The sequence below is a fragment of the Pseudorasbora parva genome, chromosome 19 (genome assembly GCF_024679245.1).
Source record: "Pseudorasbora parva isolate DD20220531a chromosome 19, ASM2467924v1, whole genome shotgun sequence".
NCBI classification, from domain to species: Eukaryota; Metazoa; Chordata; class Actinopteri; order Cypriniformes; family Gobionidae; genus Pseudorasbora; species Pseudorasbora parva.
Window position 1 is genome coordinate 42,181,144 of NC_090190.1, and position 72,089 is coordinate 42,253,232.

The 72,089-nt window shown below is 42.8% G+C and overlaps 1 protein-coding gene across 1 annotated transcript; it reads right to left on the reverse strand.

Annotated features, from left to right (window-relative positions):
• Positions 1 to 3,468: 3,468 nt before the first annotated feature.
• On the reverse strand, positions 3,469 to 43,627 carry LOC137047427 (uncharacterized). Its single transcript, XM_067425058.1, has 6 exons — positions 43,616 to 43,627; positions 43,463 to 43,568; positions 43,037 to 43,288; positions 30,709 to 30,765; positions 6,904 to 7,120; positions 3,469 to 3,484 (listed from the first exon to the last, which is right to left on the reverse strand). The coding sequence occupies exons 1-6, from the start codon at positions 43,625 to 43,627 to the stop codon at positions 3,469 to 3,471; spliced, it is 660 nt and encodes a 219-aa protein (XP_067281159.1).
• Positions 43,628 to 72,089: the final 28,462 nt, after the last annotated feature.

The following is a 72,089-nucleotide window of genomic DNA, read 5'->3' on the forward strand; positions in this document are numbered from 1 at the left end:
AAAAATGGCAAGTTAGGTATTTTTAATTTCATTTATTTTTTAATAATCTCTAATTCTAATAATGGTTTTACTTTAGAATGTGTTTAGAACTCATTCTGATTTTTGCATTAACTTTCAACGCCATTACGTTTATCATGTTGCTGCAGTAGCCAATAGGCTGTCTTCTGGGGCGCTAGTTCGCTTTTCCCAAGGTTGGTTCAATCGACTGGCTGGGAAAGGAAAGGACATTTTTTGCTTCTTTTGCTTACAGTTTAAAACAAGTGCTTGTGATAGCTTGTGGACACAGACCTGAAACATATATCTAATATAATTTATCGTTATGTGTTTGCACTTTTTCTATCTGGACACGGAGCATAATAAACATGCAACATTATCATTACCTGTTAAACTGTTGATTTTCATGGCAGTTAAATTAATATCTTTTTTAATTAGACTATTGTTATTGATTGGTTTGAGTTCTTTTATTGGTATAGGCAGTGCCGTTTCTAGGCATAGGCAAACTAGGCGGTCGCCTAGGGCGCCAACAGCTGGGGGGCGCCAGTGAGCCCCTGCCCCAACAAGATTTTTTTGTTATTTCATATATATTTTATTATTAATATTTCGTACTTGCTATTTCAAGGCATTATGATCAGTTGCGATTATTGGAGTGAAGTCGCCATGGTGATAGTGGCGCTGCTGTAATGAATTGAGATCATGTAGAGGGCAGCAGGGAACGTCGTCATCCGTGCCGTTGTAACGCTTCTGTCCGAGTGAAAAATGCGGATAGCTCACTTAATGTAACTTGAGTGGATGCAAACACGGAGGCGATTAACATCAATCGCACTTTATTCCCCGCTGATCTCTCATCACAAACTCCCTTTCCGTCCACAGCATTACTTAATAAAACAAAATAACTGTTAGCAACAGAAAACAGAAAATAATCCCCACACATGGGAGCTGAAGACTCAGTGCGCACATACACAAAAGGCAGACACTAGCTGTGTCCCAAAGTGAAGGGTGCGCACTTCGAAGGCCATGCACTTCGAAGGCCAGACCAGGCCACGCCTTCAAAGTGCACGAAGTGCACGAAGGGCGAACCGAGAGACAGGGTTGCCAGGTCTGAATAATAAAACCCATCCAATTGTTATTCAAAAGTAATCGGAATCACGGCCAGAATGGACCAAAATATCCCAAAATGCGGGGCGCGGGCAGTAGAAATATTGCTTAAGTAAAGACAACTTAACCTGTGGACTATAGGCTACAAACACCCCAAAGCAACAGTAGCCTAAATGCAACCCCATTCCAGACTTGGCAACAATGAACCAAGCGTCGTTAATGGAGCAGTTTCTGACAACTGACAGCGGACGTTCGTGAGGAGATTTTAAAAAGAGAAATGGAGCATATACTACTACTTATATATATATATATATATATATATATATATATATATATATATATATATATATATATATATACTTTTTTTGAGCTTTCTATTGGGTTTTGACATGCTTCAAAGCCTGCGACGATGGGCTGGACCATAAGCATGTAAATCTGTAGCCGGTTAAATATTGTCAAATTGCAAATATTATTTAACAGTTTATTTCTTATGTTAAATGTAACTGTTACAATATATTTTAAACATTTAGCCTATATACGTCCAAGTTTTTTTTTTTTTTTTTTTTTTAAGTAGGCCTAGGCCTACTTATTTTTATTCAACTCATGCAGCCGTCGACCGATTCGGCCCCGCAAAGCTGCGGACAGTGGAAATATGCACTCATCCCAGAAGATGATGTCCCGCTCAGGCCTTACCAGAGTTGTGCATTATTCCCCATCCCGGTCCAGCTCCAGCTTCTCCCGCTCAGCGCAATGAAAGTGTAGAAAAGTGTTTTCTTCTGGTTTGGCTGATAATAAAAATTTGTTGTTTCTAATGTTAAACTTAAGTTATTTTATTGGTCTATAAATAGGCTATAGTTGTAAAAAGCCTATGTAGGCTAATAGACCAATTTATTTTCATTTACACATTTTAAATTACATGACAAGAAAATATATGTATAAACATTTAATGTAGCTACAAATTATAACGTGCATTACAAAAATAAACAATAGCTAGGCTATAGAAAAACCACTTCTCTTTAATTTAGACGTTTGAAGTTAACGAAAATGAACAATAGACAGCAGTTCGTTTAATTTACAAATAACTTGCATAAAACATAATAAGCTAGCCATTTAAATTGTTCTGTGTCGGCCACGCATTCAGCCTTTGGAGGATCGATGTTTCGTTGACCGTCGTCAGTGAACATTCATTCAATCATTCATTCATATAAAAAAAACAAAAAAAAACTTTATTTTAGCAGCTAAGTCAGCAGTTTTCGTTTGTTTGTATTTTTTCTTATAATTCTGAGTGACAGATGTCACATTTGATTTAGCCTATTTTTCTGTGATATTTGTTTTAGTTACGGTGTTGACATAGGCTACAGCCTGCTGTATGCTGTAAGAAAAATAAATGATTGCACGGACAATTCCTATCCAGTGTCTCTCTTTCTGTAAGGAAAATTTAAAAGATAGATTCTGGAAACAACATCTAAATTTAGCTGGATCAATCGGGTCAGGAATAAAATAATTTATAGCGGGTGAGCACGGAGTGAATTTTGCGCGATCGGAATGGTGCGGTGCGGAATAGCGGGAGCAGGACGAAAATACAGCGCCGCGCAGATTATATTTTGAAGGCTATTTAAAGAAAGTGTATGGGGGAAAAAAGAAACAGCGAAAAGGGTGATAGGCTAATGGACTGATTCCTCTTCTTGAGATAATGGTTGAGAAATAAATAGCATTTAAAAATTGGTAAATTAAAGTTTATCTTGCTCAGGGCAGGGAACTGGGAACTGTGTGAATGCACTAACGTTGAACGTTTTATTTACTTCAAGCGCTTGCGCTGTTGTGTTCAACTTGAGTTACCGACCGCTACCGTCTTTAACTGGAATCTGATCGAGTGCCGCGGGAATGCGGACCAGTCAAATCCTGTAGTCACCAGTGTGCTATGAATTCTGGGATAGGGAAGGCTGCGAAGTTATGGGAAGGTCCCATCTGCTGTACCCTTCCTTTGCCTGAGAACCGAAGGGCGCATTTTGAAGTCGCTCATGAATTGCGGCAGCCTTCGTCGCACCGCTGTGACGCAATCGCACTTCAAATGCGGCCTTCAGAGCGCTTCAGAGGTGCAGCTTTCACTTTGGGACAGCCTACGTAGTGCCGCTGTGACGTAATCGCACTTCAAATGCGGCCTTCAGAGGGTGCAGCCTTCACATTGGGACAGTCTTCGTAGTGCAGGTTTGACGTAATCGCACTTCAAATGCGGCCTTCGAAGTGCGCGCACTTCACTTTGGGACACAGCTTTCGTTTGCAGGGAGCGCGCGCAACTCTTAAAGGGGCCACACTATATTTCTACTCGTTACAGCGTGCTTTAGTTTCATCATCATGAAAAGGTCAAAGCCATCAGGGGCTCAGTATCCTAAAAAGAAAAAAGAGGAAATATAAAAAAGAAAGCGAAATATACAGTTATGTTAGCTTATTGGTTACTTGTTCTAAGCTGGTCGCTCTATCATAACGTTGAGCAAAACATTACACTGGTTATTAGTACTGGACGGACCACACGCCATGCTCATTTCAGGTGCAGAACATTATAGCATAGTTAATTTGAATTTTAAAAAAAACATGCCCCCCCCCAACATCTGTGATCTCAGTGATAATAAACTTAGCTACATTATTCGATTAATGCATGTACAATATGCCCATGAAAAAAGGAAGTCATATTTGCTTTATAAGTTATAGTTTAAACAAACTATGAATATGTGAATCTTGCCTAGGGTGCCAGAAAGGCTAGAAACGGCCCTGGGTATAGGCAAGAGATATGGCCTCAAACGAACCATAATGCAGGAAATCACATCTACGAAATAAAAAAAATTCTGGGGCAGAACCCCAGACCCCTCGCAAAAAATAGCCCCACCTATAATATTTTTCATTGCTCATAACGCGCGCTCAAGCCTCGCTCACTGCGCTAGCTTCTCGCAGCGACGTGAATTGCAAACACTCATGACATAAGGTGATTTAAATTACTAATTAATCACTCAGAGATCTTTAGAATTGTATTTCAAATAGCTGGCTACTACGGCCATGCTCATAATAGCACTGAAGTAATAAGAAACACAATATATTGACCCATGTTTTGTTTTCTATCAGGTGCCGTGCACGTTTTGTAAGATGCAAACAAACGCACCAGGGTTCGATAGAATCAAGTTGAATGTGAAACCAGTACAGACCAACACAGCTGGGGCCATTAAGCTGCGATGATTTCCCGTGAAGGAATGTCAAATCTGTTGAGTTATCTTGTAGTGGTACTTCAAAGTGCAACATATATTCTCATCCAATTAGATTGAATTCACCATTGATGATGCAAAAAATAACGTTAACTCCACTGAAATTATTTGAAAGTAAAGTAACGAGGCAATTTTGTAAAATGTAAGGAGTAGAAAGTACCGATATTTGTGGTAAAATGTATAGAGTAAAAGTAAAAAGCAGACACAACAATAAATAGTAAAGTAAAAATGTTAGAAAAATCTACATAAGTACAGTTACTTCCCATCTCTGCGTAAGACAGGAAGCTTCACCGCTGCAATTCTGAAAAAGTCCCTTTGGCTTTCAACAACTTCGGTGATAAAGGAAAGATTCTCAAATAAAGCAGGTAAAATTATTTATTAAGAGATATGTTTAAATATACATATCTTTTAAGAAAAGAAAAGGCCATAAATAAAAAATTGTCCCAATTGTCTTCAGTATAAGAATGATCATACTGTAAATATGAAGAACATTGTCTCCTGTTTAATTTACATAGTACTATGGATTGTTGTTGTACTAGATGACTGTAGTTTCACTCATATTTACTCAGCTCTACAATAACCAACATTTCACAGATGCCATAGAGCTTGTTCTGCAATATGGCTTCAGTGCATTCACAAACAGTACAAAAACCACAATAGCTGCCCTCGCTAGACATGATTGCTTACATTCACACATATCTAATGATGATACATTTCACAGGTAATAAAAATAATAAGGGGCATGCACAAGGCTACTGTGCACAATAAAAATAAATAAATAAAAGTACTCTGACCATATTTTTAATTAAAGAAATGCAAGAATGGAATACAAACAACATATCACACCACACAGCATACACTCTGTTGGGTTAAAAACACATTTTTACTGCTTGTTAAAATGAGCTAAAGCAACACAATCGCTATACATTTTGTCCAAACTTAATTTTATTGTGTTCAATCCACTTAAATATAAGTCAAATTAACTCACTCTCACTCAGGTAAATCATTAACACCATCACCGCTTACAGTACATGTGTTTTATTGAACGTAATACATTACAATCGGCTAAAACTAATACGCTAATACGCAGGTTACTTTTCTGAACAACAGCGCTCTCGAGTCTGTGTTTCTCTCACTGTTTACGTGAATCGCTGCACAATTCAGCGCACAGTTCAATGGGGAACGCGCAGCTCTTAAAGGGGCCACACTATATTCCTACTCGTGGAATATGGACCTGTTTCAAACACTCATAATAAATCCTCAGATTTCTAAAGGATCATGATCACTGAAGACTGGAAATTCAGCTTTGATCACAGAAATAAATGATCATTTAAAGTATAATAGCCTACATTGAAAACCAAATATTTTAAATTGTAGTAATATATCACAATATTAGATTTTTTCTGTATTTTTGATCAAATAAGGGTAAATATTCAGGTATATTTTTTTAATTGCAAGCAAAAATAATCAGTGGTGAGAACTATTTACTTGATGTTACTCGATTCTGATTTCTATTCTTTTTACAGAGAAAACGTCCACTGAAATTAAAGCACAAATGCGTCTTGAAAAGAACGATTTTTTGAATACATTGTTTTTACGTTAAATTGTTAATGTACAACGCTTTGTAACCTTTTTAAATTACCCGCAAAAAAACCTCTACAGAATGGTTGTCATAAATGTTACCAGACTATTGGTTGATTTCTCAAATATTGCATGGCTCTATTCTTAGTGCTAACAGTCAAAAATAAAAAATAATTTTTTTTTGGTGGTAACATGTTTTTGTTCTTACTGAGAATCATCCATAAAAGAGTAAGCTACATTTTTAATTAGCAGGGTATAAGGTGGAATATCATTAAGCATAATACTCACTACTCTTGAGTACTTTTAAAACGGCTACTTTTTACTCCTACTTTGAGTGGTACTTAGGGCAGGTCCTTTTACTCTACTTAAATAAATAAAAAATTGACAAGTAACAGTACTTCTACTTGAGTATGCTTTTCAAGTACTCTTCCCACCACTTGTTATTATTCAGTTGCGTAACATTAAAATACATGAAACTAAAGTGGATGAATGAATATAAGATTTTAAAAGTCTGAATCATGTCAAGGAGCCATGTAAAATTCACTTTGAAACTACTTAATTGAGTTACTAAAAATGTATTCATTTCATGATGTTGAAGTTACATGACCAAATTATGTTTGTTTGTTTATCTTAATTGATCCCACATTAATTGATGCGCCCCGCCTCTGGGTACTGGATGTTATTTTATTGGTCAATTGCGGAAGTTGACATGTCTGATTTTGCTTAGGACAGCAATAAGCTCAACCAATAATGAAATCATGGACTCTCAAGGCATGTTTTTGTTTTTGTAAAGAGAGTGACATACTTGATAATCTCAGCTCACACATCATTAGGATATTATCATAGATTATACATATAATCACACACACTTATCTGCAGAAATATGTAGAACAAATCCTCGTTCCTCGTCCTCAGTGTCCCGGGCACTGGTTAGTTGTCACAATGGGGTGGTTGCATTGGGAGCTGTTCATACTTTCTCTTTTCCTGGCTGTTTAGCTTTTCCTGGCTGCTTCTGTGTTGAGATTGGCATTTCTTGACATCTGATTTAATCTGATTCAGAACTACCAGAACCCTCACAAGCAGCCCCACCATCAGGACCATCAGGACCCCCAGAACCACCAGAGCCACGAGAAACCAAAAACACACTTCAGCTGGCAAAGTAAAATTCCCTTCAGGTGGAGAAGTGGTACCTGGGAAAAGAGCATACTTTTTAAAAATGGTTTTCTTCTTTTTGCAAACTCACTGCTAAAAGATTTAAAGCCCTTAACATCCTTCCCTCTGGTAATTTTGAAAAATTAAAAAATGTAATGGACCATGAGCACTCTCTCTCTCTCTCTCTCTCTCTCTCTCTCTCTCTCTCTCTCTCTCTCTCTCTCTCTCTCTCTCTCTCTCTCTCTCTCTCTCTCTCTCTCTCTCTCTCTCTCTCTCACACACACACACACACACACACACACACACGCACGCACGCACGCACACACACACAAAAACTGGATTCGAGAAGTTTTGTGGTTAAAATTTAACAAAGTATAAAAATAAAGCTAAAACTACCAAAAATGATTTTATGTCTACATGTGCATCTGAATGCATTCTGAAGAGATAAACTGACTTTTGCACCCAGCGGAACAGCTCATCCGCTCCAAATAGAGCTATAAGGACTGAGATTGTCTTATTAGAGAGATGAGATGGTCTGCATTCCTTTGGAGAAAGCGCGACACTAACTTGGATCACATGCAGCACTTTTTTTCCCCCCAGAAAAATATACATTTAACATTTCAAAAGATACAAATGTTCACTGAAAAAAAAGGTGTGGTGGATTTACATGATTTAATGTCCATCAGTTCCACATTAATCAATTAAGTTAAACAATTTGTTTTCATAATTTTAACATCATGGAAGGAAGTCATTTTATTTGAACAGTAACCAAATTGAGTAGTCTCACAATGATTTGCAAAGGGGGGCTTGAGACGCTGCCTCTTTAATGAAATCGCAAATTACAAGATTATTTTATTTTTGTAGATTATTGCTGTCACTTGACTCAGTCCACAGCCTAAGCAATGACTCCGCTCTTCTCCACGATGGAAACCCAGTATAATTTAAATGGTTCTAATAATTACAACATTATTAAACATTAAACACTATTAAACAATATAAAGTCTCCCCTTTTTTCATTTTGCACAAAAGCACATCATATTTTCAACCATTTTACTCTACTCGTCAAGCTCCAAGCAAAGCATGCTGGGAACTACAGTTTCAGTACTTAAAAGAGTACTTAATTGGTTCCCATTCACCCCAAATAATGTAATAGAGATTGCACAATATAGTGAATTACATTAATTGATATTAAAGAAATAAACTTTTAGATCACAAATAATACGATTAAGTAAATTGGAAAATACATGTTTTTTATTATTATTATTTTTTTATTATCCTTTATTTTACCAGGAAATAATCCCATTGAGATTCTTGAAATCTCTTTTTCAAGGGAGTCCAAGACAGCAGAAAAAAATAAAAATAATAAAATAAATAATACTAATAATAACAAACAAATTAAAAATACAATAAAATACATATACACACAAATAACCAAAAGAAAACATTTAACACTTTAACAAATCTCAACAAAATCACCAGCCGCACTCAATAACATCACATGTGCATTTAGTACTCAAATAGTCCTTTATCCGAGTTTTAAACTGTGTCATTGTCGGTAGATACTCAAATTTAAGCTGTTTCTGCAATGTATACCAGGAAAAAGGTGCAAAAACTTTAAAAGCACTTTCACCGAAAACAGTTCGCGTTCGTGGGATATCATACATGATTTGCTTATATGATCTAAGATTACAATTCATAGCAGTGACTTTTGGAGTCAGAAGAGAAAATAAGTAAGAAGGCAATTTACACAGTATGGCCTTAAAAAGAAAAGTATACCAGTGCTCCAGCCTGCGATTGTGCAAAGATGGCCAACCCACACTCTCATACAAGCTACAGTGATGAGTACGGAAATTAGAATCAGTTACAAATCTCAGCGCTGCATGATATACTGAATCCAACATTTTCAAAGAAGATTGATTTGCATGCATGTATAAAATATCACCATAATCCAGCATTGTCAAAAATGTTGTTTGTATAAGTGTTTTTCTCGTACTAAAAGAGAAACAGCCTTTGTTTCTATAATAGAATTGTTTCTATAATTAAGAAGTTTTTTGTTAAACACTCTGTATGCTGTTTGAAAGACAAATTTTCTTCTAAAAGGAAACCAAGATATTTATATATTGATACTCGTTCAATTACTTTCTCATCTAGGGTCACAATTTGACAAGCGTCTTCTATTTTCCTTGATTTATAGAAGCACATAATTTTAGTTTTTATCAGCATTTAGTACAAGTCGCAATTTATTAAGATTCTTCTGAATAATTTTAAAAGCGAATTGCAGATCTTCTATGGCATTTTTCAAGGATGGGGCAGAACAAAACAAAACGGTAATCCGCATAAAAATGACACTTTACTTTTGTTACATTCTGACACAAGTCATTTATATAAATAGTAAATAAAATGGGACCCAAAATGGACCCCTGGGGGACACCTTTTTGTATAAGTAATGAGTTTGAGGACACACCATCAACATATACACTTTGTGTTCTGCCATTCAAATAGTTGCCAAACCATTTGACAGCCTTTGGAGACATCCCAATATCCACCAATCTCTGTGACAGAACATAGTGGTCAACTGTATCAAACGCCTTTGAAAGATCTAAGAAGAGAGCAGCACAATATTCTTGAGAATCAATAGCACTTATAAAATCATTTAACACTTTCATAGTGGCAGTAACGGTGCTGTGTTTGTTACGAAAACCCGACTGTGAATCATTTAAAATATTTTTTGTTTCTAAATAGTCTTTCAACTGGTCACTTATAAATCCTTCTAAAACCTTGGCTAAAGCAGATAGCTTAGATATTGGCCTATAATTGTTTGGATTTGATCGGTCCCCACTCTTTAATAAAGGAGTGACATATGCTGACTTCCATACACTCGGTATTAATCCAGTTTCAATGGTCAGATTGAAAATGTGTGCCAAAGGTTCTGCAATATGTTCAGCAGCAAATTTTAAAAAGTAGGGATCCAACCCATCCGGACCAGCAGATGTCTTAGCATTAAGCCCTCTAAGAGCATCACATACCTCCTGTGTTGAAATAGGAACAAGTTTAAAATTGATTGGTACATTTTCCCTAAATAAAGAGTAGTCCTCTGGTCTCCTCTGTTGGTGTGTTGCATGCTCAAACAACAACCCAGAAGATATAAAGTGCTGATTTAGGGAAACTAGCATACTTTTCCTTTCTGTAATAATTTTATCATTGATCTTCAATATATTGGGCATTACAGCATCCCGAGAGTCAGAAGAAAGTGATTTTATTACTTTCCAAAATTTAGAAGGATTAGCTGAACTATCACATAATTCATGTACATAAAAATCAGATTTTGCTTTACGTATTTGAGAGACACATTTGTTTCTCAGGTGCCTAAAATGTTGCCAGTCTGAGATATTTTTTGATTTCTTTGCCATTGACCAAGCAAGATCGCGGCCATGAATTAAATCAGACAATTTCTCTGAAAACCACGGATTATCACGCCCTTTAACCTTATATTTCCTAAAAGGAGCATGCTTGTTTATAATGTCCAAAAATAGTGATTTAAAATATTTAAATGCTATTTCAGGCTCCGGTATCAAAATCACCCTAGTCCAGTCACAGAGATTAAGATCAATAAAAAAAGCTTGTTTACAAAACGACTTCAGATTTCTCTTAATTATAATACGCAGTTTACATTGTGATATCTTGGTATCTCTCACACCAGCAATAACGCAGTGATCACTCATATCATTTGCAAAAACAGCAGTAGATTTATATTTCTGCGGTACATTTGTTAAGAACAAATCAAGGAGCGTAGACTTTTCAGGATGTTTAGGATTTGGCCTAGTTGGTGAATCTATAATTTGAGTCAGATTCGCTGAATCACAAAAACTTTTAATTTGATCAGATGCAGATGTTAGCCAATCCCAATTTAAGTCCCCTATTAGAACCAATTCTGTATATTTTATAACTGACAAACAATCAGACAATGAGGACAATGTGTCCTTTAGCGCAGAAGGAGGTCTATAACATCCCGCAACTGTCAAAGCATAATTCTGTGATAATTCAATTTTCAACACTAGCAATTCAAATTGTCTAGGCACAGACTTAGATAATTGTACTGTTGCATGCAAACAATTTTTTACATAGATCGCCACTCCTCCGCCTTTAGTGCGACGATCAGTACGAAATAAATTATACCCCTCCATATAAATATAACTATCAGGGGTGGATCTACCCAGCCAAGTCTCAGATAACACCAGTATATCAACATTTGTCGATTTGGTCCAAATTCTGACCGTATCAATTTTTGGTAATAGACTTCTCACATTTATATGCACAAAGCCAATACCTGACCTCTTTAAAAAATCAGCAGGGGTTTGCAGTGATATCATACCTGTCACAGAACGTCTCAGGTTACGTATGTAACCCTAGTTCCCTGAGGGAACGAGACGCTGCGTCGAAACGCTGTGAGAACGCCTCTGCGTTAATGCGTCGTGAAGCGCCTGTAGAACCATTCCATCGGAAAAAAGATCGATCGTCGCCGACGTGATGACGTCGCCGATGTGATGACGTCATCAACCGGAGACTATAAAAGGTCCGCGAACACAAACAGGAACTAGCTTCTGATAAAGCCTGAAGTAAGTGATCACGGACACGCCGGGAGTATGGCAGAGCGACGCAGCGTCTCGTTCCCTCAGGGAACTAGGGTTACATACGTAACCTGAGACGTTCCCTTTCGGGGAACTCGAGCTGCGTCGAAACGCTGTGAGAACGCTTATACCCACATCGCCATAGGACCAAGTGTCTCGTATGTGTGAAGCCGAAGCGCACACGGTTACGAGAGTACCTGTGCCCCAACTGTAGATGCCAGGTCTAGTTCATAGAACCTGACGAAAGTTAAAGGAGACGACCATCCGGCCGCGTTTACAAATATCGTGGAGGGAAGCCCCCGACAAAAGTGCTTAAGAAGCAGCCATACCCCTGGTTGAATGCGTCCGGACAGCCAGTGGAGACTGCTGCCCGGCCGCCTCATAAGCAAGTGAGATGGCCTCGACCACTCACTTGCTCATCCTCTGCTTAGATACTGGGGCCCCTTCTTAGGGGGCCCGAAACAGACAAACAGCTGATCAGTTTTCCTCCACAGGGCAGCTCTGTGGACATAGTATCTAGTGCTCTAACAGGGCACAGCAGATTAATCTTCCTGGTCTGACGTCGTGAAAGGAGGAGGACAGAATGCTTGAAGAGTAATGGGGCCCCATGGGCTCGTAGGAACCTTGGGGACATAACCCGGCCTGGGATGAGAAATCCCCGGCGCAAACTCTAGACATGAGGGCCCTACAGACAGGGACTGAATATCTCTTATTCTTTTGAGAGATGAAATAGCCAAAAGGAATATAGTCCTGAGGTGAGGAACTTATCCGACACCTCCTACAAGGGTTCAAACGGAGGCTCGGACAAGCCCCGCAAAACACAGGCTAAGTCCCATGCTGGGACCCTCGAGTGCATAACAGGCCTCAACCTTAAAGTGCCACGGAGGAAACGTGTAATCAGAGGGTGTCTTCCCAAGACACTCCACCCAAAGGGACGTGGACGGCACCCAAGGCCGCCACGTACGCCTCTATTGTGGAGGGGGTCAACCCTGCCGAGAACCTTGCCTGCAGAAACTCCAGCACTGTACCAACCGGGCAGTTAACTGGGTCCCACTGGCGTTCTCTGCACCATGCTGAGAAAAGTTTCCCTTTCAGAGCGTACAGTTTCCTCGTGGACGGAGCTCTGGAGTGAAGGATGGTCTCTACGACCTCGGCCGAGAGACCTTCCTCTATGAGCCTAGCCCCCTCAGAGGCCAGGCCCACAGTTTCCACATCTCTGGGCGTGGGTGCAGGAATCTCCCGCCCGCCTGAGAGAGTAGATCCCTCCTGGTCGGAATCTCCATCGGAGAGCCTTCCAGGAAAGATATCAGGTCCGAAAACCATACTCGGGTCGGCCAGTACGGAGCCACTAGGAGTACCTGGGCCCCGTCCCGGCGTACCCTCTCCAGAACCCCTGGAAGCAAGACAATCGGGGGGAAGGCGTACAGAGGTAGCCTCGGCCACCCCTGTACCATGGCATCCAACCCCAGCGGGGCTGGATGGGTCAGAGAAACCACTGCGGGCAGTGAGAACTCTCCGCCGAAGCAAATAGCTCCCATATACCTTCCATAGGAGCTCCACCCCTTCTGGGTGGAGTCTCCATTCCCCGGGCCTCGGCCCCTGCCTCGACAGGCTGTCTGCTTCCTGATTCAGGACCCCCGGGATATATACTGCTCTGACTGACAGCAATTTCCCTTGGGCCCACAGGAGGATCCGATGTGCCAATTGTCCAACGGACGGGACCTCAGACCCCCCTGGTGATTTATATAGACGACCACCGATGTGTTGTCTGCACATGGTGGCCCCTTGAGGTCGGGCAGGAACTGTTTCAATGCAAGAAACACTGCGAGCATCTCTAGCCGATTTACGTGCCAGTGCCGCTGATGTTCCTGCCATAGACCCTGGGATGAGCGACCACTCATGGTCGCCCCCCCAGCCCGTGAGAGAGGCATCTGTCGTTAGCGTTACGCGACGAACATGAGCCCCCAACACGGGACCCTGAGATAAAAACCCCGGGTTTTTCCACATGACCAGAGCACGTAGGCATCGCCGCGTGACTTTGATCGTGCGGAGCGGATTTCCCCTCGGGGAGAACCCTTTTGTTTTGAGCCACCACTGCAGTGGCCTCATGTACAGTAGGCCAAAAGGTATCACGTTGGACGCTGCTGCCATGAGACCTAACAGTTTCTGGAACCGTTTCACAGTGACGGCTCGGCCTAGCTTCTGTTCTTTGGCGGCTGCCAGGATCGATGCTATGCGTGTTGGCGATAATTGCGCCCGCATAATTACCGAGTCCCAGTTCACACCTAGAAAAGTGGTTCTCTGAGCCGGAGAAAGCACACTCTTCTTGGCGTTCAGCCTCAACCCCAGCTTCGACATATGGGCGAGAACAGCATCTCGATGCCGAACCGCCATCTGCTCTGTATTCGCTAGAATCAGCCAGTCGTCGATATAGTTCAGTATGCGGATGCCCTGTAGACGCAGCGGCGCCAGAGCTGCATCCACACACTTGGTGAACGTGCGGGGTGACAGTGCTAGACCGAAGGGAAGTACACGATATTGGTATGCCTCTCCCCCGAAGGCAAACCTCAGGAACTTCCTGTGATGTGGAAGGATGGAGACATGAAAATACGCATCTTTGAGGTCTATGGTGACAAACCAATCCTCCGATTTGACCTGCGCTACAATCTGTCTGAGTGTAAGCATCTTGAATTTGAGCTTGGCCACCGAGCGATTCAATAGCCGCAGATCTAATATCGGGCGTAAGCCCCCATCCTTCTTCGGCACGATGAAGTAACGGCTGTAAAAGCCAGACTCCCTGCTGGGAGGGGGAACCCTCTCTATAGCCCCTTTTTGCAGGAGTGTCTCTACTTCCTGTGCCATTACCAGAGCCTGCTCCGGGCCCACCTCTGTAGGTAGGACACCGCAGAAAGGAGGTGGCCGACTTCTGAACTGAATGGCGTACCCCTTTTCTATTATCTGCAGGACCCACTGAGATATATTTGATAGACGTTTCCACTCGTCTAGAAAATCTACTAAGGGAACCAGCCTCTCGAGGCTGGCCTCTGGTGTATTTTGAGCAACAAGCACAGTGCCCTGAAGCGGCGGACCGGCAGGGAACGACTGACTTGACTGCTCGGGAGCCCCCCAAAGGGGGAGCGGACCACCCTCGAGTGGCCCGCGGGGACCGTCTGCGCCCCGGCATTGCGGCGGGGTTGGCAGCGCGGCCCCCAGAGGGCGCTGCAGGACAACGGGTACCGTAGGCAGAGGTAAACACCGTTTCCCTTCGGAGGGGACTACCCTCAGCGTCCTTTTGTTTCCCCTGCCCTCCGAGGAGGGGGCGGACCACCCTCAGGTGGCCCGCGGAGACCATCTGCGCCCCGACATTGCGGCGGGGTTGGCAGCGCGGCCCCTTGAGGGTACCGAAGGAAGACGGGTACCGTATGCTGAGGTAAGCACCGTCTTCCCACGGAGGGGAAACTAAAGGAACCAGCCTCTCGAGGCTGGCCTCTGGTGTAATTTGAGCAGCGAGTGCAGTGCCCTGAAATGGCGAACCGGCAGGGAACACCTGACCTGACTGCTCGCATGCCCTCCGAGGAGGGGGCGGACCACCCTCAGGTGGCCCGCGGAGACCCTCTGCGCCCTGACATTGCGGCGGGGTTAGCAGGGCGGCCCCCTGTGGGCACCGAAGGAAGACGGGTACCGTGTGCTGAGGTAAGCACCGATTTCCTTCGGAGGGGAAATGCCAGGGACGATGCAGCTGAAGGCGAGAGATAGCTCGCAAGCGTCTCTTCGATCTTCGGCATCGCCCCATAACCATAGTGTCTCAGCCCAAATATATTACTATATGCAGATGTATGTGGGCTGAACACTCTATATGATACCGCTTGTTTCCTCCATGACCTAGACACCTCGGTGTGCAGGTCAGGGAAGAATGGCAGGACGTTGATGCTTTGCACGAGAGGGCAGGAATCGCTCATCTAATTTCGTTCTCTCTGATTTCGATGGGATTCAGATATTTCAGCCAGCCAGTCATTTCTTATTTTTATATTTAACCTGGCCACAGCTCTCGTGAGAACCTCAACTCACTAGCGGGTGACTGAAGTGGCGAGTCTTCAGTCGCGATGCTCTCAACGTCCACCTCCTCAGAGCTGGATAGTTGGAGCACCGGTGCCCCGCCCAGGGAGGAAGAGACCGCAGAGCGGGCTTCCAAACCCCGAGACGAGACACTGGACGATACAGGTGAGGGCTGAGATAAGGCTGGGCCCGTCTCAAACCCCTCTGTAAAGTCCATGTGTGAACCCCACGACTGAAGCCACCGCTCTGCCTCGGCAGCAGCGGGACCAGAGCCGCGGGGAACACGAGCCGAGGCACCCTCCTCGAAGAGTGCCCGGCGGGAGCGCAGCGTTCTCAGTGGCATACGCTCACAGTGCTCGCAAGCAGCCCCCTCGAGGGCTGCCTGGGCATGCTGCGCTCCCAAGCAGGCTACACAAAGAGAGTGTGTATACCCGCTCGTGATGTAGCGTGGGCAGGGATGAACACACCTCTTAAAGCTGCTTTCACTCGCCATTTTACTCTATCTATTTTATTTTCTCTTTGTTTGTTAATATATACTGCAATATTTAACAAAAGGGTGGAAAATCTCTGGATATAGACAGACAAAAACACCAAATAGACAGACAGGTTCACACAGATCGCTTGCTGAAGGCTCAGAAGCTAGTTCCTGTTTGTGTTCGCGGACCTTTTATAGTCTCCGGTTGATGACGTCATCACGTCGGCGACGTCATCACGTCGGCGACGATCGATCTTTTTTCCGATGGAATGGTTCTACAGGCGCTTCACGACGCATTAACGCAGAGGCGTTCTCACAGCGTTTCGACGCAGCTCGAGTTCCCCGAAAGGGAACCTGGGTTAGGTTGCACATTTGCTGACATCAGCAACATGAGTGTAATAATACATTTCAACATGCGCATATTAAGACAGTGCTTTCTGCAGTTTTTGGAGTCCCCATTCATTGTGATTTTGGGCCAAGAGTTTCTTTCCGCTGTAATAAAACAATCACTTAAAAGAAACAGACTTAAGAGATGTTTCAAATTTCCTTGTTGTGATACCAGGCTCATGCCATACATCCAGCTACCTTGACTGCCAACCAGACTACCACCATGTGCATAATCAGTGACCTTTGATCGCGATAACTTATAAAGTGCATTTAAAGAAACATTATAGTTACTCACTTGGACCTCACGGTGCACTTCATGCTCGGAGATTTTAGCCAGACAGAGCAAAGACAGAAAGGCAAGAATCATACTCGCCATACTAGAATTTGACCACCACAGAGCAGGGTAGCCGGAGTGTAGTTTGAAGAGACAGAACAGGGTATCCAGAGTATAGCTAGTAAAAACCCAGGCTTAAAGCTGATAGATAGTGGAGACCCAGGCTGTAGGTGTTTGCAGGTTGAATGGAGGCCAGATGGAACTGTAGATGGAACCAGGGTTTAGCTGGTGAAGACCCAGTCTATAGCTGAAAGAGACCCAGGCTGTAGGTGTTTGCAGGTTGAATGGAGGCCAGATGGAACTGTAGATGGAACCAGGGTTTAGCTGGTGAAGACCCAGTCTATAGCTGAAAGAGCCCCAGGCTGTAGGTGTTTGCCGGTTGAATGGAGGCCAGGTGGAACTGTAGATGGAACCAGGGTTTAGCTGGTGAAGACCCAGTCTATAGCTGAAAGAGACCCAGGCTGTAGGTGTTTGCCGGTTGAATGGAGGCCAGGTGGAACTGTAGATGGAACCAGGGTTTAGCTGGTGAAGACCCAGTCTATAGCTGAAAGAGCCCCAGGCTGTAGGTGTTTGCCGGTTGAATGGAGGCCAGATGGAACTGTAGATGGAACCAGGGTTTAGCTGGTGAAGACCCAGTCTATAGCTGAAAGAGACCCAGGCTGTAGGTGTTTGCCGGTTGAATGGAGGCCAGATGGAACTGTAGATGGAACCAGGGTTTAGCTGGTGAAGACCCAGTCTATAGCTGAAAGAGACCCAGGCTGTAGGTGTTTGCCGGTTGAATGGAGGCCAGATGGAACTGTAGATGGAACCAGGGTTTAGCTGGTGAAGACCCAGTATATAGCTGAAAGAGACCCAGGCTGTAGGTGTTTGCAGGTTGAATGGAGGCCAGATGGAACTGTAGATGGAACCAGGGTTTAGCTGGTAGAGACCCAGTCTATAGCTGAAAGAGACCCAGGCTGTAGGTGTTTGCAGGTTGAATGGAGGCCAGATGGAACTGTAGATGGAACCAGGGTTTAGCTGGTGAAGACCCAGTCTATAGCTGAAAGAGACCCAGGCTGTAGCCGGTGGAAATCCCAAACACACCCGGAGCAGGAAGCCGGATTGCAATCAATGTAGCCCCAGGCCACAGTCAGTGCACGTAGAGCGGCACAGATCCACACCGAAAGAAGATGAATATAGTGATCCAGGCAAACACCACTACCAGCAGCAGACAGTTTATAGTTAAAGGGCCAAACTGATCAAACACAGCACATAGAATAGTTCTCTAGGTCAGTAAAAAATTGGTCATGAGTTATGGGTCATACCACAACTTTTCCATAGGGTTTCACCAAACTTGTTTTAGTAGTTTAGTAGTTTAGTATGAGTAGTTTAGTATGAGTAGTTTAGTATGAGATGATGTTAAAATCTATTAAAAACAAATTAAAACAAGTTAAAACAAACAAACATTCCACAGAACAAAGGATAGGCTGCCATCTTGGAAAGTGGGAGTGGTCTGCCTCTCCCACTTTCCTTGTTTCCTTTTCAAAAGCTACACTCAATTCTGCATAAGCTTATGAATATGGTAGGTGTCTTATCACAACCGGCTGTGAAAAGTGTGTTTAAAACACGTCAGTGAAATTTACCTGGAGGTATTATAGCCTCGTTCGGTGAAGTCATCAGCACACCTGATACACGAGGCTATAAAGAGATGAGCTCCAGCTGTAGCCATCAGGTCTCAGAGAGGACTGAACCGATTCTACCGGAGAAACTGTTTGTCAGTCCCATTACCTGGTCTGAGGAGACCCTGCCCTCCTCCAATGTCTCCACCAACACTCCGCCGGGTTGTCCACCAGGGTCCCAGTACATCCTACGGGCACGTCACACTCCACTCATTCCCTCCGCTCACTCATCATTGGGCACTGGCTACCCAAGGGTCAATAAAACCCTCTCACTGCTACGCGATCGCTTCTGGTGAGAGGGTGTCGGGAGTGCGCCATCTCCAAGAGTCCCTGACACCTCCCTTCCGGTAAGCTCCTTCCTCTGCCCGTTCCCAACTGGCCATGGTCACACCTGGGGCTAGACTTCATAACAGACCTGCCCGTGTCCAATGGCCACACATGCATCCTAGTAGTAGTAGACAGATTCTTGTCTTGTTGTTTAATTCCCCTAAAAGGCCATGGAGACGGCCAAAATAATGTTCAATGTAATCTTCAGATAATATGGATTTCCGGAGGATATCGTGTCGGACCGTGGACCGCAATTTATCTCCCGGGTATGGAAGGCCTTCCTGAGACTCCTAGGTGTGACTGTGAGCCTTTAGTCCGGATACCACCCTCAGACAAACGGGCAGACGGAGAGGAAGATCCAGGAGATTGGCAGGTTCCTCCGTACCTTCCAGTACCCTCCGCCACGGTCACCAGAACTCCTAGAGCCAGTTCCTGGGTTGGGCAGAGTACGCCCAAAAGTCTCTTCGACAGGCCTCCACTGGACTCACACCATTCCAATGCGTACTTGGTTAGCAAGCTCCCTTATTCCCCTGGTCTGGGGAACCATCGGATGTCCCTGCAGTAGATTACTGGTTCCGGGAGAGCGAGAGGGTCTGGAACGCAGCTCACAACCAACTACAGCGAGCCCTGCGTAAACGCAAGATGGCAGCCGACCTTCGCCGCTCCGCCACGTCCTCCTTCCAACCCGGGCAGAAGGTCTGGTTGTCCACAAGAGACATCAGGATGCGTCTGCCATGCAGGAAGCTCAGTCCCAGGTTCATTGGCCCCTATACCATCGAGAATAGGTAATTTCACAGACACGCCAGGCTCTCACGTCACAGCTTCACCAGCCACACCCTCACCAGAATACTAATCACCTGCAGCCAATCACCACCACAATCACCACCAGCACAAAAGACACACACCTTCAGTCACGGTCCGGTCTCGTTCGCAATAGGTACTATTTCCCTGTTGCTTACCTAAGGACTCCCTTGAAGCAAGTTACCCGTCTCCAGCGTCTTCTTTCAGTCTCCTTCGTACTCCTTTGTCTTGTGTGTGTGTGTGTGTTCAGTGTGCTCCAGCGTTCCTTCCCTCGAAGTCTCCACCGCCTTTTGATTTTCCGCCTGTCAATCCATCTCCAAGACCCACCGATCTGCACTACACTCTCAGTCACACCTCTGAATTCACCTGGTTGCTCAACAATAAACTTGTCATTTACCATCTCTGTCTCTGTAGCTTCTGTACCGTAACAAATTTGAGGTATTGGACAGTCAAATTCGAGAACTAGATATGGAAAATGCTAAACATCCTTGTATTGAAAAATAAAAAAAAATATGTGCACTTAAATACAAACTGAATCAAATTCTCTCTAAGATTACAAAATCCTTTCAGTACGTAAAACAAAAATACTTTGAATTCGGTGATAAACCCCAGAAACTTTTAGCTTGTCAACTCCGCAAAACAGCATCTGAACATACAATATACAAAATTAGAACAGACACAGGAGAAATTATCACATCCTCTAGGGATATAAATAAAAGGTTCCAGACATTTTGAGACACTGTATTCATCTAAAGGAAGTTAGGTAAAGAAATTACTATTGAGGGAATTTCAGATACTATAAAATCTCTAAAAGGCTGTAAAACTCCTGGTCCAGATGGATTTTGTAATGAATTCCATAAAACCTATAATGAATAGCTATCACCCTATTTACGTAGGGTTTACTAACAGGCATTTATAGATCAGTCTCTGCTGTCCACCCTAGATAAGGCAACTATTATCGTAGTTCCAAAAAAAGGAAGGAACACAGAGGATCTGGGTTCTTATAGGCCGATCTCACTCCTAAATACCAAAAAATTCTGGCAAAAACTTTGACACACAGATTAAACATTGTAATTAGAAACCTGGTATACTCAGACCAAACCAGTTTCATACCAAAACGTAACTCTTCTTCTAACCTTAGAAATCTTTTCAACATCATGTACTCCTCCAGAGTACTGGTACAAGATTTAGCCATTTTATCATTGGATGCAGAGAAGGCATTCGATCGAATCGAGTGGCCTTATTTATTTGCAGTATCGAAGAAGTTTAACCTTGGAGATAATTGTATTTCATGGATTAAATTGTTGTACTCCAGTCCGTGTGCAAGAATTCTCACAAATCAAACATTATCCTCTCGTTTTGACTTGCATAGAGGTACACGACAGGGTTGCTCGCTGTCACCCCTTTTGTTTGCATTAGCGATTGAGCCTTTAGCAGAGGCTATTAGAAAATACTCTGGTATTAACTCTGGTATTCTGGTACACTCTGGTATTAAAGGCTATAAAACCAGAAATACTGATAGTAAATTAGCATTATATGCAGATGATATAATATAATTTAATTCTGAACCTAATAGCAGCCTTCCAAATATCCTTAATCTGATTGATTTTTATGGTACATTTGCAGGATATAAAATTAATTGGGACAAGAGTGTGTTGATGCCAGTCACTATAAAAGATCCTTCTTGGGTTTATAACTTGCCTCAGAACAATTCACATACCTGTAGAGGTGAGGTGTAGAGATGACAAAAAAGTTTTACAATTTAGTTAAGGCAAATTTTTACCCCCTTTTGTCTAAACCTAAATCCACAGTCAATTTCTGGAAAACACTTCCTATTTCTCTTTTGGGTAGGGTAAATGCAATTAAGATGATATTTCTCCCACAATTTTTGTATATTGTGCAGAACATCCCCGTATTTCTGCCCAAATCTTTAAAAAAAAAAAAAATTTGGATTCTATCCTGGTTCCTTTTGTCTGGGATTATAAAGCCCATAGGATTTCCAAACAGCACCTATGTAAACCAAAAATACAGGGCGGGCTAGCTCTACCCAACTTTCTTTATTACTATTGGGCTGCGAATCTGAGGGCTCTGACTTCATGGACAGATTTTGCTATAATAGTCCCCTGTTGGCTGTTGTTGGAATGGGAGGAATGTCTCCCCATATTCCATCAATGCAATACTCTTATCACCCACAAGTATAGCTAGTTCACTTTTGTGGCAAGGGGGGCGTGGTTCAGCGAGGTCTGCAGCGGGAGAGAGGGCCGCGGGACGAGCGGTAAGTGAGTGGGTTGGACGCAGATTAATAACACCTGTCTCTTGTTCCAGTAATGAGCGCGGAGACGGGATAAAACACCAGCGGAACCAGAGACCAGGGAGAGAGAGAGTTCGGACGGTTGATGCCAAACCCCCACAGAGACTGAGTTACCGGAAGCCGGAAGTGCCGACCCGGAAGTGATCGCTATTGTTTTGAGTTTGAAAGAATCTCCACACTACGGAGTGTGCCTTGAATATTGAGAGAATAAATAAAGAGCATCAACCGTCTAGCCGACCCCCGTGTCCTCTTCCTTCCTCATCCTATCGAACTTTGCTACACTGGTGCTGAAACCCAGGAAGGAAGTAGGACAGCGCCACCGCCATGATAACGCCCTCCGCCTCGCCATTTGCGGATGTCATCAACTCCCTCGCGGTCCTCCACCAAGAACACCACCAGGCGTTGCTGGACCTTCGGACCGAACAGGAGCGTCGCTTCGAGGCGATCGTCGAAGGCCAGCAAGAGGACCGCGAGCGGTTCCGGAGCTGGATGGACCGGGAGGTTCGCGCCGAGGCCGCCGCACGGGCCAGCGCACCGGTTCACGTGCCCCTCCAGAAGATGGGGCCGGAAGACGACCCGGAGGCCTTCGTGGATCTATTCCAGAAGGCTGCGGAGGCCTGCGGGTGGCCCCGGGCACAGTGGCCGGTGCGCCTCATCCCCCTACTATCTGGAGAAGCCCAGGCGGCCGCGCAACAACTACCGGTCGCGAACCTCCTGGACTACGATGATCTGAAGAAGGCCATCCTTCAGCGGGTCGGCCGGACCCCGGAACAACATCGACAGCGTTTCCGGTCCCTGGAGTGGGGTGAGTCCGGTCGACCCTTCGCATTGGCCCAACAGCTCCGGGACGAGTGCCGCAGATGGCTTCTGGCCGGCGGCAGCGACGTGGACCATGTTGTCGATCTGGTGGTGCTGGAGCAGTTTATCACTCGGTTCCCCAGGAAGACCGCCGAGTGGGTCCAGTGCCACCGGCCCACGTCGCTGGAGACGGCCATCAACTTGGCGGAGGACCACCTGGTGGCGTGCCCGGGGGTCGGCGAACCCCCATTAACTTCTCCCTCTCTCTCTCCCCCCTCTCTCTCTCTCTCTCTCGCCCTGTCCCTCTCCCCAGGTCCCGCCCTCCAGGCCCTCCTCGCGTCCCCCCCAGAGGCCGGGGTGGGATGGGCCTTGGACCGTCTGGGAGTTTGCGGGCCCCGCCCTTGGGGGCGGGGCCGCTGGGGGCTGGTAGTGACAATGGCTCTGGTTCCGCCCCCTTTCCGCGCTCATCCTCCAACCCACTCCCCGCCGCCGGGGCGGCGGGTAGGCCTGGGCTGGCCTGCTGGCGGTGCGGCGATCCGGATCATTTTGTGGACCGATGTCCGATGATGGACATCGGAACAATGATCCGGATCCCGAACGTCCAGCGGACCACCCCCGATCAGGCAGGAGAGTACCAAATTCCTGTGAGTATCAAGGGGGGTACATATCAGGCCTTGGTGGATTCAGGATGTAACCAAACCTCGATCCATCAAAGCCTGATGCAGCCTGGGGCATTGGATACAAGCCGCGTGGTTAAGGTGCGGTGTGTGCACGGGGATGTGGTGGAATACCCGGTTGTCCCGGTCACGATACAATTTCGGGGGAAAAAGCATAGTGTAGAGGTGGCGGTTAGTCCACACCTCCGGCATCCGCTAATTCTGGAGACAAATTGGCCCGCCTTTTCGGCGTTATTGGGGTCGTTATGCGCGGATGCCACTTGGGAGAAGAAGGCGAGGAGGGGGGCGGCGCGAGTGCAGCTTGGGGAGACTGAGACGGGACCCTTGGGGACAGCTTCAGCGGAACCGAGCGGGATCGAGAGACTGATTCTCTCGGACCGCGATGACTTTCCGCTGGAGCAGTCACAAGATGAGACCCTCAAAAATGCCTTCCAACAGGTCCGATCGATTGACGGTCAGTCTCTCCAACCTGCCTTGCCTGTCTCGTATCATCTCGTAAAATGCTTTTCCAGGCGGCTCATTCTAACCCAATGGCGGGCCACCTGGGACAGGCGGCCACGCTGAATCGCTTAATGACCCGATTTTTTTGGCCAGGCATTCATGACAATGTGCGCAGGTGGTGCGCGTCTTGTCCGGAATGTCAGTTGGTGAATCCACTGGCCGCCCCAAAAGCGCCATTGCGCCCCCTTCCATTAATGCAGGTCCCCTTCGAGAGAATTGCGATGGACCTCATCGGGCCATTAGAGCGATCCGCACGCGGACATCGTTTTGCGCTAGTTATCGTGGACTACGCAACACGATATCCGGAAGCAGTGGCTCTCCGCAACATCTCGGCGAAGAGTGTTGCGGACGCACTGTTTCGTTTTAATCTCCCGGGTGGGGATTCCGAAGGAAATCCTCACTGATCAAGGCACGGCTTTTATGTCACGCACGTTAAGCGAATTGTACGGATTATTGGGCATTAAATCCATTCGAACCAGCGTCTATCACCCACAAACAGACGGCTTGGTCGAACGATTTAATCGCACTCTTAAATCCATGATCCGTAAATTCGTACAGGAAGACGCCAAAAATTGGGATCGGTGGTTAGAACCCCTCTTATTTGCTGTGCGAGAGGTCCCGCAAGCCTCCACGGGGTTTTCCCCCTTCGAGCTTCTCTACGGTCGGCAGCCACGGGGGGTGCTGGACGTCCTACGAGAAACTTGGGAGGAGGGGCCTTCGTTGGCCAAAAACGAAATTCAGTACGTCATGGACTTGCGAACAAAACTCCACACCTTGGGGCGGCTATCTAGGGAGAATTTGTTGCAAGCCCAGGACCGCCAGAGCCGGTCATATAACAGGGGTACAAAACTACACAAATTCACACGGGACGTACCGACTTGATTCAGCACCATATCGAGACCGAGCCGGGCGTGGTAGTTCGCAGCCGGCCGTATCGCTTGCCTGAACACAAGAAAAAAGTAGTTCAGGAAGAATTAGGCGCAATGCTCGACATGGGAGTAATCGAGGAGTCCAACAGTGACTGGGCGAGCCCGATAGTTTTGGTCCCCAAAACAGACGGCTCGGTCAGGTTCTGTGTGGACTACCGCAAGGTGAACGCTGTGTCGAAATTCGACACGTATCCAATGCCGCGGGTTGACGAGTTGCTTGATCGGTTAGGCACGGCTCGATTTTATTCGACACTGGACTTAACAAAGGGCTATTGGCAGATCCCCTTGTCTCCATTGTCCAAAGAAAAAACAGCTTTCACCACGCCGTTTGGATTACACCAATTTGTCACGCTTCCTTTCGGCTTGTTCGGGGCGCCCGCAACCTTCCAGCGACTCATGGATAGGATTTTGCGTCCCCATGCTGCATATGCTGCTGCGTACCTGGATGACATAGTGATTTATAGTCACGATTGGCAGCGGCATATGCAGCATGTGAGGGCGGTCCTGAGGTCGCTGAGGGGAGCGGGGCTCACGGCCAATCCAAAGAAGTGTGCGATTGGGCGGGTGGAAGTAAGATATCTGGGCTTCCACTTGGGTCATGGGCAGGTGCGTCCCCAAATTGATAAGACTGCCGCAATTGCAACCTGTCCGAGGCCCAAGACCAAAAAGGAGGTAAGACAGTTCTTGGGGCTGGTGGGATATTATAGACGGTTTATACCAAATTATTCGGACCTCACCAGCCCTTTGACTGATCTTACTAGAAAGGGGCTACCAGATACGGTCCAGTGGACGGAGCCGTGTCAACAGGCTTTTACCCAAGTGAAGGCTGCTCTATGTGGCGGGCCGCTGTTACACTCCCCTGACTTTTCTCTCCCTTTCTTGTTGCAGACTGACGCGTCGGACAGGGGGCTGGGCGCAGTCCTGGCCCAGGAGGTGGAGGGGGGAGAGCGGCCGGTGCTGTACATTAGCCGTAAGCTCTCCAAGAGGGAAGCTAAGTACAGCACCATAGAGAAGGAGTGTTTGGCCATCAGATGGGCCGTTCTCACTCTCCGCTATTACCTCCTGGGGTGGGAGTTCACTCTCTGTTCGGACCACGCTCCTCTCCAATGGCTCCACCGCATGAAGGATACCAACGCGCGGATCACCCGTTGGTATCTAGCTCTTCAGCTGTTTAAGTTCAAGGTGGTCCACAGGCCGGGTGCTCAGATGGCTGCGGCCGATTTCCTCTCCAGAAATGGGGGGGGGGGGGGGCTGCAGGCCGGACGGCTCCCCGGCCTGAGTCGGGCGGTGGGGGTATGTGGCAAGGGGGGCGTGGTTCAGCGAGGTCTGCAGCGGGAGAGAGGGCCGCGGGACGAGCGGTAAGTGAGTGGGTTGGACGCAGATTAATAACACCTGTCTCTTGTTCCAGTAATGAGCGCGGAGACGGGATAAAACACCAGCGGAACCAGAGACCAGGGAGAGAGAGAGTTCGGACGGTTGATGCCAAACCCCCACAGAGACTGAGTTACCGGAAGCCGGAAGTGCCGACCCGGAAGTGATCGCTATTGTTTTGAGTTTGAAAGAATCTCCACACTACGGAGTGTGCCTTGAATATTGAGAGAATAAATAAAGAGCATCAACCGTCTAGCCGACCCCCATGTCCTCTTCCTTCCTCATCCTATCGAACTTTGCTACAACTTTATAATCACAACCTGGTTATTCATAATTCTATTCATATCTGGAAACAATTAAAGATACATTTTAAACTCACCCAAATGTCGTTTTTGATTTCTATCAAACTAACTATCTACTTTCTATCTATTTGCTAACCACTCTTTTTGCCCGTCAATGTTGGACAGTACATTTGAAATGTGGAAAAATGTGGGGTTACAAAAGATAGGCAATTTATATGTGAATGGTAAATTTGCTTCCTTTCAACAATTGTATGAGAACTGGTACCTTCAAATTAGAGACTTTGTGAAGTCTCATATTCCTAATTTTGTCACTGCTACACCCATGTATCTGGATGCATTTCTGGAAAGATGTCAAGGAGATAGTAATACCATCTCCATTCTATACAAAGCTTTAGAACAGGGGAAAAGTCCTTCTATGGAGAAAATTAAATATGCCTGGGAAGAGGAACTTGCGGTGAAAAATTCTATTGAAAGATGGGAACGCAGTCTTGAACTTGTCAAGTTGTTCCACTAATGCAAGACATTATCTTATTCAGTTCAAAGTGCTGCATAGGCTTCATTATTCCAAGTGTAAATTGAACAAAATATTCCCTGAAGTGAATCTATTATGTGATAAATGTCAATTTTTAGATGCCAGCCTGTCTCATTCCTATGCTACGTCTCCAAAGTTGCAACATTTCTGGAATAACATTTTTCAGGTTTTTACAGACACACTAGGCACATTTTTTTTTTTAAATCGGATCCTATATTAATCATTTTTTGAGGCTCTGAAGAATTTTGAGACTTACACGGATACAACAACATTTTGTTTTGTATAGATTAATCTCTGCCAAAAAACTTGTTCTTATGTTTTGGAAGAAAAAGGAAGTTCCAAATCTTAAATTATGGCTGATAGAGTTGACTGGTACACTACATTTAGAAAGAATTCGGTATACCCTAAAAGACAAGATTCTGTTATTTGAAAAAGTTTGGTCACCTTTTATTTCTGCAAACTTTCTGCAAACTTGTGATTAATGTTTATCATGCATCCATTACCTGCTTTTACTTCTGGATAGCACTGGATAGGGTTGAAGTTGTGGGTGGGTCTAACTAATTAATATTCCTATTAAAATTTTCTGGTAATTATTATATCATTATTTTATTTTATTTTTATTTTCAGGCATATTTGTTAAGATGTTTATTTTATTTGACTTTTATTTGTTTGCATAAAAAAGTGTATTTACAATCGAAATTCTGCTGTAATACCAAATAAAAACATCTAAACACAAAAAGAACAATTCAAGTAAAGGTTGGTAATGGCAGTTCAAAGACTGTGGAAATAGAAAATGGAACCCCGCAGGGAAGTGTTACCAGTCCAGTTTTATTCAATATAAGGATTAATGATACTTTGATAAAACAGAGAGAGGATTTGGGCTTTCTTTATTTGCAGATGCTGGGGCCATTTGGAAAAGAGGGCATAATACAGAGTTTTAAAACAGATTCAAAGAGCATTAGTGACTGTAGAGGAATGGGGGAATAAATGGGGCTTCAAAATTTCTGCCTCAAAGACTAAATATAATTGTACTTGGTTTTAAAAGAAAGTTACCCAATTGAGGGCTATATATTTATGGGTCTCCACTGGAGAAGTTTTTTTTTGTTTTTTAAAACATTTTTAGGGGTTTGGTTTGAAGAGCGTATGACTTGGGCTATGCATGTAAACTTGTGTTGAAGTGTGAAAAAGTGCTAAATGTTATTTGAAATCTGGCTGGATGTGAATGGGTAGAGAGACAATGCTGCTAATTTTTCAGGCCATGATCAGATCTGCTCTTAATTATGGATGCTTTGTATATGGGTCTGCTTCTAAAACTGTTCTGGCTAGGTTAGATGTTTTGCAGGCAAGGGCTTTGAGGCTTTGTTGTGGGGCTTTCAGAACCTCTCCAGTCCCTGCTCTGTTAATTGAAATGGGAGAAATGCCCTTATGGTTAAGGCGTATTAAGTTAGGGTTACAGTACTGGGTAAAACTTAGTGGGTGTAATTATACCTTCCGAGCAAGGTGTCTGTTACAAGAGTCTGATGGAGGTAATAAATATAAAAAATGTTTTGCAATGTAAATCAGTGGGCTAGGAAGACAAGCATGGAACAAAGAGGTATTGTGGAGCACACTACCTTTGCCCTATTGGGTAATGCCTGAACTAAACATTGAGCTTGGTTTTCTTCAATGAAAAGATAAGTGGGAGGTGACACCAAGAATAGCTGAATATCTTAATTTAATCAGTGAAAGTACTATAATCGTTTTTACAGATGGGTTTAGAGATCCAGTGGACGAGCTAGATTTTGGGTGTATGTAGAGTAGCTATGGCTGAAGATTGGCTGATGCATATCTAATGGCAGCTCCATTGTTTCGACTGAGTTAATGGCAATTCTATGGGCTTTATGGTGGTTTGAGGAAGTTAGACCAAAATAAGTCATTATCAGTTCTGATTCTGCAGTTGCTCTGGAATCTTCAAGAGTAGGACAATCTAAAGCTCGTCCTAACATTGTAAAAGACATCTTAAGTGTTATTTTTAGAGTTAGGTTTGCTTGCAACATACATTTTAGCTGGGTTCCTGGGCACCCTGGGGGGAGTGGGAATGATCAGGTGGACCACATCGCAAAGGAGAGAGAAATAGATGTCCATATATTAATGGGCAGAGTGGGAACTGAGAAAAATAATTAAGGAGGGCTTAATAGAAGAAACGCAGAGAGGGTGGGAAAAGAAAAGTAGGCGTAGACTCTACATTTCTATACAATCTGATATTAGAATTTTATTTTTTTTTGCAATTTTTTTTCTGCAATTCTCTTTTCCAAAGGGATTCAATTAAACGTTGTAGACCTATGTTGGGGCATTGTGGGTTAAGTTATTCTTTCGTCGCATTGTAGGAAAGCATGTCTCTGGCTTGTTTGAATGGGAGTCTTGAGACCGCAGGACATGTTTTCCTGGAATGTAGAAGGGATAGGGTAGAAAGAAAGGTATTTTTTGTTAAAACTGCACAATACCTCCTTCTCCTCTCCATCACCTGCTCCTTCCTGACAGGCATATTACCCTTCCCACAGCTGAGCATTGGTTTCTGTCACTCGTTTAAAACTTTTATCATAACACACGTTTAGTTTAGCTACACATCTCATCTCGCACTTCATGACTGTTAACTGAAGCATTGCGCTGGAATTTGCACTCAGCAGACATAAAGCCCACAGAACTTTGTATATGTTCGTTTGACTGTATTTTATTTTGATAATGAACAGGCTGTGATGTCATATTGGCTGACATATTATGCACGTGACGTGCCGGTGTGATAATTTTCCCTCAGCAGTGGAAACAACTTAATACTCTCATTTTATTTGTGTAAAGAAATTGCGCTGGTGACTGTCCCGTCATAATAAAAGTCCTGCTACGACTTACTTACTTGTGTTGCGTAACAATCACTCCAGCGGCCTTGCTAAGCTCCACAACATTCGGTCCTGCTCTGCTTCATACTACAGTAATGTTAATGATCACATCCATGAACATGAGTCCTATCCCGATTCTGTTTCACCGGTTGTGAGGTGAGATTCTGAGCTCAAACATGACATCAATCGAACTACACCTTTGTTTTGAATAGACGACCTCTAGCAGGCGGAAAAGTTATATAGTGCAGATTTAAGTACCTACTTTTTTGTTAAATTATTTGATGTAAAATGCATTATATAAGTCACAATTACACTGGGTTTTTTGTAAAATTACATTTTTCTCATTTTCAGGTGTGAAAAACATCACCTCTATTGAATACACTATCAAGTAGTGGTTGGCTAGGCAACGGGCGCTAACATTACAGAGAAGAAAGCTCCATGAAAAACATGTTTTGAACTATACTTGACTAGATGTGAAGTTTGAATTTGAACAGTAGCTACTTGGGCAGAGCCAATGATGATGATTCACAAGTCCACGAGAACACAAGAACAGACAAGAAAGCATATTGAGAAATGGCCTACATGAACATAACTGTGACAGAAGGAATGAGGGAGATCCATTGTTTTAAGGATTGTGTAAAGTTCTCAATGCCCAGTTTTATTTACCTTGTTCAGTGTCATTTGTTTTGTTATCACGGATGTCCTTCAGTCCCTCCATTGATTCTGTAAATAACATTGAAAGGTCAGTCATTCAGTTTAGCATCATCTGATGTTCAGATCATGATGTGTACAGTATAATAATGCTTAAACTAATAATCATGATTATTTTGCTCAAAGATTATAATAATCATGAATGTATTCAGTTTCTGTTTGTCTTTGTCACTGTTAGTTGAGTCAGTTTCATCTCTAATGAAGTTCACCTGTCGATCATATCACTAAGGAAGTTCACCTGTCGATCATCATCACTAATGAAGTTCACCTGTCGATCATCATCACTAATGAAGTTCACCTGTCGATCATCATCACTAATGAAGTTCACCTGTCGATCATCACTAATGAAGTTCACCTGTCGATCATCACTAATGAAGTTCACCTGTCGATCATCACTAATGAAGTTCACCTGTCGATCATCATCACTAATGAAGTTCACCTGTCGATCATATCACTAAGGAAGTTCACCTGTCGATCATCATCACTAATGAAGTTCACCTGTCGATCATATCACTAATGAAGTTCACCTGTCGATCATCATCACTAATGAAGTTCACCTGTCGATCATCATCTCTAATGAAGTTCACCTGTCGATCATATCACTAATGAAGTTCACCTGTCGATCATCATCACTAATGAAGTTCACCTGTCGATCATCATCGCTAATGAAGTTCACCTGTCAATCATCATCACTAATGAAGTTCACCTGTCGATCATCACTAATGAAGTTCACCTGTCGATCATCACTAATGAAGTTCACCTGTCGATCATCATCACTAATGAAGTTCACCTGTCGATCATCATCACTAATGAAGTTCACCTGTCGTTCATCTCTAATGAAGTTCACCTGTCGATCATCTCTAATGAAGTTCACCTGTCGATCATCACTAATGAAGTTCACCTGTCGATCATCACTAATGAAGTTCACCTGTCGATCATCACTAATGAAGTTCACCTGTCGATCATCACTAATGAAGTTCACCTGTCGATCATCACTAATGAAGTTCACCTGTCGATCATCTCTAATGAAGTTCACCTGTCGATCATCACTAATGAAGTTCACCTGTCGATCATCTCTAATGAAGTTCACCTGTCGGTCATCATCTCTAATGAAGTTCACCTGTCGATCATCATCACTAATGAAGTTCACCTGTCGATCATCACTAATGAAGTTCACCTGTCGATCATCACTAATGAAGTTCACCTGTCGATCATCACTAATGAAGTTCACCTGTCGATCATCACTAATGAAGTTCACCTGTCGATCATCTCTAATGAAGTTCACCTGTCGATCATCACTAATGAAGTTCACCTGTCGATCATCTCTAATGAAGTTCACCTGTCGGTCATCATCTCTAATGAAGTTCACCTGTCGATCATCATCACTAATGAAGTTCACCTGTCGATGATCACTAATGAAGTTCACCTGTCGGTCATCATCACTAATGAAGTTCACCCGTCGATCATCATCACTAATGAAGTTCACCTGTCGATCATCACTAATGAAGTTCACCTGTCGATCATCATCACTAATGAAGTTCACCTGTCGATCATCATCACTAATGAAGTTCACCTGTCGATCATCACTAATGAAGTTCACCCGTCGATCATCTCTGATGAAGTTCACCTGTCGATCATCATCAATAATGAAGTTCACCCGTCGATCATCTCTAATGAAGTTCACCCGTCAATCATCACTAATGAAGTTCACCTGTCGATCATCATCACCAATGAAGTTCACCTGTCGATCATCATCACTAATGAAGTTCACCTGTCGATCATCTCTAATGAAGTTCACCTGTCGATCATCGTCACTAATGAAGTTCACCTGTCGATCATCATCACTAATGAAGTTCACCTGTCGATCATCATCACTAATGAAGTTCACCTGTCGATCATCATCACTAATGAAGTTCACCTGTCGATCATCTCTAATGAAGTTCACCTGTCGATCATCACTAATGAAGTTCACCCGTCGATCATCTCTAATGAAGTTCAACTGTCGATCATCACTAATGAAGTTCACCCGTCGATCATCTCTGATGAAGTTCACCTGTCGATCATCATCAATAATGAAGTTCACCCGTCGATCATCTCTAATGAAGTTCACCCGTCGATCATCACTAATGAAGTTCACCTGTCGATCATCACTAATGAAGTTCACCTGTCGATCATCACTAATGAAGTTCACCCGTCGATCATCTCTGATGAAGTTCACCTGTCGATCATCATCTCTAATGAAGTTCACCCGTCGATCATCATCACTAATGAAGTTCACCTGTCGGTCATCATCACTAATGAAGTTCACCTGTCGATCATCTCTAATGAAGTTCACATGTCGATCATCACTAATGAAGTTCACCCGTCGATCATCTCTAATGGAGTTCACCTGTCGATCATCACTAATGAAGTTCACCCGTCGATCATCTCTAATGAAGTTCACCCGTCGATCATCTCTAATGAAGTTCACCCGTCGATCATCACTAATGAAGTTCACCTGTCGATCATCACTAATGAAGTTCACCTGTCGATCATCACTAATGAAGTTCACCTGTCGATCACCATCTCTAATGAAGTTCACCTGTCGATCATCACTAATGAAGTTCACCTGTCGATCATCACTAATGAAGTTCACCTGTCGATCATCTCTCATGAAGTTCACCTGTCGATCATCATCGCTAATGAAGTTCACCTGTCGATCATCACTAATGAAGTTCACCTGTCGATCATCATCACTAATGAAGTTCACCTGTCGATCATCATCTCTAATGAAGTTCACCTGTCGATCATCGCTAATAAAGTTCACCTGTCGATCATCTCTAATGAAGTTCACCTGTCGATCATCACTAATGAAGTTCACCTGTCGATCATCACTAATGAAGTTCACCTTTCGATCATCACTAATGAAGTTCACCTGTCGATCATCGCTAATGAAGTTCACCTGTCGATCATCACTAATGAAGTTCACCTGTCGATCATCGCTAATGAAGTTCACCTGTCGATCATCACTAATGAAGTTCACCTGTCGATCATCATCACTAATGAAGTTCACCTGTCGATCATCACTAATGAAGTTCACCTGTCGATCATCACTAATGAAGTTCACCTGTCGATCATCATCACTAATGAAGTTCACCTGTCGATCATCACTAATGAAGTTCACCTGTCGATCATCATCACTAATGAAGTTCACCTGTCGATCATCACTAATGAAGTTCACCTGTCGATCATCGCTAATGAAGTTCACCTGTCGATCATCACTAATGAAGTTCACCTGTCGATCATCGCTAATGAAGTTCACCTGTCGATCATCGCTAATGAAGTTCACCTGTCGATCATCATCACTAATGAAGTTCACCTGTCGATCATCATCACTAATGAAGTTCACCTGTCGATCATCACTAATGAAGTTCACCTGTCGATCATCACTAATGAAGTTCACCTGTCGATCATCACTAATGAAGTTCACCTGTCGATCATCATCACTAATGAAGTTCACCTGTCGATCATCACTAATGAAGTTCACCTGTCGATCATCACTAATGAAGTTCACCTGTCGATCATCTCTAATGAAGTTCACCTGTCGATCATCATCACTAATGAAGTTCACCTGTCGATCATCTCTAATGAAGTTCACCTGTCGATCATCACTAATGAAGTTCACCTGTCGATCATCATCACTAATGAAGTTCACCTGTCGATCATCATCACTAATGAAGTTCACCTGTCGATCATCATCACTAATGAAGTTCACCTGTCGATCATCATCAATAATGAAGTTCACCTGTCGATCATCGCTAATGAAGTTCACCTGTCGATCATCTCTAATGAAGTTCACCTGTCGATCCTCATCACTAATGAAGTTCACCTGTCGATCCTCATCACTAATGAAGTTCACCTGTCGATCATCATCAATAAGGAAGTTCACCTGTCGATCATCGCTAATGAAGTTCACCTGTCGATCATCTCTAATGAAGTTCACCTGTCGATCATCATCTCTAATGAAGTTCACCTGTCGATCATCTCTAATGAAGTTCACCTGTCGATCATCACTAATGAAGTTCACCTGTCGATCATCATCACTAATGAAGATCACCTGTCGATCATCACTAATGAAGTTCACCTGTCGATCATCACTAAAGAAGTTCACCTGTCGATCATCGCTAATGAAGTTCACCTGTCGATCATCATCACTAATGAAGTTCACCTGTCGATCATTACTAATGAAGTTCACCTGTCGATCATCATCACTAATGAAGTTCACCTGTCGATCATCGCTAATGAAGTTCACCTGTCGATCATCATCACTAATGAAGTTCACCTGTCGATCATCATCACTAATGAAGTTCACCTGTCGATCATCACTAATGAAGTTCACCTGTCGATCATCATCACTAATGAAGTTCACTTGTCGATCATCATCACTAATGAAGTTCACCTGTCGATCATCTCTAATGAAGTTCGCCTATCGATCATCACTAATGAAGTTCGCCTGTCGATCATCTCTAATGAAGTTCGCCTGTCGATCATCTCTAATGAAGTTCACCTGTCGATCATCACTAATGAAGTTCACCTGTCGATCATCTCTAATGAAGTTCACCTGTCGATCATCTCTAATGAAGTTCACCTGTCGATCATCACTAATGAAGTTCACCTGTCCATCATCACTAATGAAGTTCCCCTGTCGATCATCTCTTATGAAGTTCACCTGTCGATCATCACTAATGAAGTTCACCTGTCGATCATCTCTAATGAAGTTCACCTGTCGATCATCATCACTAATGAAGTTCACCTGTCGATCATCATCACTAATGAAGTTCACCTGTCGATCATCGCTAATGAAGTTCACCTGTCGATCATCATCACTAATGAAGTTCACCTGTCGATCATCACTAATGAAGTTCACCTGTCGATCATCACTAATGAAGTACACCTGTCGATCATCGCTAATGAAGTTCACCTTTCGATTATCGCTAATGAAGTTCACCTGTCGATCATCATCACTAATGAAGTTCACCTGTCGATCATCACTAATGAATTTCACCTGTCGATAATCTCTAATGAAGTTCACCTGTCGATCATCTCTAATGAAGTTCACCTGTCGATCATCTCTAATGAAGTTCACCTGTCGATCATCATCACTAATGAAGTTCACCTGTCGATCATCACTAATGAAGTTCACCTGTCGATCATCATCACTAATGAAGTTCACCTGTCGATCATCATCAATAATGAAGTTCACCTGTCGATCATCATCACTAATGAAGTTCACCTGTCGATCATCACTAATGAAGTTCACCTGTCGATAATCACTAATGAAGTTCATCTGTCGATCATCATCACTAATGAAGTTCACCTGTCGATCATCACTAATGAAGTTCACCTGTCGATCATCATCACTAATGAAGTTCACCTGTCCATCATCTCTAATGAAGTTCACCTGTCGATCATCACTAATGAAGTTCACCTGTCGATCATCATCAATACTGAAGTTCACCTGTCGATCATCATCACTAATGAAGTTCACCTGTCGATCATCACTAATGAAGTTCACCTGTCGATCATCACTAATGAAGTTCACCTGTCGATCATCACTAATGAAGTTCACCTGTCGATCATCATCACTAATGAAGTTCACCTGTCGATCATCATCACTAATGAAGTTCACCTGTCGATCATCTCTAATGAAGTTCACCTGTCGATCATCACTAATGAAGTTCACCTGTCGATCATCACTAATGAAGTTCACCTGTCGATCATCATCACTAATGAAGTTCACCTGTCGATCATCACTAATGAAGTTCACCTGTCGATCATCATCACTAATGAAGTTCACCTGTCCATCATCTCTAATGAAGTTCACCTGTCGATCATCACTAATGAAGTTCACCTGTCGATCATCATCACAACTGAAGTTCACCTGTCGATCATCATCACTAATGAAGTTCACCTGTCGATCATCACTAATGAAGTTCACCTGTCGATCATCACTAATGAAGTTCACCTGTCGATCATCACTAATGAAGTTCACCTGTCGATCATAATCACTAATGAAGTTCACCTGTCGATCATCATCACTAATGAAGTTCACCTGTCGATCATCTCTAATGAAGTTCACCTGTCGATCATCACTAATGAAGTTCACCTGTCGATCATCACTAATGAAGTTCACCTGTCGATCATCTCTAATGAAGTTCACCTGTCGATCATCATCACTAATGAAGTTCACCTGTCGATCTTCGCTAATGAAGTTCACCTGTCGAACATCATCATCACTAATGAAGTTCACCTGTCGATCATCACTAATGAAGTTCACCTGTCGATCATCTCTAATGAAGTTCACCTGTCGATCATCACTAATGAAGTTCACCTGTCGATCATCACTAATGAAGTTCACCTGTCGATCATCACTAATGAAGTTCACCTGTCGATCATCTCTAATGAAGTTCACCTGTCGATCATCTCTAATGAAGTTCACCTGTCGATCATCATCACTAATGAAGTTCACCTGTCGATCATCACTAATGAAGTTCACCTGTCGATCATCACTAATGAAGTTCACCTGTCGATCATCATCAATAATGAAGTTCACCTGTCGATCATCATCACTAATGAAGTTCACCTGTCGATCATCACTAATGAAGTTCACCTGTCGATCATCATCACTAATGAAGTTCACCTGTCCATCATCTCTAATGAAGTTCACCTGTCGATCATCACTAATGAAGTTCACCTGTCGATCATCACTAATGAATTTCACCTGTCGATCATCATCACTAATGAAGTTCACCTGTCGATCATCACTAATGAAGTTCACCTGTCGATCATCATCACTAATGAAGTTCACCTGTCGATCATCATCACTAATGAAGTTCACCTGTCGATCATCATCACTAATGAAGTTCACCTGTCGATCATCTCTAATGAAGTTCACCTGTCGATCATCTCTAATGAAGTTCACCTGTCGATCATCTCTAATGAAGTTCACCTGTCGATCATCTCTAATGAAGTTCACCTGTCGATCATCATCGCTAATGAAGTTCACCTGACCATCATCTCTAATGAAGTTCACCTGTCGATCATCACTAATGAAGTTCACCTGTCGATCATCATCACTAATGAAGTTCACCTGTCGATCATCATCACTAATGAAGTTCACCTGTCGATCATCATCTCTAATGAAGTTCACCTGTCGATCATCATCGCTAATGAAGTTCACCTGTCGATCATCATCGCTAATGAAGTTCACCTGTCGATCATCTCTAATGAAGTTCACCTGTCGATCATCACTAATGAAGTTCACCCGTCGATCTTCTCTAATGGAGTTCACCTGTCGATCATCACTAATGAAGTTCACCCGTCGATCATCTCTAATGAAGTTCACCCGTCGATCATCTCTAATGAAGTTCACCCGTCGATCATCACTAATGAAGTTCACCTGTCGATCATCACTAATGAAGTTCACCTGTCGATCATCTCTCATGAAGTTCACCTGTCGATCATCATCGCTAATGAAGTTCACCTGTCGATCATCACTAATGAAGTTCACCTGTCGATCATCATCACTAATGAAGTTCACCTGTCGATCATCATCTCTAATGAAGTTCACCTGTCGATCATCATCTCTAATGAAGTTCACCTGTCGATCATCGCTAATAAAGTTCACCTGTCGATCATCTCTAATGAAGTTCACCTGTCGATCATCACTAATGAAGTTCACCTGTCGATCATCACTAATGAAGTTCACCTGTCGATCATCGCTAATGAAGTTCACCTGTCGATCATCACTAATGAAGTTCACCTGTCGATCATCGCTAATGAAGTTCACCTGTCGATCATCACTAATGAAGTTCACCTGTCGATCATCATCACTAATGAAGTTCACCTGTCGATCATCACTAATGAAGTTCACCTGTCGATCATCACTAATGAAGTTCACCTGTCGATCATCATCACTAATGAAGTTCACCTGTCGATCATCACTAATGAAGTTCACCTGTCGATCATCATCACTAATGAAGTTCACCTGTCGATCATCACTAATGAAGTTCACCTGTCGATCATCGCTAATGAAGTTCACCTGTCGATCATCACTAATGAAGTTCACCTGTCGATCATCGCTAATGAAGTTCACCTGTCGATCATCGCTAATGAAGTTCACCTGTCGATCATCATCACTAATGAAGTTCACCTGTCGATCATCATCACTAATGAAGTTCACCTGTCGATCATCACTAATGAAGTTCACCTGTCGATCATCACTAATGAAGTTCACCTGTCGATCATCACTAATGAAGTTCACCTGTCGATCATCATCACTAATGAAGTTCACCTGTCGATCATCACTAATGAAGTTCACCTGTCGATCATCACTAATGAAGTTCACCTGTCGATCATCTCTAATGAAGTTCACCTGTCGATCATCATCACTAATGAAGTTCACCTGTCGATCATCTCTAATGAAGTTCACCTGTCGATCATCACTAATGAAGTTCACCTGTCGATCATCATCACTAATGAAGTTCACCTGTCGATCATCATCACTAATGAAGTTCACCTGTCGATCATCATCACTAATGAAGTTCACCTGTCGATCATCATCAATAATGAAGTTCACCTGTCGATCATCGCTAATGAAGTTCACCTGTCGATCATCTCTAATGAAGTTCACCTGTCGATCCTCATCACTAATGAAGTTCACCTGTCGATCCTCATCACTAATGAAGTTCACCTGTCGATCATCATCAATAAGGAAGTTCACCTGTCGATCATCGCTAATGAAGTTCACCTGTCGATCATCTCTAATGAAGTTCACCTGTCGATCATCATCTCTAATGAAGTTCACCTGTCGATCATCTCTAATGAAGTTCACCTGTCGATCATCACTAATGAAGTTCACCTGTCGATCATCATCACTAATGAAGATCACCTGTCGATCATCACTAATGAAGTTCACCTGTCGATCATCACTAAAGAAGTTCACCTGTCGATCATCGCTAATGAAGTTCACCTGTCGATCATCATCACTAATGAAGTTCACCTGTCGATCATTACTAATGAAGTTCACCTGTCGATCATCATCACTAATGAAGTTCACCTGTCGATCATCGCTAATGAAGTTCACCTGTCGATCATCATCACTAATGAAGTTCACCTGTCGATCATCATCACTAATGAAGTTCACCTGTCGATCATCACTAATGAAGTTCACCTGTCGATCATCATCACTAATGAAGTTCACTTGTCGATCATCATCACTAATGAAGTTCACCTGTCGATCATCTCTAATGAAGTTCGCCTATCGATCATCACTAATGAAGTTCGCCTGTCGATCATCTCTAATGAAGTTCACCTGTCGATCATCTCTAATGAAGTTCACCTGTCGATCATCACTAATGAAGTTCACCTGTCGATCATCTCTAATGAAGTTCACCTGTCGATCATCTCTAATGAAGTTCACCTGTCGATCATCACTAATGAAGTTCACCTGTCCATCATCACTAATGAAGTTCCCCTGTCGATCATCTCTTATGAAGTTCACCTGTCGATCATCACTAATGAAGTTCACCTGTCGATCATCTCTAATGAAGTTCACCTGTCGATCATCATCACTAATGAAGTTCACCTGTCGATCATCATCACTAATGAAGTTCACCTGTCGATCATCGCTAATGAAGTTCACCTGTCGATCATCATCACTAATGAAGTTCACCTGTCGATCATCACTAATGAAGTTCACCTGTCGATCATCACTAATGAAGTACACCTGTCGATCATCGCTAATGAAGTTCACCTTTCGATTATCGCTAATGAAGTTCACCTGTCGATCATCATCACTAATGAAGTTCACCTGTCGATCATCACTAATGAATTTCACCTGTCGATAATCTCTAATGAAGTTCACCTGTCGATCATCTCTAATGAAGTTCACCTGTCGATCATCTCTAATGAAGTTCACCTGTCGATCATCATCACTAATGAAGTTCACCTGTCGATCATCACTAATGAAGTTCACCTGTCGATCATCATCACTAATGAAGTTCACCTGTCGATCATCATCAATAATGAAGTTCACCTGTCGATCATCATCACTAATGAAGTTCACCTGTCGATCATCACTAATGAAGTTCACCTGTCGATAATCACTAATGAAGTTCATCTGTCGATCATCATCACTAATGAAGTTCACCTGTCGATCATCACTAATGAAGTTCACCTGTCGATCATCATCACTAATGAAGTTCACCTGTCCATCATCTCTAATGAAGTTCACCTGTCGATCATCACTAATGAAGTTCACCTGTCGATCATCATCAATACTGAAGTTCACCTGTCGATCATCATCACTAATGAAGTTCACCTGTCGATCATCACTAATGAAGTTCACCTGTCGATCATCACTAATGAAGTTCACCTGTCGATCATCACTAATGAAGTTCACCTGTCGATCATCATCACTAATGAAGTTCACCTGTCGATCATCATCACTAATGAAGTTCACCTGTCGATCATCTCTAATGAAGTTCACCTGTCGATCATCACTAATGAAGTTCACCTGTCGATCATCACTAATGAAGTTCACCTGTCGATCATCATCACTAATGAAGTTCACCTGTCGATCATCACTAATGAAGTTCACCTGTCGATCATCATCACTAATGAAGTTCACCTGTCCATCATCTCTAATGAAGTTCACCTGTCGATCATCACTAATGAAGTTCACCTGTCGATCATCATCACAACTGAAGTTCACCTGTCGATCATCATCACTAATGAAGTTCACCTGTCGATCATCACTAATGAAGTTCACCTGTCGATCATCACTAATGAAGTTCACCTGTCGATCATCACTAATGAAGTTCACCTGTCGATCATAATCACTAATGAAGTTCACCTGTCGATCATCATCACTAATGAAGTTCACCTGTCGATCATCTCTAATGAAGTTCACCTGTCGATCATCACTAATGAAGTTCACCTGTCGATCATCACTAATGAAGTTCACCTGTCGATCATCTCTAATGAAGTTCACCTGTCGATCATCATCACTAATGAAGTTCACCTGTCGATCTTCGCTAATGAAGTTCACCTGTCGAACATCATCATCACTAATGAAGTTCACCTGTCGATCATCACTAATGAAGTTCACCTGTCGATCATCTCTAATGAAGTTCACCTGTCGATCATCACTAATGAAGTTCACCTGTCGATCATCACTAATGAAGTTCACCTGTCGATCATCACTAATGAAGTTCACCTGTCGATCATCTCTAATGAAGTTCACCTGTCGATCATCATCACTAATGAAGTTCACCTGTCGATCATCACTAATGAAGTTCACCTGTCGATCATCACTAATGAAGTTCACCTGTCGATCATCATCAATAATGAAGTTCACCTGTCGATCATCATCACTAATGAAGTTCACCTGTCGATCATCACTAATGAAGTTCACCTGTCGATCATCATCACTAATGAAGTTCACCTGTCCATCATCTCTAATGAAGTTCACCTGTCGATCATCACTAATGAAGTTCACCTGTCGATCATCACTAATGAAGTTCACCTGTCGATCATCATCACTAATGAAGTTCACCTGTCGATCATCACTAATGAAGTTCACCTGTCGATCATCATCACTAATGAAGTTCACCTGTCGATCATCATCACTAATGAAGTTCACCTGTCGATCATCTCTAATGAAGTTCACCTGTCGATCATCACTAATGAAGTTCACCTGTCGATCATCTCTAATGAAGTTCACCTGTCGATCATCTCTAATGAAGTTCACCTGTCGATCATCATCGCTAATGAAGTTCACCTGACCATCATCTCTAATGAAGTTCACCTGTCGATCATCATCACTAATGAAGTTCACCTGTCGATCATCATCACTAATGAAGTTCACCTGTCGATCATCATCACTAATGAAGTTCACCTGTCGATCATCATCTCTAATGAAGTTCACCTGTCGATCATCATCGCTAATGAAGTTCACCTGTCGATCATCATCGCTAATGAAGTTCACCTGTCGATCATCATCGCTAATGAAGTTCACCTGTCGATATTTGTTTGGAGAGATCTTGTAGCAGGTGGTTTGAACAGGAGGGGTTACATTTGTTAACAATGTAATAAAATTTAAATGTTGATTTAAAACAAAACCGTTTTCAACAAATAACCCGTGGGCCAGTATCACTGATAATTATGCATAATTAATAGAGAGAAGCAGAAATCATAATTAAAATATGACTGATTGATCCGCTCTATACTGATCTTCTCTCACCATTGAGTCTGAGTGTGACTGTGATCAGGATTTCTTGTTTAGAGTCCAGAACTCTGTATGTTCCAGCATCAGAGGCACTAAAAGAGTTAATGATCAGGTCTACATCACTAACGTTCAGTCGTTCACTTTTAAGCCCATCACCTTCCTTCCACACCTCTGTCCACTCTCCACTGGAGTTTGTCTCCACTTTTTTAGCATTGGAGAACAAAACATCCAACTTCAGCTCTTCATGCTTTTTCACAAAGATTTCATCTGAGGAGAAACACGCGCGCACACACACACACACACACACACACACACACACACACACACACACACACACACACATCATTATAAGTAAAGTCCATACACATATTTTAAAGATTAAGGAACCAAATGTGAATATTTAAATGAGCATGTTGATGGTTTGGTCAGTTTTGACTTTACCATGAATATGAAGTTGGTATGTCCTTATTTGATGGTCCAGCTCTGTCTGATTAGTATTGGTAAAGACTTTCAGAAAGTATTTCCCAGCGTCACTGAAGCTCAGATTCTTGATGACGATGTCACATGATCCTTTTCTAAACACGCGACCACTACAGTCTTCTTCATCCTCACAAACATGAATGTTGTTTTCTATCTTAGTACTTAAAATAATTAGCATATTCTTGTCCTCAAAGTCACATGACAGGATGATGTTTTCTCCCTTTTTTCCTAACAAAGATTTAGGGTCGGTTCCTACAAAACCAGACAGTACAATATTGGGTAACTCTTTACAATAACAGGACATGAATAATCATGTATTAATACATGAATGAATAGTTAATTCAATATGAACTCATGATAAGTCATGAGATAGAAGTTTTTCATAGATAGAATTCAATATGAACTCATGATAAGTTAAGATATGAACTAATCATGAACAAATGAGGAGCTATCCTTAATTAAGAAATGAGTCATAATGATTAATGCTTGAATAACAGCAGCATTAATACATGTTAGTACATGTGTAACAATTTCTGAGGAATCAGACCCTAAAAAATAACCAAACAGGAAACAAGCATTAAAATCCGGAAGTGAGGTAACGTCTGCTGGGATCCGTACAGTTCTCTCTCCACCCAGACATAGGCCATGATGATACGGTACCTCCATTCTCTTAACTGGGCTGAATACTAGTTATACTAGTTACATGTGAAATTTATAATAAGTTTATGATCAATCATTAGCTGAATTTGGTAAGTAGTTAATAGTGAATTAATCATGAAGTCATGACAGAATGATGCATTAACAAACTATGAGTTGATGTTAGTGTATGGTTAGTTAATAATGAGTTAATCATGATGTGCCCCCTCAAGTAAAGTCATGATAGTCATACATTAACAAGCCATCAGTTGATGTTAGTGTATGGTTAGTTAACCGTGAGTTTAGACAATATGATGCACTAACAATTCATTAATTACAAAATGAATTAACATATACACAAAGAATCCTTATTCCTTTTCACCCCGGTACAATATATATATATATATATATATATATATATATATATATATATATATATATATATATATATATATATATATATATATATATATATATATATATAAAGTATTTGTAGGCTAGTTATTTTATTTTTATTAAATATATATTAAAATTATATGGACTTAAAATAAAGCCCAAATATAACTGTAAAGACACACACAAGGCACATTTACATGTAAAGCAGAGCACATCCACCGGCGGATGGTAATCGAATCATATACATTTAAACAATTAAAAAAATACAGTTAATTACTGTACACATCTCCATAAATATCCCAATAAAACAATCATACAAACATTTCTTAAATTATTATTTAAGTGAATGTCTACTAATGAATGTCCCACCAGAAACAAACCCTACATACTGTAGTTCCGGAAAGAAAACTATAGCTATGACTAAATTTAACTGAACTATAAAAATTAGAAAACGGTTTATATCAATTGAAAATTATTAGTGGTAGTTATTAGTCTATTTTCCATGTTTGATTAGACAAATTTGTGAAATTGATGGCTAAATATTAATGTTATTTATCACAAAGCTGCAGATGGCAGATTTTACAGTTTACAGTTTAAATGATGACGGTATTAAATCACATTATTAATTAAAAGTCAGAGTGTCATGTATTAATGCTGCTGTTATTCATGCATGAATCATCATGACTTATGTCTTAATTAAGGATAGCTCCTCATTTGTTCATATCTTAACTTATCATAAGTTCATGTTGAATTAACTATTCATTCATGTATTAATACATGATTATTCATGTCCTGTTATTGCAAAATGTTACCCAATATTAATTCAATACAAAGTATTAATACTGAAAAATACATGTTTCTGTTTATTCTCATTAATCAGTGTCATCATAAAATATTCTAGATATTTCAGTCAACTGGATTTTCTTTTGCTTTAAACATTTAATCACACATCCAAGTGGCTTGATAATTGTGCACTGATGGAGTTTCCTTATTTAACCAATAAGAATTAGCTGGTCCAGTGATGTTAACGTCTCAGGTTACGTATGTAACCCTAGTTCCCTGAGGGAACGAGACGCTGCGTCGAAACGCTGTGAGAACGCCTCTGCGTTAATGCGTCGTGAAGCGCCTGTAGAACCATTCCATCGGAAAAAAGATCGATCGTCGGCGTGATGACGTCATCGACCGGAAGCTATAAAACGTCCGTGAAAACAAACAGGAACTAACTTCTGATAAAGCCTGAAGTAAGTGATCACGGACACGCCGGGAGTATGGCAGAGCGACGCAGCGTCTCGTTCCCTCAGGGAACTAGGGTTACATACGTAACCTGAGACGTTCCCTTTCGGGGAACTCGAGCTGCGTCGAAACGCTGTGAGAACGCTTATACCCACATCGCCATAGGACCAAGTGTCTCGTATGTGTGAAGCCGAAGCGCACACGGTTACGAGAGAACCTGTGCCCCTACTGTAGATGCCAGGTCTAGTTCGTAGAACCTGACGAAGGTAGAAGGAGACGACCATCCGGCCGCGTTGCAGATATCATGGAGGGAAGCCCCCGACAACAGTGCTTTAGAAGCAGCCATACCCCTGGTTGAGTGCGCCCGGACAGCCAGTGGAGATGGCTCCCCGGTAGCTTCATAAGCAAGTGAGATGGCCTCGGCCACCCACTTGCTCATCCTCTGCTTGGATACTGGAGCCCCCTTCTTAGGGGGTCCAAAACAGACAAACAATTGTTCAGATTTCCTCCACAGGGCAGCTCTGTGGACATATGTATCCAGTGCCCTCACAGGACACAGCAGATTTAACTTTTCCTGGTCTGACGTCATAAACGGAGGAGGACAGAAGGCTTGTAGAGTGATGGGGCCCCGTGGGCTCGTAGGAACCTTGGGGACATAACCCGGCCTGGGATGCAGAAATGCTTTCACCATCCCAGGCGCAAACTCTAGACATGAGGGCCCTACTGACAGGGACTGAATATCTCCTATTCTTTTAAGAGACGAAATGGCCAACAGGAAGATGGTTTTTAAGGTGAGGAACTTGTCCGAAACCTCCTCCAGAGGTTCGAACGGTGGTCCGGACAAGCCCCTCAAAACAATGGCCAAGTCCCATGCTGGGACCCTCGAGTGCATAACTGGCCTCAACCTTAAAGTGCCACGAAGGAAGCGTGTAATTAGAGGGTGTCTTCCCAAAGACACTCCACTGCAAGGGACGTGGAAGGCACCCAAGGCCGCCACGTACACCTTAAGTGTGGAGGGGGTCAACCCTGCCGAGAACCTTGCCTGCAGGAACTCCAGCACTGTACCAACCGGGCAGTTAACTGGGTCCCACTGGCATTCTCTGCACCATGCTGAGAAAAGTCTCCATTTCAAAGCGTACAGCTTCCTTGTGGACGGAGCTCTGGAGTGTAGGATGGTCTCTACGACCTCGGCCGAGAGACCTTCCTCTATGAGCCTAGCCCCCTCAGAGGCCAGGCCCACAGTTTCCACATCTCCGGGCGTGGGTGCAGGAATCTCCTGCCCGCCTGAGAGAGTAGATCCCTCCTGGTCGGAATCTCCATCGGAGAGCCTTCCAGGAGAGATATCAGGTCCGAAAACCATACTCGGGTCGGCCAGTTCGGAGCCACTAGAAGTACCTGGGCCCCGTCCCGGCGTACCCTCTCCAGAACTCCTGGAAGCAAGACAATCGGGGGGAAGGCGTACAGAGGCAGCCTCGGCCACTCCTGTACCATGGCATCCAGCCCCAGCGGGGCCGGATGGGTCAGAGAAAACCACTGCGGGCAGTGAGAATTCTCCGCCGAAGCGAACAGGTCTATCTCTGCTTTCCCATAAACCTTCCAAAGGAGCTCCACCACCTCTGGGTGGAGTCTCCATTCCCCGGGCCTCGGCCCCTGTCTCGACAGGCTGTCTGCTTCCTGATTCAGGGCCCCCGGGATATATACTGCCCTGATTGACAGCAATTTCCCTTGGGCCCACAGGAGGATCCGATGTGCCAATTTGTCCAACGGACGAGACCTCAGACCCCCCTGGTGATTTATATAGGCGACCACCGACGTGTTGTCTGTCCTGACTAGTACGTGGTGGCCCCTGAGGTCGGGCAGGAACTGTTTCAATGCAAGAAACACTGCGAGCATCTCTAGCCGATTTATGTGCCAGTGCCGCTGATGTTCCTGCCATAGACCCTGGGACGAGCGACCACTCATGGTCGCCACCCAGCCCGTGAGAGAGGCATCTGTCGTTAGCGTTACGCGACGAACATGAGCCCCCAACACGGGACCCTGAGACAAAAACCCCGGGTTTTTCCACATGACCAGAGCACGTAGGCATCGCCGCGTGACTTTGATCGTGCGGAGCGGATTTCCCCTCGGGGAGAACCCTTTTGTTTTGAGCCACCACTGCAGTGGCCTCATGTACAGTAGGCCAAAAGGTATCACGTTGGATGCTGCTGCCATGAGACCTAACAGTTTCTGGAACTGTTTCACAGTGACGGCTCGGCCTAGCTTCTGTTCTTTGGCGGCTGCCAGGATCGGTGCTATGCGTGTTGGCGATAATTGCGCCCGCATAATTACCGAGTCCCAGTTCACACCTAGAAAAGTGGTTCTCTGAGCCGGAGAAAGCACACTCTTCTTGGCGTTCAGCCTCAACCCCAGCTTCGACATGTGGGCGAGAACAGCATCTCGATGCTGAACCGCCATCTGCTCTGTATTCGCTAGAATCAGCCAGTCGTCGATATAGTTCAGTATGCGGATGCCCTGTAGACGCAGCGGCGCCAGAGCTGCATCCACACACTTGGTGAACGTGCGGGGTGACAGTGCTAGACCGAAGGGAAGTACACGATATTGGTATGCCTCTCCCCCGAAGGCAAACCTCAGGAACTTCCTGTGATGTGGAAGGATGGAGACATGAAAATACGCATCTTTGAGGTCTATGGTGACAAACCAATCCTCCGATTTGACCTGCGCTACAATCTGTCTGAGTGTAAGCATCTTGAATTTGAGCTTGGCCACCGAGCGATTCAATAGCCGCAGATCTAATATCGGGCGTAAGCCCCCATCCTTCTTGGGCACGATGAAGTAACGGCTGTAAAAGCCAGACTCCCTGCTGGGAGGGGGAACCCTCTCTATAGCCCCTTTTTGCAGGAGTGTCTCTACTTCCTGTGCCATTACCAGAGCCTGCTCCGGGCCTACCTCTGTAGGTAGGACACCGCAGAAAGGAGGTGGCCGACTTCTGAATTGAATAGCGTACCCCTTTTCTATTATCTGCAGGACCCAACGAGATATGTTTGATAGACGTTTCCACTCGTCTAGAAAATGTACTAAGGGAACCAGCCTCTCGAGGCTGACCTCTGGTGTATTTTGAGCAACAAGCACAGTGCCCTGAAGCGGCGGACCGGCAGGGAACGACTGACTTGACTGCTCGGGGGCCCCCCGAAGGGGGTGCGGACCACCCTCGGGTGGCCCGCGGAGACCGACTGCGCCCTGGCATTGCGGCGGGGTTGGCAGCGCGGCCCCCCGAGGGTGCCGTAGGGAAACGGGTACCGTTGGCTGGGGTAAACACCGTTTCCCTACGGGGGGAACCACCCTCAGCGTCCTGACGCTTCTGGCGTCAGGAACGCTTCGACGAGGCCTTCTTGGCGATCAGGACTGTCCGCAGATCAGCCCTGCCCCTCGAAGGCCTCGTCTGAGAGCGCCGCCCCTCGTCCCCACGCTGAGGGGGAGCTCGGGCAGCGACGCTCTGCTTCTGCTGAGCCCTGTGTGAAGAGCTCGTACTCGGTTTGGGCTGCTTGGTGGTATCAGCAGCAGCCCCAGGGACCTGGACTCGGAGAGGGAGGAACTGCTTGAGCGCCGCAGCTTGCTTTTTTGACTCCTGGAACCTCTCGGTGACAGTGTGAACTGCGTCACCGAAGAGGCCTCCAGGAGAAAGCGGCGCATCAAGCAGAAAGGCTTTCTCCCTCTCCTTGATATCTGTGGGGTTCAACCATAGATGCCTCTCCGTAGCCACCAATGCTGCCATGGAGCGGCCAACACATCTGGCCGTCTCCTTGGTGGCCCGGAGAGCTAAATCAGCTGATGATCTTAATTCAGCGACAATATCTCCCCCCACAGCATCACTACTGTCCAGATCCCTCAGCAGGTCAGCCTGGTATGCCTGCACGATAGCCATCGTGTGCAGGCATGCAGCCGCTTGACCCGCTGCCGAGTACGCTTTACCCACCAACGCCGACGTTGTTTTTAATGGTCTGGTGGGTAAAGTCGGGGCCTTAAGGGACGATGCTGAAGAAGGTGAGAGATGGCTCGCAAGCGTCTCTTCGACCTTTGGCATCGCCCCATAACCGTACTGTCTCAGCCCGCTGATGTTGCTGTAGACCGAAGTCTGCGGGCTGAAGACACGATATGATGCCGGTCTCCTCCACGATCTTGCCACCTCGGTGTGCAAGTCGTGGAAGAACGGCAGGCCTCGCCGCTGAGGTTCTGAAGCGCGAGATGGCAGGAAGCGTTCGTCTAGCTTGCTATGACGTTTTCTTCCTGCCTCAGATCTTTCAGTGGGCCAGTCGATGTTTAATCTGGCCACTGCTCGCGTCAAAACCTCAACTAGCTCTTCACTAGCAGGGGACTGAAGTGGCGAATCTTCAGTATCGATACTTTCAACGTCCACCTCCTCAGAGCTGGACAGATGAAGTACCGGCGACTCTCTCGGGGGGGAAGAAACCGCCATGCGTGCTTCCATGCCCCGAGAAGAGCCGCTGGATGGAGCAGGTGAGGGCAGAGATAAGGCAGCGCCCGTCTCTAACCCCTCTGCAACATCCAGTTGTGATCCCCACGACTGCAGCCTTCGCTCCGCCTCGGCGGCAGCGGGACCAGAGCCGCGGGGAACACGAGCCGAGGCACCCTCCTCGAAGAGTGCCCGGCGGGAGCGCAGCGTTCTTAATGGCAATCGCTCACAGTGCTCACAAGCAGCCCCCTCGAGGGCTGCCTGGGCATGCTGCGCTCCCAAGCATGCAACACAGAGAAGGTGTGTGTCCCCGCCCGTGATGTAGCGTGGGCAGGGAGGAACACACTTTCTGAAATTGCTGCTCTCACTCGCCATTTCTATCTATTTTTTTTTCTCTTTTTCTTGTTAATATAATGATATTTAACAAAAAGGGTGGAAAATCTCTGAATATAGACAGACAAAAACACCAAATAGACAGACAGGTTCACACAGATCGCTTGCTGAAGGCTCAGAAGCTAGTTCCTGTTTGTTTTCACGGACGTTTTATAGCTTCCGGTCGATGACGTCATCACGCCGACGATCGATCTTTTTTCCGATGGAATGGTTCTACAGGCGCTTCACGACGCATTAACGCAGAGGCGTTCTCACAGCGTTTCGACGCAGCTCGAGTTCCCCGAAAGGGAATTCATATTTTTTGACTTAAATAAAACCAGTTCATTTAGATGTTATTTTCAGGTTATTAATTTTTGCAGTGCAGATTTAGATGTTGGTTTAAGTTATTTAGACACTCAGTCTCAGGTTACTACAGTGTCAATAATGTCACTGGATTACTGTGGATAAAAGTGTCTGCTACATGAAATAAAGACATGCTCTATCTCACTATTACACAACTGAAGAGAAAACAAACAACAGCTTTAATACCAGGGGGTATGCCATATGAAACCCATATATCTGTTTAAAAAATATGTATACAATTTATATATACAAAATATAAATAAATTATTTACATTTTTTTACATACATTTTTTAAAATTGTATATATATATATGAATTACAACCATTTATGTTTGGATAGTGCTTTTTCCGTTTATGCTCAAAAAAAGGCAGCGCCATGAAAAACACTATTTGAACTTAAACAGGTTAAAAACAGTATAAGCCCTTTCCACAAAGAAAAAAAACCCTTTCCCTTTCATTTCATGTACAATAAACCATATTGCATTCGGGACGCTACAATTATTAAGCATGAAAAGTCAAACATGTCAGGCATTAGCTATTACAACTATTAAAATTAAACATTTATGTAACTCAGATTCTAAGAAACTGGAGACGGAAATTGTAGGGCGACCAGGGATGTATTCCAATACCCATACAAAAAAATAAAAAAATAATTAAAATGGCTAATATATTTTAGGGCTGTCAAAATGAACGCGTTAACAAATTATTATTTGTTCCAGTTCAACGCATAAATTATTATTTACTTATATTCTAATACTCAAATATTTAACACAAGTAACGCAGTATCCATTTTTTGCCGTCATCCTTTGGCTGATCATCCTCTTGTTTACACTAATGCTTTTAAACCATTCAAGCACCACAAGACATAAGCTGTCTGTGAACCTCATTTGTGTGATACTCTGTAACACTGAAGCCTAGATGAGTCCATATGCAGCTTCATTTACAAAACCAAAATAAACAAGGACTACCCTGGTGAAGAAACACAAACTTGTATACATGAGCACAATTTATTTGTATGCACTTTAGTATAACAATTTGTGACACACAACAAATCGGTATACTTAAAGTCTGTTAAATTGGAACAACTAATTTTGTACTAAATGCATTTAAAATAAAGTGGAACTATTCCAATTATACTTAAGTACAATTTAAATATACTCATTTATAAATGCAGAATTTACTCAGCATAAACGTCAAAAGTACATTTCAATTGCAATTAAATTACACTGTAAGAGTGTTGAACATACATTAATATTCTGCTGATGAGAAACTTTTATTGATTTAAAACACACTGCAGTGTGCTAATGGCATCATTATAGTCTGCTTCAAATAGGCTGCAATAAAGTAATCTTTATAAATAATGGCAGAGCTTATGAATTTGCTGACATTTTATAGTCACCATGCACAGTATACCATGAACCTGTTTATCCAGTGAACATCAGTAAAACAATGGCAACAGATATATGTATATTAATTGTCGGAACCAGTACGGACTGGAATTGAACCCAGGTCACTGCCACACTAATGCAGCAGCTTTACCATTTACGCCACCATGCATATATGGGCCACCCACCAACTATATTTTTTAGTTCTAAGTCTCAGATGTCCACAGAATGTGTGGGATGTTCTTCCCAGTGTTGCTTCCCCCCCAAAAATGGCCATTTACAACATTGTGTAATAAATGATCTGTGGGGCAATTTGAGCTTAAACTTCACACACATTCTGTGGACAACTGAGTCTTAGAACTGAAAAATATAGTTACAATTTATGAACAAAAATTATACTGACCGTAATGATAGACAAGGCAACACAGTAGAAGCAGCAGATTCATCCGTCTGAACCTGATGAGAAAACACAAGAGCTGGTTTATATCCCAAACCCATTAATACAGGGGGAAATACTACATAACACAGCTGACTCTAAACTTTCACTTTATTTGGATTTAAAGATTTAACACGTGTGGATCTCGCTCATGATAACATTTCAGTGTAAGATCTACATGTAAGAAACATTAAACTACAATATGAATCTCTGGTTTAATAAATCATTCCAGTGTAATCCTCAGAATGAGCCGATGGACACAAACAGAAACTTTATTGAATTAATATTTTCCTGCTACCAAACAATATTCTCATCTGAGTATTTAATGGAGAATTATTATATTAATAACCCCACAAATAAATAAAAACAACATCTTAATCAAAACATGACTGGAAACATTCATCACAAAGGTGTCGATTATTTCTTTATCATCACGAGCCGGTTTAGTTTTCCACAAACAAACACAACTATTGGTTTAATAGTACAAAACACACAAACTGGCTTTATATTTAAAAACATGAAAACTTACATGATAAAAGTTTGAAGGAGTTTTTGTTCTGGTGTGACACGTTAAGCAGGAATTCCAACTCAAACTGAAAGTATTCCTCATGCAGGTGAGATTTAAGAGTGGGAATATGGAGCCTCCCAGAGGAGGAGTCTGACCGCTCATTATTGCCCTCTACTGGAGTCCTTCAGAGCAGATTGAGCTGTCAGAGATTTACTTTACATTGCGTGGTGTTCAGTGACTGAAATCATTTTATGAACTGTTGATTTAATCATTTGCAGATGAAAAACATCTCATTTGAAGGATTTCTAAGGATTTTCCCGACAGCTACATGATCATGTGATATGATGAGCGATGAAACCTGATCTCAGATCAGCTGTTAGATTGAGTCTCATGACTGATCTCTTCATTTAGCTTCTATGTTATCTATGTAAAACATGTCGACATTTAAATTTCATCATTAGACCACAATCCAGTCCATTGCAGTGCAAGCAAAACAAGTGTGTTGGTTTGTGAGTCCATGATTTCCTTGTTTACATGTCATAAGATGAGTTAAAAGAGTGAATATATCTTTAAACAGATCACAGTCTCATGTTAAAGTCCTCATGAAATCAAAATTGACCTTATTTACTTTGTTAGCACATATTACAGGTCTTAGAGTGAACAATTAATCCATGTTAAAACACAGGAAAAGTAGTTTGATGTGGTAATCTTTAATCAAAATCTGAAAGTAATTTCCAGTCTGGAAACGGCGTTCCTTCTCAGCTGATGTCATCAACTCTTCCCTCTGTTCAATATTTCTTATACTTGGAAATACATCACAGCACTGAAGAAAACTCACTTGGAGAACTCACTATGAATAGTCTATTCAAAATTGCAATGTGGAAATGCAGTTTGAAATGATATAAAAAACAAATAAAGGTAGTATGGACTACATTTCTATTTTATTTAGAATCTTTTTTTCAAGCAAGACTGTTGGTAAAGTTAACACCTGCCTAGGGATGTTAACCGATGACCGTTTGACCGATGGTTGACCGTATCAACGTTAACCGATCAAAGTTGTCGGTTAAAAAAAAAAGGTGATCTACTACAGTTAGCCGTCTCATTCCAAAATCTTTTTGTGTGAAGTGAACATATCCCTCGCACTCAATTTTTCATAACTCGCCTGTTTGTACTTAATAAACCAATAAAAACATTTGGCACGAGGCCACAGCGTTTCGGTTTGCACGCTTACAAGGTTTGCAAAAGTAAACAGTAAACAGGCTAAAACACTCGAGGTTAGAACCAGGGCAGACGACAGTATGAAGCGTTCATTTCGCTTAAGATGGGCTTACATTTTGAAATATATTACATCTACATTTCAGTGGTGTTGATCGTCTTTCATTATTATTGTTAGCACTACCTCGAACTAAAGCGGCGTCTCTTCGGAGCTGTCTTTTTCTTTCTTAGCATTTGTTTGGTCATTGCCACGTTGTGAGTGAGCGTTTGTTGGGGGCGTTGCCAGGGAGGTATTAAAAGCCTCATGTGTTTGTAGCATTTTGGCTAGAGGTGAAGCATTGATTGACTGATAGACAACTACTCTCTTAGTTTGTAACTTTTCTCATTTGATTGTTTGTTAATTTGTTGTTGGATAAGTGTGTCTGTGTAGTGCAGTGGTGTGTATTATTAGTTTTGATGTATTCTCGCGGTGTGTGTGGGAGTTAGCATTTGTTTGGTCTTTGCCACGTTGTGAGTGAGCGTTTGTTGGGGGCGTTCCCAGCTGTTTTCAATAACGATACTCAGGTGAGTATAAATAGCGTGATAGTCCGCGGCAGCGGAAGCGGCAGTGTGAAGCCCTCCTTGTGTGAAGACTGACGAGTGTAAAGACCTCAACTCTTCCCTGTGCAACTCCTCCTGAGCAAGGACCCCGGCAAGGCACTTGAGTATCATCTTCCTTTTCATTATTTGTGTTCGGTATTCACCATGTGCTTTCAAATCTCAACTATTACTAGTAGCACTCGTAAATCACGCTCTGTAAGCACGAGACGCCGCAATCCTAATAATTTGCTCTATATCCTAAAATCCTCTGCTACTTTACTCTCTATTCCAATTGGTCTCTGGAATTGCCAGTCTGCTGTAAACAAAGCAGACTTTATTTCATCTATTGGGACTCATTCTCAGCTCAGCCTCATGGCCCTAACTGAGACCTGGATCAAACCAGAGGACACTGCCACTCCTGCAGCCCTCTCAACCAATTTAACTTTTTCACACACTCCTCGGCCTATTGGGAGGGGTGGGGGTACTGGTTTGCTTATCTCAAATGATTGGAAATTTGATCCCTTACCATCTCTACCGGCCAGTGCATTTGAATCGCACTCAATCACTATTACTCACCCTGTTAAAATCCATGTGGTAGTGGTCTATCGTCCTCCAGGTCACCTCGGTAACTTTGTGGAGGAGTTGGATGTGTTACTTTCTAGCTTCCCTGAGGATGGCACTCCACTGATTCTGCTTGGTGACTTCAACATCCATCTTGATAAACACCTAGCCACAGACTTCAGCACTCTACTGACTTCATTTGACCTTAAGTTCACGTCTATTGCGGTCTCAAAACTCTGGCCAGTTGATAATACCTAGAATATCTAAATCAACTGCAGGCGGTCGATCATTTTCCTATTTAGCTCCTAAACTGTGGAATAGTCTTCTGAGCATTGTTCGGGAAGCAGACACACTCTGTCAGTTTAAATCCAGACTAAAAACACATCTCTTTACTATGGCATACACACAGAACATTTTTAACTTTCATTATTCAATTCAATTGACTGATTGGAACCGGGAACACTTCCCATAACACCTGATGTACTCGTTACATCATAAAAAGAGTGGCATCTACGCTAATGTTAGTCTCTCTGTTTATCCCGAGGTTTATCCCAGATCTGGGCCCTGTCCGGATCGGATGGTGGACCTGCCTGGACATGACCAGCTCATCCTGGAGTGTCTGCTGAGCCGTGTCAATTGGTGTCTCCTCTGAATTTGCCTCACTGGCACGACATGCTCAAAACCCGTCTTCGGCGCAATAATTCCGATCTTTCATGTATTCATACTCTTGTGTAATCGATGCCCCATCCCATCATTTATTTCCAAATAAATCTGTCTCTTCCGTGATACCCTGAAATTTTGAATATTCGAATCTAATATGATTTCTGACCTGTAAGGTTGCCAGAATAATAATCTTACACGGTGTGTTAATAGGCCAGAGGAGAACTGGCACCCCGACTGAGTCTGGTTTCTCCCAAGGTTTATTTTTCTCCATCATGCCCAGATGGAGTTTTGGTTCCTTGCCACTGTCGCCTTTGGCTTGGCTTGCTCAGTTGGGGACACTAAAAATATGATTAAAGTTATTCAACTTATTATACAAATAAAATGTATGAATTAGGTCTTATTTAATTCTATAAACTTAAATACTGATCTGCCAACATTGTTGCTATATGATAAATTAAAATAATCTGATAACATCACTGTTTTCCCCAGTACGACTGTACAGCCAAATCTAAATTTGTCACAATATTATCCTGTTTGACACTGTGAAGCTGCTTTGACACACAATCATGATTGTAAAAGCGCTATATAAATAAAGTTGATTGATTAAGTTAGTATCTACTACAGCTACTCACAGATCAGGTAACCAATTAGACCTCGTCTACACACGCAACTGCTCCACGGTCAACCCTTTAGTTACTCCATTACACACCTCAGACCACTTTCTCATCACTCTTAACCTCATACTGACTCCTGATACAACACACACTCCTACACAGATTAGCTTTTGGTGTAATCTACGCTCACTCTCTCCCTCTTGCCTATCCACTATGGTTTCATCTTCACTCCCTCCACCTGCTCAGTTCTCAGCACTGGACACTAACAGTGCTACTGATACTCTTTGCTCCACTCTAACATCCTCCTTAGACAGTTTTTGCCCCCTTTCATCCAGACCAGCCCGCCCCACCCCATCTGCCCCCTGGCTGTCTGAAGTTCTCTGTGAACATCGCTCTGGACTCAGGGCGGCAGAGAGGAAATGGCAGAAATCTAAAAACTATACTGACCTTACCTTGTATCAGTCTCTTCTCTCTTCTTTCTCTACAAATGTCTCCACTGCTAAAACAACATACTACCACAACAAAATCAACAAATGCTCTGACTCTCGCAAACTCTTTAAAACATTCTCCTCTCTCCTTTGTCCTCCTCCTCCCCCTCCTTCATCAACTCTTACAGCTGATGACTTTGCATCATTTTTCACAAACAAAACATCCCTCATCAGCAAACAGTTCTCCTCACCACAAACTGACACGCACATCTCAACAACTAACACGAACACGCTTCCATCCTTCTCTCCGCTCTCCGAGGCAGATATTTCTAAACTCATCATTTCCAATCACCCTACTACCTGTCCACTTGATCCTATACCCACTCACCTCCTTCAGGCTATTTCTTCTTCAATCACTCCTGCACTCACTCACATTGTCAACACTTCTCTTCACATGGGAACCTTTCCCACAGCATTTAAGCAGGCTCGGGTAACCCCACTACTTAAGAAATCTTCTCTGAATCCAGCACTTTTAGAAAACTACCGACCGGTATCCCTTCTGCCTTTCATTGCAAAGACCCTTGAGCGAGTTGTGTTCAATCAACTCTCTATGTTTCTTGAACAGGACAACCTCCTAGACAACAACCAATCCGGCTTCAAAAGCGGCCATTCGACTGAGACTGCCTTGCTCTCGGTAACTGAGGCACTGAGACTGGCAAAAGCAGCTTCCAAATCCTCAGTGCTCATTCTGCTGGATCTGTCTGCTGCTTTTGACACCGTTAACCACCAGATCCTCCTGTCAACACTTAAGAAGACGGGGATCTCAGGAACTGCTCTCCAGTGGTTCAGGTCTTACCTCTCTGGTAGGTCCTACAGGGTGTCATGGAGAGGTGTAGTGTCTAAGTCACATCATCTAGCTACTTGGGTTCCCCAGGGCTCAGTGCTTGGACCACTTCTCTTCTCCATCTACATGTCATCATTAGGTTCTGTCATTCAGAAACACGGCTTCTCCTATCACTGTTATGCTGATGACACTCAACTCTACTTCTCATTTCAACCAGATGATCCTCCAGTAAGTGTTCGTATCGCTGCCTGTCTGACAGACATTTCTGACTGGATGAAAGAGCATCACCTTCAACTCAATCTTGCAAAGACAGAATTACTTGTTTTCTCAACCAACCCAGCACTTCATCAAAATTTCTCCATTCAGCTTGGTTCATCAACCATAACTCCATCAAGGACAGCCAGGAACCTTGGAGTTGTGATTGATGACCAGTTAAACTTCACTGACCACATTACTGCAACAGCCCAGTCCTGCAGATTTGCTTTATACAACATTAGAAAGATTAGACCCTTCCTATCAGAACAGGCTGCACAACTCCTGGTTCAAGCTCTTGTTCTCTCCAGACTGGACTATTGTAATGCTCTTCTGGCTGGGCTTCCAGCATGCACTATCAAACCCTTGCAGCTGATCCAGAATGCAGCGGCGAGAGTGGTCTTTAATGAGCCGAAGAGAGCGCATGTTACGCCTCTCTTCATCAGACTTGCACTGGTTGCCAATGGCTGCTCGCATCAAATTCAAGGCACTAGTTCTCGCCTACAAAACAACCACTGGCTCTGCACCAATATACCTAAACTCACTTGTTCAGACTTACACACCCTCCAGAAGCTTGCGTTCTGCGAGTGAGCGGCGCCTCGTGGTTCCATCCCAAAGAGGCATGAAATCGCTCTCACGGACATTTTCCTGGAATGTTCCCACCTGGTGGAATGACCTGCCGAACTCAATTCATGCTGCCGAGTCTGTAGCCATTTTTAAAAAACATCTTAAGACGCATCTTTTCCAATTGCACTTGACCAATACAGACTTACTGATCACTTACTGATCACCACAGCAACGACCAAAAAGCGCACATTCCTGGATCATATCTACGTCTCTCATCCGGATTTGTGCCTTCAGGCGGGTGTTACATAGTTATCATAGATATCATAATCCAGTGTTCTGTATTTTGCGTACGTGCGTTTTTGTTGTAGATGGCTATTGCTGCGCGTTTAGCTAGAATGCCATACAAAACCAACCCATTGGGCCACTGAATCTGCATTAACGACAACAGCTGGGGCAACAGCCTTAGTTCTAATGGGTTGTTATCATAGCTATCAAAATCCAGTGTTCTGTATTTGGCGGACATGAGTTTTTGTTGTAGGTGGCTATTGTAGATGGCTATTGTAGATGGCTATAAAAATAAAAAAAAAATTTTTTTAAAAGTGTACTGTGCTAATTAATTGAGACTTCTTACAGCTCTTACAGGTTGTTGGCCTTGATTGTTTCTTTGCTTCTATTACTCTCCCCTTTTTTGTAAGTCGCTTTGGATAAAAGCGTCTGCTAAATGATTAAATGTAAATGTTAAATGAGCCGCGGCAATGTTTCAAATGAGCTTCTTACGCTAGACAAATGCCTTTATTTTCAACGCGATCACCTTGTACCCAAACCATTTCGAAACTAAGGAGCCATTGTCCTCAGATTACAAACAAGCTCCTCGGTGGCGCGTTTGCGGGACTCGTGTTTCGCGCTGTGGGGGATTTTAAAAAAGTGACGTGAGTGGAAGGGAGGCGGCAGCACTAGGACAGTGTGTGTGTGTGTGTGTGTGTGTGTGTGTGTGTGTGTGTGTGTGTGTGTGTGTGTGTGTGTGTGTGTGTGTGTGTGCGTGAGAGAGAGAGTGAGAGGGAGAGAGAGCGAGAGAGCGGGAGGCTCGCGGCTGTTATTTCAAATAGCGCAGCCCTACTTGAGAATATTTCGAATGAGTTAAATGATTAATTAAATGAACACCACTGTCTTCCCCACTTGACCTGGAACTTCATAAAAAATAAAGTTCAAAGATTCCTAATATTAGTGTAACGAAACTGTGTGTTCCGCTCCGTAGGGGAAATTAAAACGTTACCTTGGATGACTTGAGAGTGAAAGGATCTTGGTCCCCACTCTGGTGCTTTGAGTCTCAATTATGCACAATGTGTGAATATGGTTTATCTTACACTATTGTATAATATACTACAGGAATAGATAGGTTGGGCCTCAGGTCATTAAATCTCAACACAGTGGCTTCCTGAAACATAAACATGCAATGACGCAAACGCACGTTTCCCCCCTTCCTAACCTAATAGTGTAAGTGAGACGCCCCTACTCCAAGGTAAGTAATAAAAAAATTAAACCTTCAGCTGTATTGTTTTTTACAAAAAGGATCTCTTTCAATCGGATAAGATAACAAAAAGTAACAAAAAGGAAATAAACAGACTTCTGTTTTTCTTGTTAACCACTCAAATATTTAACACTTTCAAAAAAACTCTTTTAACACCTTAGATATGAATTTTCCAAAATTAATTTCAATATCAAGGCACCAACTGATTCACAAACAACACTGTATGTTTCAAACTCTGACGACTCTTATAAGTCAAACCAAATGACTCAGTTGAAACAACTTAGTTCAAATGACTCGTATGAATCTTCTTATGAATCAATGTATGATTCAATTTCCAATTGACTCAGTTCTCACACAAAGTTCAAATTGACGATTGAATCATAAAGTTCATTCAAACACTCAGTTCGGTTCACTGTATATCAGTAAATGTCCGTGTGTGTGTGTGTGTGTGTGTGTGTGTGTGTCGAACTGTTATACCAGTCTGTGGCAACGACAACTTTGATGAGATGACTTGCGATGACTTTGCGTTGACTTGCGATGACTTGTGATGAGATGACTTGTGATGAGATGACTTGTGATGAGATGACTTGTGATGAGATGACTTGTGATGAGATGACTTGCGATGACAAGATAACAGGATAACAGCTGGGACAGGACAGTGAGATGTCGTGAGGATGGCAGGGTAATAAACAGAAACGAGAAGTTTCAGCGCGGCCTAGAAAAACTCAGGAACTTTCTGGAACAAAATGGCGCGGCCCAGACCAGCTCCCACACGGTACGACTGGGCAGACAGGTCTGAATCACGGAAAAAATATATATCAGAACAGATCTGGATCGTTGGCGATCGCCAGTCTCTTCAAAATACAAAAAAAAATAATAAAAAAAATTAAATCACTCCTTCAAAAACGATAGTTCAGTTCACGGGCGCATTCTCACGCACTAATAAGTGCACTTAGAGATTTGCAGGAAGAAATCAATGTCTCTCGCTCGCACAGCACAGTTCATGGATGACTCAGGAAGTAGTGATGGGAAGTTCGGTTCTTTTCCGCGAACCGGTTCTTTCGAACAGTTCGTTTCCATGATCCGGGTTAAAAAAACCGGATCACCGGTTCTTTTACGTCTTTACGTAATGACGTCATTTCTATCATCCCCGCAGATGAAAATACATTCAAACACATCCATATAAAGTATTTGTAATTAAAACTTAGTATAGTAATAATTATAATTGACATCATCATCATCTTGGAAACATTTTTTCATTTATGTTTTGCAACAGCACTAAATACAGTTGACCAAATCGAACTGAATCGATTGTTACAACATCTACTTCAAGATATTAGTTTTATTTCTAGTTTGAGAGACTTTCATTGTCACTGTCGTGCAAACACTGATGTTTTACACGGATTAAATAAACGTACATTGACAGAATAGGCCTACTTACACAAATCCTCAGTGTTCACCTGTGCTCATGTATTTTCAGCATCAGCTGTCCCAGTGCGAGAGAAACAGTTCGGTTACGCCGCTCTCACGCATGCTCAGTATCTCAGCTCACCGGTTCTCAGAATCGAACATGTCCGAAAGATCGAACGTGTCCGATAGAAACAGTTCTCGATTCTGTACCGGTGATCCGTTGCAACCGGTCGATCTGACTCGAGAACCGCTGTATCAGTGTGTGTGTGTGTGTGTGCTGAGCACAGGGTGCTGAGCTGCGAACTGCTGCAAGCTGAATAGTCTATATCAAACCTACTGTTTTGATCACATGTAATTTAAAATCTGTATCGACTTAGAAATTAAATAAGATAAAAGCTGTTCCAGAAAATATCATGCATTATTGATAAAACAAATAAATGTTTAATTTGACCGTTTTACAATCCATTGTTTCCAAAACTTTAAAATAATAACTTATAGTGACAGCTTTGTTATGATGTTTCCAAACGTGATTAGTTTTAAATACACTTAACCTGCATTTCGTTCCTCTGAACAAATAACACGCATGCGCAGCTCATCGGCTCATCGGTTCTCAGTATCGAACGTGTCCGATAGAAACGGTTTTGATTCTGTACTGCTGATCCGAGGATCCGACAACCGGTACGTTCGGTTACACGCGCATGCTCAGTATCAGCTGCTCGTGAGTTCATCAGATCTCTCAGCAAAACATGTCTCACTTCAGCTAACGATTGGAGTTACAGCATCTACTTCAAGATATTCGTTTTATTTCTAGTTTGAGAGACTGTCACTGATGGCAGAAAGTTAATATCTACAGTATTTGTGGGATCAGCCCTGATTTGAGACGCGAACCGTTTAGAACGATTCAGTTCGATTTGGTGAACTGGTTCGACCGGTTCACTATAAAGATCCGGTTAAAAAGAACGATTCGTTCGCGAACCGGACATCACTATCAGGAAGCAGTAGAACTCTCAAAAAAATGTGTAGACAGAATAACGCCAAGAGTAACGTTAAGTGTTCTGAATGAAACTCACGGCTCTAGCAACTCTCTCTCGTGCTCTCAGCCAGTCTCCAACACCGTTCACCCTCCGATGACGCAATCGACCTAACTTCTGCTTTAACTATGAACGATAATGTTAGTTCACTAAACTCACTAAACTTTAACTGTGCACCACTGATTTATACTTCAGAAAGTGTTGACTTCTCGTACAGCAATCGTGGCATGTCTGTTACGCAACACCTCTCGCTCCTTTTTCCCGCTGTCCTTGCATCATCCGCCCAGACAGCCAAGACAGAGAAAACCAGTCAAAATAAAAGTCCCATAGAGAAAAATACATCTGTTACATTAGGATCCTAAGGAAGCTTATGCAGCGACTGTTCTTCCACAACAACATCTTGCTATCTTCTTCGCAGCTCAACGATTCGGTGGGCGGGGCTTCTGAATTAGATGAGTCCGTGGACGGGGCTACTGAATTAGACGAGTCCGTGGGCGGGGCTACTGAAATAGATGCGCTGTAGTGGCGTTTCGTCACGTGATGATGTATAGATGCGGCACACGATCGTTTTCTGGCCCTGGTGTCTATAAAAGCTTTTCTTTGACTAACAATGAAGTTTTTAGCTCTGAAACTTATAGAATATTCTTATATTATCCTGACCTTTTATATATCAAAAGCTCAAGGGAAAGTTGATTTCTCAATTCATCAGCCCTTTAAGCCAAAGACACACCAAGCTGACGGTCAGCCAAAAGGCAATGTCAGGCCGTTTTTGAGCGTCGGTTATAAAAACGTCTTTTTTCTTTGGGCAGTTCAACATGTGGAATCGTCGTTGGGCTGTCAGGGAGTGTGAGAACTCTGATTGGCTGTTCAACTTAGCGAAAGAGTCAGTACACGAGAATAAGAGCAAAAGTGATGAAAGTGAGCAAGTGTTACAGATCTGCAAAGAAACAGACATCTTTCCGGAGCACCACATTTAATTGAAGAATGTTTTTCAGAAAAGAAGAATGAAAGATACAGTGTCATTTATAAATAGAGCGTCTCAGTTCTCGTATTTCTCTAGTCATTTCTGCACAACCTATTTCTTTAAACATGTCTTATACTCAAGTGTCACAATAAACATTCTCTCGCTCAATAAACACAAAAAAACCTAACAGTAACTTAGTTTGTACTCTTATTTGCCTCTTAAACTTTCAGTTAAAGCATAAATTACATGCTTTGAATTAGTTCTGATAATTATCATGTTCTCACATGCCGCATTTGTAACTCTTATCGTGTGATACACAAAAATAGTAACTAATTTCCGCTTCCATTAACTCCATTACGGTCTTCTGATGCAATTCACACAAAATGGCGGATAATAGTGAACTCCATGTGCTTCACTGAACTCTCATTACTTGTCACTGATTCCTGTAACCTTTATACCAGGGGTATTCAATTAAAATTCTAAGAGGTCCAGTTAGAAAAAAATTCAGCAACCAAAGGTCCACAACATCACAATGACTAACTTGTGTTATCATTCAGTGCCACAGCCTAGTAGTTGTATGAAAATATGTAAGTAGCCTAGTCAAGAGACGACTGTCAATTAAAATGAAAGTAAATTTAATAATATTTCAACAATATTTATTGTCTGATTATTTATTGAGCTGTAGGGAAATAATAAGTTCTCTAATAATAAATTATCAATTTAAATAAATAAGGCTGCATTTAAAAATAAATTATAAATAAATAAAACACAACAGAGTGCATCTCAAAATAAAGAGCTTAATTTTAGAAAAATGTAATAAAAAGTATAGATTGAGTTTCCCTTTTACTTTTTAGTTAACTCCCTTTCACATCTTAAGTTTAAACACATTTTAAAATAAACAATTTCAACACATTAACAATTGAACAGCTTTAACACCTCCTTTTCTCTTTCTCCTTCTCTTTTCATATTTGCTTGATTTTTACACACGTCTTCTTTTTGTTTCCCTCAAAAAGGGTTTCAGCTACCGCACTCATCCACTCCTTGACAACCCCTCCATCAGTAAATGTTTTTTTCTGTTTGCCCAAAATCTAAGCAACTTTAAGGGAACATTCGTTAGCACGTTGTTGGGCAGTGGATGAATGTGGTAGGATTCTGCTGGATCGATCATATTGGGCTTTTAGATCGTTTATTTTCTGTGCCCTCGGTGCGGATTTAAGTGGGTATGCTTGGTCAAAAGATTTGTGCTAGTGGCGCTTCACATCGCCGCTTTTAATAATCGCGACAGTCTCTGAACATATGAGACATACCGGTTTGGAACTGCCCGTGGGAAGAATGAACATGTAAGAATCTGTCCATTCTCGATTAAAAGCTCTGTTTTCGCTGTCCACTTTTCTTTTTTTAGAGCGCGCCATGTGAAACGTTGTCCTCTTTCGTCTCGTCTCTCCCTGTGCATGTGTGTGTGTGTGTGTGTGTGTGCATCTCTCGCTGTCTGACTCGAGTAGCATCACGTGACATGATTTACAACGTATGCTATTGGTCTATTGCGCTAAACCAGTACCATAGATGCTAGAAAAACTGCGCGGATTAAATTAGAAACGCTCCGTCAAAAGTAAATAATTTTCAATAATTTATGGGTTATTGGTCCGGGTCTGGACAGAACGGCGGCTGGGTCCGGATCCGGACCGCGGTCCGCCTATTAGTGACCTCTGCTTTATACAGTCAAAAAATAGCTCTCTTTACAACATATTCTCCTCTAAATTCACAGTATAAACAGTACACTGTGTAGCGATCTCCATTCTCTGCGTTAATTCTCACGACAGTTATTCTTCATTGCACTTGCATTCAGGCCCAGAATGGCCATCGGGAGAATCGGGAGAATTCCCGGTGGGCCGCTCTGTTCGGTCATAAATTGGGCTAGCAGACTCGGCTGCTTCATTTTTCTTTTCTCTTAATTTTCTCTGTATGTCTATATGTGTTTAGTTACTGTGTGACTGATATAACAACACCGCTAACACTAGATTTGAATTTAAAGCAGCCCTTGATCATAGACCGTAAAAAAATATGGACGACTCGACATCATCCGTTTACGCTTGCCCAAGTTGAAGCTTTCAGGCGGCCTGCACGGCGCTGACATCTTGAGACAGAGTCTGCATATATATGTATATATGCGAATATGTAAAACTACATATTCTTGCGCTAGCTATTTTACACATCCACAGTTGTAACTAACATTTGAATTGTTTTCCTTGATTCATGTTTATTTTATTGCAGAAGGCAATGATAACATCAGCATACAAAAAATAAACAACACAATAAAATAATAATAGAAAGATGCAAATTAAATAAATTGCTTAAAATTTTCCAGGTAAAGTAGGCTATAGCTATGCCGAAAAACAGCATTCAAGTAAGAAATGGAATAATCACACATGAAACAGACCTGCAAACTCCTCAGAGTAAAAAAGGTGACAGTGCCGGGGTGGGGGGGGGGAGTATATATATATATATATATATATATATATATATATATATATATATATATATATATATATATATATATATATATATATATATCATAGACTATATATATCATTTATTTAATTAAAAATGCAGTAAAAAACGTAATACAATGAAATAATATTCTGATGTACATCATCTGTTCGCTAAATGAATATATCGTAAAGTGTCATTTATTTCTGTGATCAAAGCTGAATTTATCATCATTACTCCAGTCTTCAGTGTTACTAATCATTCACATATTAGGATTTAATGCTCAACAAACATTTATGATTATTATCAGTGTTGAAAACAGTTTTGTTGCTCATGATCATGCTGTTTCATTTTTGTGGAAACCACCACACCATTCAAACATTTGTGGTAAAATTTAAAAAGAGAGAAATTAATACTTTTGTTGATCAGACATAGGCTACATTAAATTGATCACAAGTGATATTTTAATATTACAAAAGATAATTTATTTAATAAATGCTATCCATTGAACCTTCTCATCAAAGAATCCTGAAACATAAAATGTATCATGGTTTCCACAACATTTTTAAGTAGCACAACTGTTTTCAACACAGATAATAATCAAAAATGTTTCTTGATTATGAAATCCTCATATGAGAGTGATTAGTGAAGGATCATGTGACTCTGAAGACTGGAGTAATGATGATAAATTCAGCTTTGATCACAGGAATAAATCACACTTTACTAAATAAATAAATGCAGCTTTGGTGAGCAGAAGATAAACATTTCAAAAGCTGTCAGTTAGCACTGCATTATTCATATGATATAGGCCTACTTTATAGTCAATCAATAGCCTACATTGAGCTGGCTTGAAAAACACACATAAAGCATATATATTGTCGCAATCGTCTGATTGTCGTCGTCATGTTTCATCACTCATAACGACTGTTTTCCTTCAGCTGCAGCTCCAGTGACAAAGTTTCTACGAATCCGCTTTTGGACTTTCTGTGAGAGTGTGACGCCCCAACTGATGGTTCTTCACAGTTTAAGTGTGCAATATATTCCCTGTATGTGAAAATGCATTGACGGAAAAAATAGTACTTCCATGCCGCTAGAGGGCGCTATGTGAGTGCGGTGGATCGCTATAAAGTCTGCTGCGTGGCACATCAAAACAGCAAGACCGGAGCTGATCACACGCAAAACTGTTGTCTGTCTTTCTTTCACCTTTGCACAGGTTAGTCAAGTGTTTTAATGTTCCAATTGAACTTGATGTTGAAAGTATGTTAGTCCATATTAACAGGTGGAAATTGAGTATATTTGGTAGTTTAACAACCATTAACATTATCCCGCAATTGAATGCTATGTATGTGTGTTTTGTGACACGTGTTGACGGTGAATGTTTGAATATGTTTCTTATGAGTCAATACTACTTTGAGATGCTGGTGAAAGATCTATAAAGTGAAGAAACGTTGTGTTTGAACATGTAGTGAGTTAATTTAATTGTGAAAACAATATAGTGATGTAGCATTGAATAAGATGTTTAAAGATGTAAATGAGTGATACAATGATTGATTAATTAATGAACAGATTTTCATGAATGCATTATGTAAAAACAAGAAGACTGAACCAATGAAGATTTTAATACAGAAAGGGGTTTATTGAGACATGTTTTTGAACAATTGTATTTGTGCTACTGTGAATATTTTTGAGAAAATATAAAACACAGCAAGACCGGAGCTGATCACACGCACAACTGTTGTCTGTCTTTCTTTCACCTTTGCACAGCTTCTGGGCGCTGAACATTTTAACTGATAGCAGGTGCAGAGGTTCTGTACCCGCTACAGTTCTTGGGGGCTCGTCCGGGATCAGCGCCACCTGCTGGAGAGATGGAGCTGATCCAAAAGAATCCAAAGACCAGTTTGCAGTGAATGGGATCCGTGCGGTTGTTTGACTGTTTTGAGGGTGATTTCAGAGGTCAGTACGATGGCAAACGAGAGGAGAAGTCTGGTGAGGGAAATCAGGAAAGCTCTCTGCGAACTGTCTGCTGATGAACTCTTCTTTATCGCTAAAAACATCGAACAAAGCCATGAGGGTGAGAAATTGCAAGTAGAACTGGGGGATGAAGAGGGATGTTTTGAGTTTGTAAATGGGTTTTTGTGTAGTAAGAACCTGTTGTGTAGAGAGGATGAGGGAATGGCTGTGTTACTTGATCTGAGAGACAAAATTTCACAGATTACTCAATCCCAATATGCAGCAGTACACGAAGACAAAGCACATGTCACAAATACAGCTCAAACTCAGGCTCATTATGATCACATAACACCTGACACAAACACAATGATTAGTCACACTGGTTCAGACACTACAGACACTGAATATCAGAAGATGCTGAAGATGTATGACGAGCTAGGCCGGAAAATTCAAGCTACAAGGCCGTATGCTGCACCACCACAGCCCAGCTCTCTCCCACATTCTTCTCAAACTTATCATACCCTGCATAATACTGATGATCATATGTTTAGAAGAGACCTTCCATACCTCTCACGGAGAGAGTTTAAAGTTCATGGAGGTCAGATTGGTGACTCTTCTTCTGAAATTAGCTTTAATAGCTTTAAATGTCGACAGATTGAAGAGGGCGGACATGAGCATTTCAGTGAGAGTGAAATTATTAGAGGAGTTTTGAAAATCACTAAGTCTGGTAATTTTAAGGAAATGTTAATGGAGAAAGAGGATTTGACCGTGCAAGAGTTGAAAGGACTGCTACAGTCTCATTTGGGTGATAAGAGTAGCACAGAGCTGTTCCAGAGTCTGATGTGTGCACGTCAAGGAGAAAATGAGAATCCACAGCAGTTTCTGTATCGTGTCATTGGTTTAAAACAGAAAATCCAGTTTGCGTCGAAACAAAGCACAGTTGATATCAGATATGATGCGAAGACCATTCAAGAAGTGTTTCTTCACACAGTTTGTCAGGGTCTGGGGCCAAAGTATAATGAGATTCGTCGTGAGTTTAAGCAACTTATCGCTGCAGGTGATGTAACTGACGACGTGCTTCTCAGACAGCTTGTAAAAGTTACAAGTGAAGAGGAAGAAAGACAACGTCGGCTACAGTCACTGGCACGTAGTAAAATTACTCATGCTCGTAGTGCTCAAATTGAAAGGGATCCAGAAATTAAAGCTGCGGCTACAAATGATCAGACTGATCGAGAGATTCGCAAGCTGATAACTCAAGTAGAGACTCTGACAAATGTTGTTAATTCCTTACAACAAATTAAAATGACAGAACGGCAGTGTCAGTGTATATCAAAAGTTCCTGAGAAAAGAAGACGAGGTTGTTTCAACTGTACTGAACGAGGGAAAGAAGAGACCTGCAATCATTGTTTCGTGTGTGGTGAAGAGGGCCATAGAGCTTTTGGCTGCCTGAAAAGACAAAACAGGTCAATGCTGAACATCAGATCAAAGAGCACCTCACAGACTGCAGTTTTCAAGCCAGGGTCACACAGCCGTAATTTTACAGTTAATGCTGGGTTGTGGAATCACACAGGTTGTACATCAAGGAAACCAAGTGGACGACAAACACAGAACTCTGAGGAGAAGGTTGTTCAGTTTGTTGGAAAGAAATGCCTACTGGAAGGGGAAATTGGAGGCCATAAAGTGAGCATGCTTCTCGACACCGGGGCACAGGTGAGCATCATTGATCAGAGCTGGAGAGAAAAATACTTACCAACATGTGATGTTCGGCCCTTATGTGAAATAGTGGGACCCAATGCTGGTCTGGAGGTGTTTGCCATCAATGGTGATGCAATCCCATTCAGTGGATGGGTCGAAGCAGCCGTAAGCTTATCTGGACAGGATGGGAGTCGCTATTCTGTTCAGGTTCCATTTCTGGTGAGTCAGATGAAGTTGGAGAGGCCACTTTTAGGATTTAATGTAATTTCAGAGTTGGTTACAGAACCAGGGGATAGCACAAGCATTCTTACCACTCTGCATTCACTGATGAGTAGTACTGGAAACACTTCAGATGAGTTTGTTGAGGTGTCTGTTGGATTCATCCGTGCAGATAAAGTATCTGCAGACACTGCTCGAGTGAGGGTAGGACCACAGAGCTACACTATTCGGCCTGGTCAAGTAGCTAATGTGAAATGTAGAGTACCTGCTAACTTCAATGGTACAGATTCCACAGTGCTGTTTGAACCAAGTGATGAGGTGTCACCCATGGGAAGGCTTGACTTTGGAGAAGGATTGATGGAGATTCAGAAAGCAGGTCAGTCCTACATAAGAGTTCCAGTTGGAAATCATACAAAGCACAATGTGACCATTCCAAAAAGAGCTATACTGGGAGAAATAGCAGCTATTGCTAAGATCATTCAAACTGACCAAGTTGAAACAGGCAGTTCAAACAGTTCAAAGGGAGTGACTTCATTGCAATCAGGGCAATGGGATGACAGTGGTATGCTGTGGAATCCTCCTGTAGATCTGAGTCATCTGAAATCAAGCCATCAAGCAGTCGTGAAACAACTACTTTACGAAGAGTCTGCTGTATTTGCACGTGATGAGAACGACATTGGGAGCATCCCCAGTCTTGAGATGACGTTGAATTTGAAAGATGACATCCCTGTTCAGAAAGCTTACACTTCAATACCCAAGCCACTCTTGAAAGAAGTGAAGGAGTATGTGCAGGATTTGCTAGCTAAGGGTTGGATAGTGAAATCAAAATCACCTTATGCTGCACCAGTAGTGTGTGTTAGAAAAAAGGATGGTGCACTACGATTGTGTATCGATTACCGACAGCTTAACAAGAAAACTGTAGCTGATCGCCATCCTTTGCCACGAATTCAAGACCTCATGAACACCTTGGGTGGGTACCGTTGGTTCTCCATACTGGACCAAGGAAAGGCCTACCACCAGGGGTTCATGGCTGAAGGATCAAGACACATGACTGCGTTTGTGACACCTTGGGGATTATTTGAATGGTTACGGATACCATTTGGACTTTCCAATGCCCCAGCCGCATTCCAGCGAAGCATGGAAGAGATGTTAGATTCCATCCGTGATGAGTGTTGTCTACCTTACTTGGATGATGTACTGTGTTTTGCCAAAACTTTTGAAGAGCATGTAGAGAAATTGCGAGTTGTGTTCAGAGCTCTGCGACAGCATGGAGTAAAGCTACGTCCAGCTAAGTGTGAATTGTTTAAGCAGGAGGTCCGGTACTTGGGTCGTCTTGTGTCTGAAGATGGAGTAAGAGTAGATCCAAAAGATCTGGAAGCTGTGAGAGTACTCCGTGACAAAACACCACAAAACGTTGGAGAAGTCCGCCGTCTTGTAGGATTCCTAAGCTACTATCGAAGCTATATTCAAGATTTCACTAGGCTGGCAAAACCAATTTATGAGCTGCTTCAGGGCAGTGCGTCAGAAAGTCCATTACCAGTGAATCGGAAGAAGGAAAGGAAGAGAAGTTCACAGTTGCCATCCCGACATCTGGTAATGTGGGAAGACAAGCATCAGCAAAGTTTAGACACGCTCATTGACATGCTGACGAATCCGCCTATCCTTGCATATCCTGATTTTGATGCTCCATTTGTACTACATACAGATGCATCAGAAAAAGGATTGGGAGCAGTACTGTATCAGAGACAAGAAGGAAAGTTAAGAGTTATCGCATATGGATC

Bases quoted from the DNA above. Each gene is read 5' to 3' on its own strand.
- LOC137047427 (XM_067425058.1), bottom strand. The intron at 43,289-43,462 runs GTAAAGTCAAAA...GTTTCTCCTCAG, and splicing joins ATACCAACTTCATATTCATG to ATGAAATCTTTGTGAAAAAG. The intron at 7,121-30,708 runs GTAAATAAAACT...CTCTTTTCCCAG, and splicing joins AACAAATGACACTGAACAAG to GTACCACTTCTCCACCTGAA.